General features: G+C 46.0%; 2 protein-coding genes across 2 annotated transcripts; both read left to right on the top strand.

Annotated features, from left to right (window-relative positions):
- The first annotated feature begins 36201 nt into the window (after positions 1–36201).
- Positions 36202–38263, top strand: LOC144604229 (hemoglobin subunit alpha-like). Its single transcript, XM_078418447.1, has 3 exons — positions 36202–36328; positions 36591–36798; positions 38032–38263. Exons 1-3 carry the CDS (start codon positions 36234–36236, stop codon positions 38155–38157), a joined length of 429 nt encoding a protein of 142 aa, XP_078274573.1. The 5' UTR covers positions 36202–36233; the 3' UTR covers positions 38158–38263.
- Positions 38264–49054: 10791 nt separating this feature from the next.
- LOC144604228 (hemoglobin subunit beta-like) lies at positions 49055–50996 on the top strand. Its single transcript, XM_078418446.1, has 3 exons — positions 49055–49179; positions 49812–50019; positions 50634–50996. Exons 1-3 carry the CDS (start codon positions 49088–49090, stop codon positions 50760–50762), a joined length of 429 nt encoding a protein of 142 aa, XP_078274572.1. The 5' UTR covers positions 49055–49087; the 3' UTR covers positions 50763–50996.
- The last annotated feature ends 21093 nt before the right edge of the window (positions 50997–72089 follow it).

Genomic DNA, 72089 nt, shown 5'->3' with positions numbered 1-72089 from the left:
TTTTCTGGTCATCCTAAGCTTTGTGCACTTAATTTTCAGGTTAACTCTTCTGTTGTTCAGACCCTCCAGGGTTCGGCATTGAAATTTGACTGGGCCGCAAGGGCCACCAGCAAAGGGATCTACGGGAGTCTCTGCATCAAAAAGGCAGCCAGCATCATCAGAATCCCACACCACCCTAGCCTCGCTCACATTTCACTCCTGCCATCAGGATGAACGTACAGGAGCCTAAAAACTGCGGTCCAGGTTCAGGAGCAGCTTCTTCCCGACAACAGCGTACGGGCGACCACGGTGGTGCAGCGGTAGAGTTGCTGTCTTACAGCGCTCGCAGTGCCGGAGACCCGGGTACCATCCCGACTAGGGGTGCTGCCTGTACAGAGTTTGTACGCTCTCCCCGTGACCTGCGTGGGTTTTCTCCGAGATTTTCGTTTTCCTCCCACACTCCAAAGACGTGCAGGTATGTAGGTTAATTGGCTTGGTGCATGTGTAAATTGTCCCTAGTGTGTGTGTGGGTGTGTGGGGATCGCTGGTCGGTGCAGACTCGGTGGGCCGAAGAGCCTGTTTCCGCGCTGTTGCTCTAAACTAAACAGTGGATATTTTTAAGGCGGAGATTGATGGATTCTTGATTAGTACGGGTGTCGTGGATTAGAGGGCGAAGGCAAGAGAATGAGCCATGGTTGAATGATGGAATAGCCTGGATGGGCTGAATGGCCTAATTCTGCTCCTATGTCTTGTGAAACTACAACCATCAGGCTATTAAACACTATAACCTCCTGATGGGCTCTGGGCTATATGACTTTGCACTACTATTGTCTAATTAATTAATTAATGCTGTTACTCCAGCATTTTGTGATACCTTTGATTGTCTAATTAGTTGTCTGCTATTTTAATATACATATTGAACATTTTTGTTGTCCTTTATTATGGGTTTTGCAGAGATTATATATTCACATATACGTTGTGCTGCTGAACTTACGAATTTCATTGTTCCGTTTTGGAACAATAATGCATTCTTGACTCTTGAGAGAAACTTGATGAGAATCGTTGCTAGTTTGGTCACCCCAGAGAAAGCACGACCTGAATTAAATCTGCAGAAGGAACCCGACCCGAAAACGTTACTGCCTCCCTCTTCCCCAGAAGAAACCGCTGAGTTTCTCCAGCACTTTGGTGTTGTACCTGAATTAAATCAACTTCTTCGGCAGTGTGCATAAAACTGTGCACTGCAAGGGAGATGAGCCATGTTTTATACAGAGAGGGTGTACTCTTGGGATAACTGGGCTTTACTCCACAGTTACTCAGCCTGAAGAAGGGTCCTAACCCGAAACGTCGCTTAGGTGACAAAGGACAAACGTTATCAGATAAGGAGAGAAGAGGAGTTAAATGCAAAGCCAGAGGGAGGGATATAGGTAGGAGGGACAGGGGGTGAAGGGAAAGAAGGGGGAGGGGGCAATAGGGATAATTTGTCCATACCGACTAAGTTGGCATTCTAAGCTAGCCCCATCTACCTGCATTTGGCCCATGTCCCCCTAATGCCTTCATTTCTATATATCTGTCCAAATGCCTCCTGAAAGAAAACCTCATGCTTTTGTCCCATTCTCCCCCATTGGTTTGAAACCTTTCCTTTGTCTGTTTGTAGCCTCGTGACTCACTAAAGTTGAGAGTTTGTATGTTCTCTCCTGTTTCCGCCCACATCTCAAAGATGGGCAAGTTGGTCGGTCACTGTAAATGGCCCCTAGAGGGAAGGCGTGTGGTAGAATGGGCGGCACGGCGGCGCAGCGGTAGAGTTGCTGCCTTACAACGCCGGAGACCTGGGTTCGATCCTAACTACGGGTGCTGTCTGTACGGAGTTTGTACGTTTTCCCTGTGACCTCCGTGGGTTTTCTCCGGGATCTCCGGTTTCCCCCCACACTCCAAAGACGTACAGGTTTGTAGGTTAATTGGCTTGGTGTAACTGTAAAACTGTCCACACAGTGTGTCGTGCAGTGTGAGCGTGCAGGGATCGGTGGTCAGCACGGACTCGATGGGCCGAAGGGCCTGTTTCCACGCTGCATTTCTAAACTAAACGTTAAGAGGTACAGTTGTGGTTCCAGACTGTGCCCGTGCTTCTGACTCAAGCATTTGCCTGTGTCAATAAATCCCTGTGCAGCGAAACAGCATGGTTGCTTGCCACTGTCATGGTGGAAGCACTCATTTTATGACCTTCCTTGACGCAGTCACGTGGGCAAATTTCAATCCCGCTCTCAATCTTACAGTAGTTCCCATTTTAAAGCACGTTACCCAAAATAGTTTTATTCTGAAGAAGGGTCTCGACCCGAAACGTCACCCATTACCCTTCATCTCCAGAGATGCTGCTTGACCCACTGAGTTACTCCAGCTTTTTGTGTCTATCTTTATTCTGGTGCAGTTTGTCTCCACCTTGTGGTGGGAGTTGGAATTTTAAAGGGAGCTGAAGGTTACAGCCAATGCCTCCTTAACTTCTGTGAATGAAATCATTGGCTCGGTCAATGTGTTCCTGTGACCGGATACAAGAAGAAGTTGGGAGGTCATACTGCAGTTGTATAAGACGTTGGTGAGGCTGCGTTTAGAGTATTGTGTTCAGTTCTGGGCACCACGTTATAGGAAAGATGTTGTGAAGCTGGAAAGGTTACAGAGAAGATGTTGCCAGGACTCGAGGGTCTGAGTTATAGGGCGAGGTTGAGTAGGCTGGGACTTTATTCCTTGGAGCGTAGGAGGATGAGGGGTGATCTTATGGAGGTGTATAAGATCACGAGAGGAATAGATCGGGTAGATGCACAGAGTCTCTTGCCCAGAGTAGGTGAATTGAGAACCAGAAGACATAGGTTTAAGGTGAAGAGGAAAATATTTAATAGGAATCCGAGGGGTAACTTTTTCACACAAAGGAGGTGGGTGTATGGAGCAAGCTGCTAGAGGAGGTAGTTGAGGCTGGGACTATCACAACATTTAAGAAACGGTTAGACAGGACAGGTTTGGAGGAATATGGACCAAATGTAGGCAGGTGGGACTAGTGTAGCTGGGACATGTTGGCAGGTGTGGGCAAGTGGGGCCAAAGGGCCTGTTTCAACACTGTATCACTCTATCAGTCTCTGGTGGAGTACCACAGGATCAATTCTTGGTCCTCAAGTGTTCATTGTTTTTATTGATGACCTGGAGAAGGGAACAGTTTGAATGTTTGCTGGATTTGCCGATGATATGAAAACAGGTGGAAGAACATGTGGCACAGTGGCACAATGGTAGAGTTGCTGCCTTCCAACGGCAGGGACCCGGGTTCGATCCTGACCACGGGTGCTGGCTTTTACAGAGTTTGTACGTTCTCCCTGTGACCGCGCGGGTTTTCTCCAAATGCTCCAGTTTCCTCCCACATTCCAAAGACGTACAGATTTGTACGTTAATTGGCATTGGTAAAAATTGCCCCTAACTATTTTATTCTGGTGCGGTTTGTCTCCACCATGTGGTGGGGAGCAGAATGACAGGGCAGCCCTGTGACCAAAAGATACTAGAGGAACAAGATAGACCACTCGACCCTAAAAACCGTAGTATGTCATGGCGCCATTTTAGTAGGCAGAAACTTGCAGAAACATTTTTAAAGAAAAATAACAAAAATCTGTGAATTGACAGATGAGATATATTCTGCATTTTAATGATATCATCACACATACTGTTCCCCCAAAACACTGATTACACTGTGGCACAAGTCACAGAAAAATTTAATGGTGGTCAAAGGAGGAATGTGTCACAATAGATTTTAGATTTTTTTAGATTTAGAGATACAGCGCAGAAACAGGCCCTTCGGCCCACCGGGTCCGCGCCGCCCAGCGATCCCCGCACATTAACACTATCCTACACCCACTAGCGACAATTTTTACATTTTGCCCAGCCAATTAACCTACGTACCTGTACGTTTTTGGAGTGTGGGAGGAAACCGAAGATCTCGGAGAAAACCCACGCAGGACACGGGCAGAACGTACAAACTCCGTACAGATGGCGCCCGTAGTCAGGATCGAACCTGAGTCTCCGGCGCTGCATTCGCTGTAAGGCAGCAACTCTACCGCTGCACCACCAATACACAGGGCATCGCACCCTGCTGCGTATGGGGCTGCACACGGAGGACCAACAGCATATTAGGCATGTGGTCATAATGTTTTGGCTCATCAGGTCATAATGTTTTGGCTGATCAGGTCATAATGTTTTGGCTGATCGGTGTAAGTGTGAACAGTGTCCCTGGTGTGTATGTGTGGGATAGTGTTAGTGTGCGGGGATCGCTGGTCGGCCGAAGGGCCTGCTTCCACTCTGTATTTCTAAACTAAACTAAACCTCTTCTTTACAAGATGCAGGTGTGGGTCCAAATTAAGTCTGTCTGCTGTGACAGGGGCTTCTGGCTCGAACGTTACCCCAAGTCAATAAGTCCCAGTGACGTCAACAGGACAGTTGGCGCCATCCACTGGCTACAGTCATGATGGTTGTAGATCAATCCCCGAGGCGGATTGATCCATGCCTTTCCTCTTTGCTTTCCTCCTCCGCCGTGCAGGTAGAGCAAACACCTAGGGGATTGATCAACAATGGTGGCACTAACAATATGACTATTATTGACGCAGTCACGTGGGAAAGGTTCATTCCTGCTCACATTCTCAGTTCTCATTTTAAAGCGCATTGGCCCAAGTTGTTGTATTCTGGTGTAGTTTGTCTCCACCATGTGGTGGGGAGTAGAATAACAGGGAGGCGCGAAGATAGACACAAGAAGCTGGAGTAACTCAGCGGGACAGGCAGCATCTCTGGTGAGGAGGAGTGGGTGACGTTTCGGATCGAGATCCTTCGTCACAGAAGATGAAGGAGGGTGAAAAAGGGTCTCGACCTGAAACGTCGCCCATTCCTTCTCTCCAAAGATGCTGTCTATCCTGCTGTTGCCTTTATTGTTACTCATTACTTTTTATTTGCGTATCTTTCATTCATTTGTTCTATATCTCTCTATTTCACCGTCTCGTTTCCCTTTCCCCTGACTCTCAGTCTGACGAAGGGCCTCGACCCAAAACGTTGCCTATTCCTTTTCTCCAGAGACGCTGCCTGACCCGCTGAGTTACTCCCAACATTTTGTGCAGGGGGGAACTGCAGATGTTGGTTTAAACCGAAGGAAGACACAAGAAGCTGGAGTAACTCAGCGGGACAGGCAGCATCTCTGGAGAGAAGGGAATGGGTGACGTTTCGGGTCGAGACCCTTCGTCACAGAAGAAGAGGAAGGAGGGTGAAGAAGGGTCTCGACCTGAAACGTCGCCCATTCCTTCTCTCCAGAGATGCTGCCTGTCCCGCTGAGTTACTCCAGCGTTTTGTGTCCGTCTTTAGTTTTCCTCTGGTGCAGTTTGCCTCCATCTGGTGGCGGGGAATGGAATGACAGAGGGCAGAGCAACAGGTTTACAGACACTGTCACCTTAACGTCTGAGAATAAAGTCATTGAACTGGTACATGAGTTCCTGTGAGCAGCTGCGACACTTAAGGAAGTTTGAAACGTTCATGGTGTGGAGCTGCCCCGCTGATCTTCCTCTAGCAGCCCAGCGTCAAAGTGATGCTGATGTAACTTGGACGCAATTCGATTCTTATCGAAACGTATAAGATTATTAAGATCTTATCGAAACGTATAAGATTATTAAGGGGTTGGACACGTTAGAGGCAGGAAACATGTTCCCAGTGTTGGGGGAGTCCAGAACAAGCAGTTTAAGAATAAGGGGTAGGCCATTTAGAACGGAGATGAGGAAAAACGTTTTCAGTCAGGGAGCTGTGAATCTGTGGAATTCTCTGCCTCAGAAGGCAGTGGAGGCCAATTCTCTGAATGCATTCAAGAGAGAGCTAGATAGAGCTCTTAAGGATAGCAGAGTCAGGGGGTATGGGGAGAAGGCAGGAACGATGTACTGATCGAGAGTGATCAACCATGATCACATTGAATGGCGGTGCTGGCTCTAGGGGCCGAATGGCCTCCTCCTGCACCTATTGTCTATTGTCTATTGTGTGAATTGTTTCTAAAATATGGATTTTGTTCAGAAGTTGTGAGGGTGTCATTATGGGGGAGTTGACCGATGCTCACTGCAGCTACCAGCCGGATCCAGGACCATGGAGGCTATGCCAGTGAGGTGGAGAGAGGTTAGGGGTTCGGGACGTGGGAGAGAGGGGCAGTCTGTAGACTTTAGAGAGACGCTGCCGTCCCTCATCGAGTCTGCGCTGACCGGCAATCATCCCCGCACACTTGCACTATCCTGTACACCAAAGATACTAGAGGAACAAGATGGACCACTCCAATGAAATCACGAAAACTGAAGTGTAGTACGCAAAGGAGCCATTTTAGTAGGCAAAACCCACCGTTCGCTATGCCTCTCGCAGTGTAATCAGTGTTATGGGGGAACAGTATGTGTGATGATACCATTAAAATGCAGAATATATCTCATCTATCAACTCACAGATTTTTGTTATTTTTCGTTTTAAATGCTTCTGCAAGTTTTGCCTACTAAAATGGCGCCGTGACGTACTACGGATTTTAGGGTCGAGTGGTCTATCATGTTCCTCTAGTATCTTTGCTGTACACTAAGGAAAATTTACAATTATTTACCTGAGTCAACTAACCTACAAAGCCGTTACGTCTTTGGAGCGTGGGGGGAAACCGGAGAACCCGGAGGAAACCCATGCGGAGAACGTACAAACCGTACAGGCCTGACGCCCCGTAGTCAGGATTGAACCCGGGTCCCTGGCGCTATGTGGCAGCAACTCTACCTCTGCGCCACCGTGCCGAAACCCCCTCCCTCTTTGACCAAAGGTCACTGAGCAACCTGTGTAGTGCCAGCCTGCTTCACAACAGGGCGACTCTGCAAGGACACAAAATGTAGAGCAATGCTGCACAAGAACAGGCCCTTCGGCCCACAATGTCTGTGCTGAACATTTGATGCCAAGGTAAACTATTCTCAACTGCTTGCATATGATCCTTCTCCCCCCTCTATTCCTTGCATATCCGTGTGCCTATCTAAAGGCCCCTTTGTCGTTACTATTACATCTGCCTCCACCACCACTAATTGGAAGTGCGTTCCAGCCACTTATCACCCGCTGGCTAAAAAGATTATCTCGCACATCTCCTTTCAACTTTGCCCCTTTCTCCTTAAACCCACGGGGCCGAATCTTTGACATTTCCACCTTGGGAAAACAGGTCTGATTGTCTACCCTGTCTGGACCTCCCATACTTTTACATATTTTTATCAACCTCCTCCCAACCTCTGGCATTCCAGAGAAAACACTCTGAGTCTGTCCAAAAGGACACAGAGTGCTGGAGTACACCCCACAGGTCGCCAGGCACCAGGCAGCATCTCTGGAGGACATGGACAGGTGACGTATGGGTTGAGGGACAGATGGTTGGAACAAAGGCCAGAGATAAAAACAGAAGGTGTGAGACAGGATTGAAGAGTTGCAGATTGTGACTTCAGAGAAAGTAAAAGAGCAGGAGGGGGTGGAGGAAGAGAGAAATAGGTGGTAGTGGAGGCACGGGGAAGGGGGAGAAAAGGAGGGGTGTGTTGGGGAGAGAGGGGGGGGTGTGGGTTGGGGGAAGGGGGAGTGGTTTCGGGTGTTCGTCAGGAGTTACCTGGAACTGGAGAATTCAACGTACGTTGGGTTGTAAGCTACCCAAGCGGAATAGGAGGTGCTGTTCCTCCAGTTTGCATGTGGCCTCAGTCTGGCAATGGAGAAGGCCCAGGACAGAAACGTCAGTATGGGAAATGGGCAGGGGAGTTAAAATGGTGGGCAACCACCGGGAGATCACATAGGCCTTGGCGAACTGAGCGCAAGTGTTCAGTCTGCGTAATGGTGGCCGAGTCTTCGGTTGGTCCCGCCGACGTAGGAGAGGCCACTTTGTGAACATGCGATGCAGTAGATGAGGTCAGAGAAGGTGCACCTGAATGTCTGTCTCACCTAGAAGTACTGCTGGGCACCCCGGGTGTAGGCGAGGGAGGAGGTAAAGGTGTGACTTCTCCAACGGTTGCAGGGGAACGTACCTGGGGAGGGGGTGGGTTGGCAAGTTAATTGGCCACTGTAAATGTCTTTGATAGGTGGGGGGGTGGGGAGGAGTTGATGAGAATGTGGAGTGTACAATAAAATGGGAATGATGTGGAGTTAATGTCAATGGGTGGTTAATGATTGGTGTGAATTGGATGGGTCAATGGGCCTGTTTCCATGCTGTATCTTAGATGAGTCTAGTTTAGAGATACAGCATGGAAAGAGGCCCTTTGGCCCACCAGGTCCATGCCGACCAGCAATCCCTGCACACTAGCACGGTCCTACACACACTCGGGACACTTTACAATTTTTTTGCAGAAGCCAATTAACCTACGAACCTGCACATCTTTGGGAGTGTGGGAGGAAACCGGAGCACCCAGAAAAAACCCACGCAGTCATGGGGAGAACGTACAAACTCCGTACAGACAGCACCCAGAGTCAGGATCGAACCCGGGTCTCTGGCGCTGCAAGGCAGCGACTCTACCGCTGCGCCACCGTGATTGCATCACGGCCGTGATTAAAGTAAGAGCTGGAAGAAAGCAGACTAAATGGCATTTACTCCATGGCTGGTGTTAGAGGTGGAGGCAGTTCAGGGGCTCCGATAATCTGGCTGTACACTTGTTCAGAAATCCCAAAGATTCGGTATCTACTGGGTGCTGATTTCCACATTGCCTTTAACGCACCAGGGCCCTAGGTCCGGGTCCCTTTAACACCCCGGCCCCCTGGTTCCTGTGCTCCCTTTAATACTTTCCCTTTGGCATCCAACCGTCCCAGCAGTCACACACTCTTTAAACTCACCGAACCCCCATGTCCCACATTCCCTTGGCACTCCCCTACTCCTGTCTCCCCGCTCCCTTGAGATTCCATTGGATTCCATTGCCTGCATTCCTCTCCACTCAATGGAGCCTCATTTCCCGTGCTCATGTTAAACCTACAGGGTTTGCTGGCAAATTTGTTATATTACTGTACAGCATCTGAAAATGTGAATGAAAAGTGTAGTGGCATATTAATTGGAATGATATCCAATTGGCAATAGACAATAGACAATAGACAATACGTGCAGGAGTAGGCCATTCGGCCCTTTGAGCCAGCACCACCATTCAATTTGATCATGGCTGATCATTCTCAATCAGTACCCCGTTCCTGCCTTCTCCCCATAGCCCCTGACTCCGCTATCCTTAAGAGTTCTATCGAGCTCTCTCTTGAATGCATTCAGAGAATTGGCCTCCAATGCCTTCTGAGGCAGTGAATTCCACAGATTTACAACTCTCTGACTGAAAAAGTTTTTCCTCAGCTCCATTCTAAATGGCCTACCCCTTATTCTTAAACTGTGGCCCCTGGTTCTGGACTCCCCCAACATTGGAAACATGTTTCCTGCCTCTAACGTGTCCAAACCCTTATGATCCCCTCTCATCCTTTTAAATTCCAGTGTATACAAGCCTAGCCACTCCAGTCCTTCAACATATGACAGTCACGCCATTCCGGGAATTAACCTAGCAAACCTACGCTACACGCCCACAATAGCAAGAATATCCTTCCTCAAATTTGGAGACCAAAACTGCACACAGTACTCCAGGTGCGGTCTCACTAGGGCCCTGTACAACTCCAGAAGGACCTCTTTGCTCCTATACTCAACTCCTCTTGTTATGAAGGCCAACATTCCATTGGCTTTCTTCACTGCCTGCTGTACCTGCATGCTTCCTTTCAGTGACTGATGCACTAGGACACCGAGATCTCGTTGTACGTCCCCTTTTCCTAACTTGGCACCATGGGGAGAACGTACAAACTCCATACAGACAGCACCCATTATCAGGATCGAACCCGGGTCTCTGGCGCTGCAAGGCAGTGACTCTACCGCTGTGCCACCGTGATTGTATCTCTCCGTGATTAAAGTAAGAGCTGGAAGAATGCAGGCTAAATGGCATTTACTCCATGGCTGGTGTTAGAGGTGAGGATTGGTGTGAATTTGAAAATGCCATTAGTATAAAGGATGGCAGTGTCGTGATGTAGGATGAATGAGCACAGGTTACTCTGGTGAAACACTGCCCCTCTCTCACATCAGGTCATAAGGAATAGTAGAATTAGGCCATTCGGCCCATCAAGTCTACTCCACCGTTCAATCATGGCTGATCTATCTCTCCCTCCAGACCCCATTCTCCTGCCTTCTCCCCGTAACCTCCGACACCCTAATCAAGAAGATCAAGAAGATCAACAGGTCCCACATCCCAGAAACCCCTGAACTGCCTCCACCTCCCACTGCGGATAAATGCTGCACACTTTCCGTAGCTGCCTTGAGTCCTGCTGATGTTTACAAAGGGTGCATGCGATGGTTAACTAACATCTCCTCAATGACTTCCCACAACCTCTGAACAAAATCCTTTTTTGGGGAAAAATAAAACGATCCATTGAATTATGGATCATTTTATGATTAAAATTATGGACCCATTTGATCAAAGACTGTTTGATTCTGATCTGTGTGAAGATAAATAAGCAGTCACACTCCCTGATAGTTGTAAACGTTTGTAAGTGTTGTATCCGGTCACAGGAACACATTGACCCAGCCAATGATTTCATTCTCTGAAGTTAAGCTGCTGCTCTGTCTGCTGCCTTTACTTTAGACTTTACTTTAGGCTTTAGACTTTAGAGATGCAGCGTGTTTACAGGCTCTTCGGCGCGCTGACCAGCGATCAGCGATCACTATCCTACACACTGGGGACAATTTTGCAATTTTACCAAGCCAATTAACCTACAAGCCTGTATGTCTTTAGGGAGTGTGTGAAGAAACCAGAGCACCCGGAGAGAACCCGCAAGCTCACGGGGAGAACGTACAAACTCCGTACGGACAGCATCCATAGTCAGGATCGAACCCGGGTCTCTGGCGCTGTAAGGCAGCAACTCTGCCCTGTCATTCTATTTCCCCACCACAATGTAAACTGCAACAGAATAAGACTTCTGAAGACACAATACGGGCTACACACCACTGCATATCAGCGGAGTTTGCGTGGAAAGGGTCCCTGCCTTCAAGTTCCTGGGCACGCATATTGCTGAGGATCTCTCCTGGACCACAAACACCATAGCGGCAGTCAAAAAGGCACAGCAGCGGCTCTACTTTCTGAGGATCCTCAGGAAGAACAACCTGCAAGAGAAGCTGCTAGTGACTTTCTACCGTTGCACCATCGAGAGTATGCCGACGTACTGTATTTCTATGTGGTACACCAGCAGCTCAGAGGCAGACAAGAAATCCCTTCAGAGGGTCATCAACTCTGCAAAGAAAATCATTGTTTGCCCACTGCCCTCTCTAGAGGAACTTTACTCCGTCCGCTGCCTCAGCAGAGCAGCCAACATCCTGAGGGATCCTTCCCACCCTGGTCATCAGCTGCTCCAACTGCTGCCCTCTGGTAGACGGTTCAGGTCCGTTACATCACGGACTAATAGACTCAAGAACAGCTTCTACCCCAGCGTCATACGTGAGCTGAACACTGCCCGACACTCACATCAAACTGAATGGAAGGAACGGAACTGATCGGAACACTATCAGAAAACATAAGCCTCAATTTAATACATGTTTACATCCTACTGCACTTATATTGCTTAACATTTGCTAAACTTATTACATGTTACAACCGACCGCACCTTTAATTACATTATTTCTTTTATTTTAAAAAAACGGCACTACTGATGCATTTGCAATATGTTAGCTCTCATTGCTGTGCAATAACTTGCTGTCTTGATTGCACTGTACACTGCCTTGACTGTAGTGTCATTGTTTTGTCTATATTGTATTAGAGGTCAGTTTGTTTAATTCAGTAGATTAGGTTTAGCTTGTTATGGATAAAGGTTTATCCGTTTGTACTGTCTGCTGTGTGTGATTGCATCATCTGGGCTGCTTTAATTTCGCTGTACTTTGTGTAGTGACAATAAAGGTTTTTAACATTTTTTTTTACATAAAACTATCTGCGGCAAGGGCGCTTTAAAATGGGAACCGAGCTTGAGAGCGTGAATTCACTTTGCTCACCTGACTGCCTTAATGATGGTCATAGAATCAGTGACTGTAGCTAGCAGCCGATGCTAACAGTGCTGTTTACTGCACAGGGGCTTATTGACACGAGCAAATGTTTGAGTCAGAAGTAGGCAAACTCCACACAGATAGCACCCGAGGACAGGATCGAACACGGGTGTCTGGCGCTGTGAGGCAGCAGATCTACCAGCTGTACCACTGCGCTGTTCCTAGATGCAAATAAAACAGAGTTGCTTATTCCGTGATTAAATACCATTACTTGAGTTTGAGAGAACGCATTAACCTTAATCACAAGATCATAAGTCATGGGAGAGCAGAATTAGGCCATTCGGCCCATCACGTCTACTACGCCATTCAATCATGGCTGATCCATCTCTTCCTCCTAACCCCATTCTCCTGCCTTCTCCCCATAACCCCTGACACCTGCACTAATCAATGTAATAAGATAGTCTTCTTTTACTTTAGCTTAGTTTAGAGATACAGTGCGGAAACAGGCCCTTCGGCCCACCGGGTCTGCGCCGACCAGCGATCCCCGCACATTTCCCCTCCATATCTCTATGCAGTGTGTACAGTGCACTGGTACATATGTACGAGCATTTTTCAGGCATCAGGCGACCAATAATCTAAAGAAGCGCTATCTCCAGAGATCAACCATATTCCTTTCATCTTCACTTCAGTGGCCAGTAGATGTCTTTACGTCTAAGGGAAATTTTCGGTGCGACTGAATTGCAGCTTGTCTTTTGATCTAATCGTGTTCTGCACAGCGCCTCCCTGTTGGTCTGGGCAAATCAGCTCTCTTCCCCTCTTTGGTCTGGCACTCATCCCAGCTATTTGATGCATTCCTTAATGTTTGCGAAGACATTCCTCTGAGTTATATTTAGCAGGCGGCTAAACACGGTCAGTGGTTACAATGAGTGTAAGAAAATAACTGCAGATGCTGGTACAAATCGAAGGTATTTATTCACAAAATGCTGGAGTAACTCAGCAGGTCAGGCAGCATCTCGGGAGAGAAGGAATGGGTGACGTTTCGGGTCGAGACCCTTCTTCAGACTGGGAGAGAAGGAATGGGTGACGTTTCGGGTCGAGACCCTTCTTCAGACTGGGAGAGAAGGAATGGGTGACGTTTCGGGACGAGACCCTTCAGCCTGAAGAAGTGTCTCAACCTTAATCACAAGGTCATAAGTCATGGGAGCAGAATTAGGCCATTAGGCCCATCACGTCTAGTACGCCATTCAATCATGGCTGATCCATCTCTCCGTCCGAGTCGCTGAAATGCCACTATCATATTGCCACCGCCTTCACCCCTGATAGCACGTTCCAGGCACCCATCACCCTCTCTGTAAAAAAAAGCCCCCTCACATCTCCTTTAAACTTTACCCCTCTCATCCTGAAGCTACACACACTTGTCTTTAGCCATTGTGGAGAAAGGAACAGCAGATGCTGGTTTAAACTGAAGATTGACACAAAAAGCTGGAATAACTCAGCAGAGAGAAGGAATGGGATCGACCCGAAACGTCACCCATTCCTTCTCTCCAGAGATGCTGCCTGTCCCGCTGAGTTACTCCAGCTTTGTGTCTATCTTCAGTCTTTAGCCATTATTGTGGTCAGTGATAAATGCATTATATCAAAGGTATCACAAAATGCTGGAGTAACTCAGCAAGTTAGGCAGCATCTAAGGAGAGAAGGGATGGGTGACGTTTCGGGTCGAGACCCTTCTTCAGATTCAGTCTGAAGAAGGGTCTCGACCCGAAAAGTCACCCATTCCTTCTCTCCTTAGTTGTTGCCTAACCTGCTGAGTTACTCCAGCATTTTGTGAATAAGTAGTTACAATGAGATCGCTTCACTTCCGTAAACTTTAAATTGGGAAAAGCAGCCGGAATGGGATTATACATTGACGATGGGTTGCAGCAGGGCTGGGGAAAAGGAACATGTTTAAACTTCCCAACATCTTCTCTTTAGTTTAGTTTAGTTTAGTTTAGTTCATTTTAATTTAGAGATATCGCACAGAAACAGACCCACAGAATCCCAACCGACCAGCGATCCCCGCACATTGCCGCTACCTTACGCACACAAGGGGCACTTCAACATTTACACCCAGCCAAATAACCTACAAACCCGTACGTCTTTGGAGTGAGTGAGGAAACCGAAGATCTCGGAGAAAACCCACGCAGGTCATGGGGAGAACGTACAAACTCCGTACAGGCAGCGCCCGTAGTCGGGATCGAACCCGGGTCTCTGGCGCTGTAAGCGTTGTACGGCAGCTGTGCCACTGTGTTTGGTTCTGAAATCATACGTTGTCTTTCCGCAGGCTGCTTAGCATGCAAACAAAAGCTTTTCACTGTACCTCGGTACACGTGACAATAAACTAAACTGAACTGGATCTGTTGTTCATCAAGCTCAGCATTCATATGTATGCAGTGGAATGATCACCACATATAAACAGTTCCACATTATCAGATATCAAGCAGCAGAGCTGAAGTTGCTGCCTTACAGTGCCAGAGACCCGGGTTCGATCCTCAGTGCGGGCGCTGTCTGTACGGAGTTTGTATGTTCTCTCTGTGGCTGTATTTCTTGGACCACAGGAGGACGATGGCTGATCTTATAGAGGTGTACCAAATCATGAGAGGACTAGATCAGATAAATGCACAGTGTCTTTGCCCAGAGTAGGGGAATCAGGAACCATAGGTTTAAGGTGAGGGGGGCGGGTGGGGGGGGGGAGATTTAATAGGAACCAGAGGGGTAACTATTTTTTTATAAAGTTGTGGTGGATGTATGGAACGAGCTGCCAGGGGAGGTGGTTAAGACAGGTACTATCATAACGTTTAAGAGACATTTGGACTCGGACATGGATAGGATAGGTTTAGAGGGATGTGGGCCAAATGCGGGCAGATGGGACTAATGTAGATGGGGTATGTTGATTAACGTGGGCAGGTAGGGCTGAAGGTCCTGTTTCCCTGCTGTGTGACTCTGTGACTCTCTGAACGAGCTCCGACAATCTGGCTGTACACTTGTTCAGAAATCCCGAAGATTCGGTATCTACTGGGTGCTGATTTCCACATTGCCTTTAACGCACCAGGGCCCTAGGTCCGGGTCCCTTTAACACACCGGCCCCCCTGGTTCCTGTGCTCCCTTTAATACTCTCCCTTTAGCATCCAACCGTCCCAGCGGTCACACTCCCTTTAAACACACCGAGCCCCCATCTCCCACTTTCCCTTCGCACTCCCCTACTCCTGTCTCCCCGCTCGCTTGAGATTCCATTGGATTCCATTTCCTGCATTCCTTTCCACTCAATCGAGCCTCATTCCCCCATGCTCATGTTAAACCTACAGGGTTTGCTGGCAAATTTGTTACATTACTGTACAGCATCTGAAAATGTGAATGAAAGGCGTATTGGCGTATTAATTGGAATGATATCCAATAGGCAACGAGTTATAGAGTTGTACAGCACGGTATCAGGCTCTTCGGCCCATCCAATCTGTGCTGACCATCAATCATCCATTTTATCACCCACCCACCCTACACTAACCCATTTTATTCTCCCAATATTCTCATCAACTGGAGGCAGTTTGCAGTGGCCAATTAATTTACCAATCTGTAAAAACAAGGAACTGCAGATAATGGTTTACAAAAAGAGATACAGAGTGCTGTAGTAATTCAGCAGGTCAGGCAGGATCTCTGGAGATCTTACCAACCCCGCATGTGCTGGGGATGCTGGAATAACCCAGAGCACAGAGGCAGGGCACAGTGACCCAGCGGCAGAGATGCTGCCTTATAGCGCCAGAGACCCGGGATCCATCCTGACTACGGATGCTGTCTGTACGGAGTTTGCACGTTCTCCCCGTGACCGCGAGGGTTTTCTCCGGATGCTCCGGTTTCCTCCCACATTCCAAAGACGTGCAGTAGTGTGTAGATTAATTGGCTCCGTTGACTTGTCCCGAGTGCGTGTAGGATAGAATTAGTGTGTGGGGATCGCTGGTCGGCACGAACTCGGTGGGTCGAACTGTATCACCGCACTAAACTAAACTGAGCTACCACTGAGAAAACGTGCAAACGTGCAAAGGCAATGTAACCTGGAAAATCTGCCAGTTGGCTGAAAAAGATTTGGGCAGACTAACTGTATTTTACTGATTTTGTAACCAAATAAAATTCACGGTGCAATTCTACAAGTTATCACATGGTGGCCTCAAGACACATCGAAATAGTGAAAGGGCTTGCAATGACACACGAGAAACTGCAGAGGGCAGACGTGATGGTCAATCAAGCCTGGATGCAGTGTGGACATGGTGTTTCTGTGCCAGCCCCTTGTAGTTGGAACTACAGCGGCCTGCCTCATGCTTTACTGACTGCATTGGTGCCGATGCATGTCATGCACGACTCCCGCCAACAAGCGATCGAACCGAGCTCGGCACCTCGCGCGGTGAGAGGAGACTTTGGCGAAGTTGGCTGGAAGCTGCAGGCAGGGAATGGGCACCTCAGGTGTCAGTGTTCCTCAGTGGTTCCTTGGTGGGAAGCGGAGGGGAACGATATCGTCCGTGCTTTGTACCCCTCGTGTATCTGCACGCTGCGAACAGTTCGATTGTCATCATGTGCTGTCCCGAAGGCAGGAACGGGGTATTGATTGAAAGCGATCAGCCATGATCACATTGAATGGTGGTGCTGGCTCGAAGGGCCGAACGGCCTACTCCTGCACCTATTGTCTATTGTCTATTGAATGTAATCATGTACGCTGGTTGGCACACAACAAAAGCTCTTCACTGTACACCTGACCATAAACTAAACTGAACTAATAAGACTCTTATAAACTCCGTACAGACAGCACCCATAGTCAGGATCGACTCATAGTCAGCGGGTCTCTGGCGCTGTGAGGCATCGACTCTACCGTTGTGCCACTGCGCCGTCAGTCTGTGAGGCAACCATCGAGGGGAGGTTTGCACTGAAGCTCGATGTTGGGACTGCAACGTCAATGATTTCAAATATCTCCTTCATGTGCAGTCCACCAGTGTCGAGGGTGACCTGCTTTTACCCCACTTCTGTGGGTTCTGAGATGGCTGATCTCAGATCCCACTGTGGGACCCATAGGCACATGGGGCCATAGGTCATAAGGCCGTAAGTGACAGGAGTAGAATGAGGCCATTTGGCCCATCGTCTACTCCGCCATTCAATCATAGCTGATCTATCTCTCCGTCCTGTGAGGTAGCAGCTCTACCAGCCTCGCCACCTTTTACCCCACTTTCCCCTCATGTCATTGTCTCTTCACATTTAGCGGTGTAGTCACTTGCTCCTCTACCTAATGCCACGACTATAAACCTTGTGGCATTTTTTTAAAGAGAGATAATAGCGCAGAAACAGGCCCTTCGGGTTACCGAGTCTACGCCGGCCAGCGATCCCCGCACATTAACACGATCCTTTCAGAATGGCAGGCAGTAACTAGTGGGGTACCGCAAGGCTCGGTGATGGGACCGCAGCTATTTACAATATACATTAATGACTTGGATGAAGGGAATAAAAGTACCATTAACAAATTTGCAGATGATACAAAGCTGGGTGGTAGTGTGAACTGTGAGGAAGATGCTATGAGGTTGCAGGGTGACTTGGACAGGTTGTGTGAGTGGGCAGATGCATGGCAGATGCAGTTTAATGTGGATAAGAGTGAGGTTATCCACTTTGGTGGTTAGAATAGGAAGGCAGAGTCAGAGAGTTGTAAATCTGTGGAATTCTCTGCCTCAGAAGGCAGTGGAGGCCAATTCTCTGAATGCATTCAAGAGAGAGCTAGATAGAGCTCTTAAGGATAGCAGAGTCAGGGGGTATGGGGAGAAGGCAGGAACGGGGTACCGATTGAGAATGATCAGCCATGATCACATTGAATGGCGGTGCTGGCTCGAAGGGCCGAATGGCCTCCTCCTGCACCTATTGTCTATTGTCTATTGATCCTAAACACTGGGGACAATTTTCACAGTTATCAAGCCAATTTACCTACACACCGGCACGTCTTTGGAGTGTGTGAGGAAACCGAAGATCTCGGAGAAAACCCACGCTGGTCAAGGGGAGAACTCCAAACAGACAGCACCCGTAGTCAGGATCAAACCCGGGTCTACAGTTTCTTTCATGCACGCAGGTTATATTGTCTGTGTGGAGTTTGCACGTTCTCCTTGTGGTAGTTTTGCTGCTGAGCTCCAAGTGAGTGAAGAAGATGGCACCTCAGGCATTGAACCTGACACTTAGAGCCGACGGTCAGAGTATGAATTGAGGACACAGAACAGCACAGCACAGAAACAGGCCATTCGGCCCACAATGGTCTGTGCTGAACACAATGCCAAGTTAAACTGCCTGCACATGAGTCATACCCTTCCATTCCCTGCATACCCATGTGCCTATCTAAAAACTTCTTCAATGCCACTATCGTATCTGCCTCCACCACTACCCCTTCCAATGTACACTGTTTTTACATGTTAAATCACAGCGAGCTAAATTGAAAGATTAGGAGAGTTTTACAAAGTTAGAAAGCTGACTTGGATAAGTAACTATTATTTTAAGCAGAACTTGTTCAGAAAAGTGAATTATCTTGGCAGGGTGGTGAAGCAGACAAGGGATCAGGGGGGGGTGTGGACTATCTGAAGGCTTCAGCTTTGGTCGTGCGTGCACATCTGCAGGTTTGGAAGGTGTGGGACAGCGGTGATCAAAGTTGTTTTCCTGAAGAGACGTTTGTCAGGGAAAGTATCTCAGTATCCTGACCAAGCACACGGCTGATGGCCGTCACCCACGGGGTGATAAGACACATTTCAGCTCCGCTCTCATTGCTGAGTCAGCGGTTTTGGCCGCTGATCCTTTATCAGGTCTGAGGCGAACAACGCATTCAACACAACAGCTTCAGGCATTGCAAGTGCGGCACGTACTCAAAACCTCGAGTACGCCCGGTGGGAGAGAATTTAATTATCAATCATGTTCACATTTCAGCAGATTGACACCATTTGAGATTCAGGACGTAGCTATCAGTTGCGTCTGCAGACTTTCATCACCAATCTCAAGGAATGTACTGTGTAACGGCATAACATGCACAATAAATGTATGGATCCAACTCAAATACTCCTGCTAGCCCACTCTGACACACAACGTCTCCCCCAACTACACCTTATTCTCTCCGTCCACCTTCTAAATTATCATCTTTTACTCAGCTTGATATCTAAATTACACTTTGTGCATTTGCTTTCCAGTTTAAAGTTTGTGTGAAATGCCAGCAATGTTTTGGTACTGACCAGACTATTATACACAGGCACTATTGTACACAGGCACTATTATACAGGCACTATTATACAGGCACTATTATACACAGACACTATTATACAGGCACTATTATACACTACTATACAGGCACTATTAAACACAGGCACTATTATACACTATTATACAGGCACTATTATACACACGCACTATTATACACACGCACTGTTATACACAGGCACTATTATACAGTCACTATTATACACTATTATACGGGCACTATTTTACACAGGCACTATTATACACTATTATACAGGTACTATTATACACAGGCACTATTATACACAGGCATTATTATACACAGGCATTATTATACATGCACTATTATACACAGGCACTATTATACACAAGCACTATTACACAGGCACTATTATACACAGGCACTATTATACACAGGCACTATTATACACAGGCACTATTATACACAGGCACTATTATACACGGGCACTATTATACACGGGCACGGTAGCGCAGCGGTAGAGTTGCTGCTTTACAGCGAATGCAGCGCCGGAGACTCAGGTTCAATCCTGACTACGGGTGCTGCACTGTAAGGAGTTTGTACGTTCTCCCCGTGACCTGCGTGGGTTTTCTCCGAGATCTTCGGTTTCCTCCCACACTCCAAAGACGTACAGGTATGTAGGTTAATTGGCTGGGTAAATGTAAATATTGTCCCTAGTGGGTGTAGGATAGTGTTAATGTACGGGGATCGCTGGGCGGCACGGACTTGGTGGGCCGAAAAGGCCTGTTTCCGGCTGTATATATATGATATGATATGATATGATATGATATTATACACTATTATACACAGGCACTATTATACACAGGCACTATTATACACAGGCACTATTATACACAGGCACTATTATACACAGGCATTATTATACACAGGCATTATTATACATGCATTATTATACACAGGCATTATTATACACAGGCATTATTATACACAGGCACTATTATACACAGGCATTATTATACATGCACTATTATACACAGGCACTATTATACACAGGCACTATTATACACAGGCACTATTATACACAGGCACTGTTATACATGCACTATTATACACAGGCACTACTATACACAGGCACTGTTATACATGCACTATTATACACAGGCACAATTATACAGGCACTGTTATACATGCACTATTATACACAGGCACTACTATACACAGGCACTGTTATACATGCACTATTATACACAGGCACTGTTATACATGCACTAATATACACAGGCACTATTATACACAGGCACTATTATAGGCACTATTATACACAGGCACTATTATACACAGGCACTATTATACACAGGCACTATTATACACAGGCACTGTTATACATGCACTATTATACACAGGCACTATTATACATAGGCACTATTATACACAGGCACTATTATACACAGGCACTATTATACACTATCATACACAGGCACTATTACACAGGCACTATTATACACAGGCACTATTATACACAGGCACTATTATACACAGGCACTATTATACACTATTATACAGGCACTATTATACACAGTATTATACACAGGCACTATTATACAGGCACTATTATACACAGTATTATACACAGGCACTATTACACAGGCACTATTATACAGGCACTATTATACACAGGCACTATTATACACAGGCACTATTATACACAGGCACTATTATACACAGGCACTATTATACACAGGCACTAATATACAGGCACTATTATACAAAGGCACTATTATACAGGCACTATTATACACAGGCACTATTATACACAGGCACTATTATACACAGGCACTATTATACACAGGCACTATTATACACAGGCACTATTATACACAGGCACTATTATACACAGGCACTATTATACAGGCACTATTATACACAGTATTATACACAGGCACTATTATACAGGCACTATTATACACAGTATTATCCACAGGCACTATTACACAGGCACTATTATACAGGCACTATTATACACAGGCACTATTATACACAGGCACTATTATACACAGGCACTATTATACACAGGCACTATTATACACAGGCACTAATATACAGGCACTATTATACAAAGGCACTATTATACAGGCACTATTATACACAGGCACTATTATACACAGGCACTATTATACACAGGCACTATTATACACAGGCACTATTATACACAGGCACTATTATACACAGGCACTATTATACACAGGCACTATTATAGAGGGCACTATTATACACAGTATTATACACAGGCACTATTATACAGGCACTATTATACACAGTATTATACACAGGCACTATTACACAGGCACTATTATACAGGCACTATTATACACAGGCACTATTATACACAGGCACTATTATACACAGGCACTATTATACACAGGCACTATTATACACAGGCACTATTATACACAGGCACTATTATACAGGCACTATTATACAAAGGCACTATTATACAGGCACTATTATACAAAGGCACTATTATACAGGCACTATTATACACAGGCACTATTATACACAGGCACAATTATACAGGCACGATTATACACAGGCACTATTATACACAGGCACTATTATACACAGGCACTATTATACACAGGCACTATTATACACAGGCACTATTATACACAGGCACTATTATACACAGGCACTGTTATACATGCACTATTATACACAGGCACTACTATACACAGGCACTGTTATACATGCACTATTATACACAGGCACTGTTATACATGCACTAATATACACAGGCACTATTATACACAGGCACTATTATAGGCACTATTATACACAGGCACTATTATACACAGGCACTATTATACACAGGCACTGTTATACATGCACTATTATACACAGGCACTATTATACATAGGCACTATTATACACAGGCACTATTATACACAGGCACTATTATACACTATCATACACAGGCACTATTACACAGGCACTATTATACACAGGCACTATTATACACAGGCACTATTATACACAGGCACTATTATACACTATTATACAGGCACTATTATACACAGTATTATAAACAGGCACTATTATACAGGCACTAATATACACAGTATTATACACAGGCACTATTACACAGGCACTATTATACAGGCAGTATTATACACAGGCACTATTATACACAGGCACTATTATACACAGGCACTATTATACACAGGCACTATTATACACAGGCACTATTATACAGGCACTATTATACAAAGGCACAATTATACAGGCACTATTATACACAGGCGCTATTATACACAGGCACTATTATACACAGGCACTATTATACACAGGCACTATTATACACAGGCACTATTATACACAGGCACTGTTATACATGCACTAATATACACAGGCACTATTATACACAGGCACTATTATAGGCACTATTATACACAGGCACTATTATACACAGGCACTATTATACACAGGCACTATTATACACAGGCACTGTTATACATGCACTATTATACACAGGCACTATTATACATAGGCACTATTATACACAGGCACTATTATACACAGGCACTATTATACACTATCATACACAGGCACTATTACACAGGCACTATTATACACAGGCACTATTATACACAGGCACTATTATACACAGGCACTATTATACACTATCATACACAGGCACTATTACACAGGCACTATTATACACAGGCACTATTATACACAGGCACTATTATATACAGGCACTATTATACACAGGCACTATTATACAGGCACTATTATACAAAGGCACTATTATACAGGCACTATTATACACAGGCACTATTGTACACAGGCACTATTATACACAGGCACTATTATACACAGGCACTATTATACACAGGCACTATTATACACAGGCACTATTATACACAGGCACTATAATACACAGGCACTATTATACACAGGCACTACTATACACAGGCACTGTTATACATGCACTATTATACACAGGCACTATTATACATCGGCACTATTATACACAGGCACTATTATACACAGGCACTATTATACACAGGCACTGTTATACACAGGCACAATTATACAGGCACTATTATACACAGGCACTATTATACACAGGCACTATTATACACAGGCACTATTATACACAGGCACTATTATACAGGCACTATTATACACAGGCACTATTATACACAGGCACTATTATACAGGCACTATTATACACAGTATTATACACAGGCACTATTATACAGGCACTGTTATACACAGTATTATACACAGGCACTATTACACAGGCACTATTATACAGGCACTATTATACACAGGCACTATTATACACAGGCACTATTATACACAGGCACTATTATACACAGGCACTATTATACACTGGCACTATTATACAGGCACTATTATACAAAGGCACTATTATACAGGCACTATTATACACAGGCACTATTATACACAGGCACTATTATACACAGGCACTATTATACACAGGCACTATTATACACAGGCACTATTATACACAGGCACTATTATACACAGGCACTATAATACACAGGCACTATTATACACAGGCACTACTATACACAGGCACTGTTATACATGCACTATTATACACAGGCACTAATATACATCGGCACTATTATACACAGGCACTATTATACACAGGCACTATTATACACAGGCACTATTATACACAGGCACAATTATACAGGCACTATTATACACAGGCACTATTATACACAGGCACTATTATACACAGGCACTATTATACAGGCACTATTATACACAGGCACTATTATACACAGGCACTATTATACAGGCACTATTATACACAGTATTATACACAGGCACTATTACACAGGCACTATTATACAGGCACTGTTATACATGCACTATTATACACAGGCAGTATTATACACAGGCACTATTATACACAGGCACTATTATACACAGGCACTATTATACACAGGCACTATTATACACAGGCACTATTATACACTATTATACAGGCACTATTATACACAGTATTATACACAGGCACTATTATACAGGCACTGTTATACACAGTATTATACACAGGCACTATTACACAGGCACTATTATACAGGCACTATTATACACAGGCACTATTATACACAGGCACTATTATACACAGGCACTATTATACACAGGCACTATTATACACAGGCACTATTATACAGGCACTATTATACAAAAGGAACTATTATACAGGCACTATTATACACAGGCACTATTATACACAGGCACTATTATACACAGGCACTATTATACACAGGCACTATTATACACAGGCACTATTATACACAGGCACTATTATACACAGGCACTATAATACACAGGCACTATTATACACAGGCACTACTATACACAGGCACTGTTATACATGCACTATTATACACAGGCACTATTATACATCGGCACTATTATACACAGGCACTATTATACACAGGCACTATTATACACAGGCACTATTATACACAGGCACAATTATACAGGCACTATTATACACAGGCACTATTATACACAGGCACTATTATACACAGGCACTATTATACAGGCACTATTATACACAGGCACTATTATACACAGGCACTATTATACAGGCACTATTATACACTGTATTATACACAGGCACTATTATACAGGCACTGTTATACACAGTATTATACACAGGCACTATTACACAGGCACTATTATACAGGCACTATTATACACAGGCACTATTATACACAGGCACTATTATACACAGGCACTATTATACACAGGCACTATTATACACAGGCACTATTATACAGGCACTATTATACAAAGGCACTATTATACAGGCACTATTATACACAGGCACTATTATACACAGGCACTATTATACACAGGCACTATTATACACAGGTACTATTATACACAGGCACTATTATACACAGGCACTATTATACACAGGCACTATTATACACAGGCACTATAATACACAGGCACTATTATACACAGGCACTACTATACACAGGCACTGTTATACATGCACTATTATACACAGGCACTATTATACATCGGCACTATTATACACAGGCACTATTATACACAGGCACTATTATACACAGGCACTATTATACACAGGCACAATTATACAGGCACTATTATACACAGGCACTATTATACACAGGCACTATTATACACGGGCACTATTATACACAGGCACTATTATACAGGCACTATTATACACAGGCACTATTATACACAGGCACTATTATACAGGCACTATTATACACAGTATTATACACAGGCACTATTACACAGGCACTATTATACAGGCACTGTTATACATGCACTATTATACACAGGCACTATTATACACAGGCACTATTATACACAGGCGCTCCATCAACCACATGTATTCCATCCGACCACCTCCTATCTGATCACCTCTCCAATTTTATCTCAAATTTACACAAAGCTGGGTGGCAGTGTGAACTGTGAGGAGGATGCTATGATGATGCAGGGTGACTTGGACAGGCTGTGTGAGTGGGCAGATGCATGGCAGATGCAGTTTAATGTGGATAAATGTGAAGTTATCCACTTTGGTGGTAAAAACAGGAAGGCAAATTATTATCTGATTGATGTCAAGTTAGGAAATGGGGAAGTACAAAGAGATCAGGGTGTCCTTGTTCATCAGTCACTTGAAAAAAGCATGCAGGTACAGCAGGCAGTGAAGAAAGCCAATGGAATGTTGGCCTTCATAACAAGAGGAGTTGATTATAGGAGCAAAGAGGTCCTTCTGCAGTTGTACAGGGCCCTAGTGAGACCGCACCTGGAGTACTGTGTGCAGTTTTGGTCTCCAAACTTGAGGAAGGACATTCTTGCTATTGAGGGTGTGCAGCGTAGGTTCACTAGGTTAATTCCCAGAATGGCGGGACTTTCGTATGTTGAAAGACTGGAGCAACTAGGCTTGTATCCACTGGAATTTAGAAGGATGAGAGGGGATCTAATCGAAACGTATAAGATTATTAAGGGATTGGACACACTAGAGGCAGGAAATATATTCCCAATGTTGGGGGAGTCCACAATCAGGGGCCACAGTTTAAGAATAAGGGGTAGGCCATTTAGAATAGAGAAGAGGAAAAACTTTTTCACTCAGAGCGTTGTAAATCTGTGGAATTCTCTACCTCTGAAGGCAGTGGGGGCCAATTCTCTGGATGCCTTCAAGAGAGAGTTAGATAGAGCTCTTAATGATAGCGGAGTCAGGGGGTTATGGGGAGAAGGCAGGAACAGGGTACTGATTGTGAATGATCAGCCATGAACACATTGAACGGCGGTGGTGCTGGCTCGAAGGGCCGAATGGCCTACTCCTGCACCTATCGTCTATTGTCTATAATGTGCTCTCCCTCAGCAGAGCTGTGCTTTTGTGAAATGGCGGCGATGTTTTGGCACTGCTCACAGTTCCGGGCTTGGCTCGGCATGGCAGCAAGGCCTGATTAAACTAGTGCGGGACCCAGTAGCATTTTTAGTTATAAAGGGGCCTTAAATACAGGACAGGGTGACGTTACCGCCCGCGCCCCACGTGAACTCACCCAGCCAGTGGCCGCGGGCCCCCGCCTCACCAACGGCGGCCGGCCAATACATTCCATTCGCGGGGGATGGGGACCCTTCCGATTCCAACACAGCGACCCTTCCAATTTCAAGCATTCAGCGCGAGGCCCTCGAAAGCACGGGGCCCATAGCAAATGCTACTTTGTTAATCCGCCCCCTGCATAGTAGGAATTTGTGATTGTACTGGACAGGGCGCAGAGCGGACTTACAAAGATGTGGTCTCAATTGCTTTAGCTCTGTCCCTGGGAAGTGTAAGAAAATAACTGCAGATGCTGGTACAAATCGAAGGTATTTATTTCACAAAATGCTGGAGTAACTCAGCGGGTCAGGCAGCATCTCAGGAGAGAAGGAATGGGAGACTGAAGAAGGGCCTCGACCCGAAACGTCACCCATTCCTTCTCTCCTGAGATGCTGCCTGACCCGCTGAGTTACTCCAGCATTTTGTGAAATAGATAGCTCTGTGGGAAGATCGGACAGGCTGGGGCAGTTATCGCCGGAGTAGAGGAGGTTGAGCAGAGACGTAACTGTCTGAGAGGTCACAAATAACGAGGAGCCCAGGGAGTTGTGAAGAAATGCTGTGCTTGTTTTCAATGCCCGACAGTGTGGGACAGCTGGTAGAGTTGCTGCCTCACAGCGCCAAAGACCCGGGTTCGATCCTGCCCGCGGGTGCTGTCTGTATGGAGTTTGTACTGCGGTTCCCTGTGGCCACATGGGTTGGGTTTTTTTCGGTGTTCCAGTTTGCTCCTACATGCAAGTTTGCAGGTTAATCGGCTTCTGTAAATCGTCCCAGGATAGAGATAGTGTATGTGTGGTCGCTGGTCAGGTGTGGGCGGAAGGGCCTGTTGCCACGCCGTATCTCTAAACTAAGGAATTTCTTTGGTCAGAGGGTGTTGAATTTGTGGAATTCATTGCCACGGGAGGCAGTGGAGGCCAAGTAATTTGGGTATTTCGTGATCAGTACGGGTCTCGGGGATTAATGGGGAGAAGGAGCAGGAGAATGGGGTTCAGAGAGAAGGTTGATGATCAGTCATGACTGGAGGGCGGAGTAGACTCGATGGGCCGAATGGCCTAATTCTGCTCCCATGACTTACCAACCAATGAACTTGTGAACAAATGTTCCCTCGGAAATAAAGCTATCCAGTCCACATCTGCACCCTCTCCCAATACAATCACAACTTTCCATTGAACTCAATACCGTATTATGGAACCCTGGGCTGTACCAAAACATTGCTGCCATTTCACACAAACTCGAAACTGGAAAGCAAAGTGTAATTTAGATATCAAGCTGAGTACAAGATGATCATTTAGAAGGTGGACGGAGGGAATAAGTTGGAGTTGGGGAAAACGTTTGTGTATGATAGTGGAGTTGCAGGAGCATTTGCTGTGCGTGTTATGCCGTGACACAGTACATTCCATAATATCAGTGATTGAAGTCTGCAGACGTAACTGATTGCGATGTCCTGAATCTCAAATGCTGTCAAACTGCTGAAATTGGAATCCTTGGAATATTACTGCTGAGGTGACCCGTTGTCTTGTCTAACCTAATATAAGACTATTAAGGGGTTGGACACGTTAGAGGCAGGAAACATGTTCCCAATGTTGGGGGAGTCCAGAACAAGGGGCCACAGTTTAAGAAGGAGTTGGCTGCGCCTAACGGCTGCGGCTCTCTGGCAGTCTGTTTGTCTTTTTTTCTTTTTTTTGTTTGTGTCGGTGTTGGGATGGTTTTTGTTTCTGTTTTTGGCTGTGTATGTGTGGGGGGGTGGGGTGGGGTGGGGTGGGGGGGTGGGGTGGGGCGGGGGGAAACCTTTCTTTTATTAGGTCTCTTCCCCGGGGCGCAGCTCGCCCGTGGGGCCTTCCATCGCCCGGCGCGGCTCGGCCGCTGGACTTAACATCGCCGGCGCGGGTCGGCCGCGGGACCTAACAGTGCCCGGCACGGCTCGGCTGCGGGGCCTTCCACCGCCCGGTATGGCCGCGGGACGGTTCAGCGCTCGGTGCGGCTCGGCCGCGGGGCCTTCCATCGCCCGGTGCGGCTCGGCCGCGGAACGGTTCAGAGCCCGGCGCGGCCGCGGGGCCTTCCATCACCCGGCGCGGCTCGGCTGCGGGACTTAACATCGCCGGCGCGGCTCGGCCGCGGGACGTTTCAGTGCCCGGTGCGGCTCGGCCGCGGGACGTTTCAGTGCCCGGTGCGGCTCGGCCGTGGGACGTTTCAGTGCCCGGCGCGGCTCGGCCGCTGGACTTAACATCGCCAGCGCGGCCGCGGGACGTTTCGGTGCCCGGGGCAGCTCGCCCGCGGGGCCTTCCATCCCCTTGCGGGGGCTGTGCGTGTCGGTTGCCTCGGTAGGGGTCGAGCTGCCTGTCCGTGGGTGCGGGGGGAAGAGAGGGGAAGTTTTGTTGCCTCCATCACAGTGAGGGGGTGTTTGGAGTCACTGTGATGGATGTTTGTGTTGGGGTCGGGTGTCCTGTGTTCTTTTCTTTTTTGCTGTGTCTTGTGACTGCTGAAATTTCGTTCGGTATTTATACCGAATGACAATAAAGTTTTGTTATACTGTTATACTGTTATACTGAATAAGAGGTAAGCCATTTAGAACTGAGATGAAGAAAAACTTTTTCAGTCAGAGAGTTGTGAATCTGTGGAATTCTCTGCCTCAGAAGGCAGTGGAGGCCAATTCTCTGAATGCATTCAAGAGAGAGTTGGATAGAGCTCTTAAGGATAGCGGAGTCAGGGGGTATGGGGAGAAGGCAGGAACGGGGTACTGATTGAGAATGATCAGCCATGATCACATTGAATGGCGGTGCTGGCTTGAAGGGCCGAATGGCCTCCTCCTGCACCTATTGTCTATTGTCTATTGTCTAAATGCATTTCATTGTACCGTTCGTTGACCCTGTGCCAACCTACATATGACAAATACATTTATTATTCTTATTATTAAATGATTGTTAATTAAATTCTCTCCCACCGGGCGTACTCAGGGTTTTGAGTACATGCCGCACTTGCAATGCCTGAAGCTGTTGTGTTGAATGCGTTGTTCACGTCAAACCTGATAAAGGAATCAGCGGCCAAAACCGCTGACTCAGCAATGAGAGCGGAGTTGAAATGTGTCTTATCACCCCGTGGATGATGGCCATCAGCCTTGTGCACAGCGCGTGTGCTTGGCCAGGATACTGAGATACTTTCCCTGACAAACGTCTCTTCAGGAAAACAACTTTGATCACCGCTGTCCCACACCTTCCAAACCTGCAGATGTGCACGCACGACCAAAGCTGAAGCCTTCAGATAGTCCATTCCCCCTGATCCCTTGTCTGCTTCACTACCCTGCCAAGTCACTTTTATCTTTCTGAACAAGTTGAGGTTTAAAAAGTAGTTACTCATCCAACTCAACATTCTATTGTTCCTCACTGAACACATTTTGAATTGATCTTACAAAAGAGATGAAGGCTTGATAATTAAATAATGCTTGTTGGAAGCAATATGTCTGGTAGCTTCTGTGGAGAGAAACAGGTTAACATTTCAGTTCGTGGAGCCTGCATGAGGACTGGTAAAGTTTGTCTTCCAATTCAGGTTATTTTTCAGCGTTCATACTGTTGACCTTATCAACACTACACGGTATCAACTGACGTGTCGAACAAAAGACTCAAACCCAACTTTTAATAAAACTTAATCTCTATTAACCTCGAGTAACTTAAACGTGCATGCAAACCATTGACTTCTAATAACCTCATTTATTTTACGATTTCAGCTTATCACTTCTTAAACTGATTGCTACGGCCTGAATCTCAATAGACAATAGACAATAGACAATAGGTGCAGGAGTAGGCCATTCAGCCCTTCGAGCCAGCACCGCCATTCAATGCAATCATGGCTGATCACTCTCAATCAGTACCCCGTTCCTGCCTTCTCCCCATACCCCCTCACTCCGCTATCCTTAAGAGCTCTATCCAGCTCTCTCTTGAAAGCATCCAACGAACTGGCCTCCACTGCCTTCTGAGGCAGAGAATTCCACACCTTCACCACTCTCTGACTGAAAAAGTTCTTCCTCATCTCCGTTCTAAATGGCCTACCCCTTATTCTTAAACTGTGGCCCCTTGTTCTGGACTCCCCCAACATTGGGAACATGTTTCCTGCCTCTAATGTGTCCAATCCCCTAATTATCTTATATGTTTCAATAAGATCCCCCCTCATCTCAACTGGTGTCAATCTGCTGAAATGTGAACATGATTGATAATTAAATTCACTCCTAGCCCATGATGAGCGTTTGTTGGCGCTTGGCCTGTACTCGATGGTGTTTAGAAGAATGAGGGGAGACCTCATTGAAACATACAGAACAGAAAAGACGACAGGGGATCTTATAGAAACACATAAAATTATAAAAGGACTGGACATGCTAGATGCAGGAAAAATGTTCCCAATGTTGGGCAAGTCCAGAACCAGGGGCCACAGTCTTAGAATAAAGGGGAGGCCATTTAAAACTGAGGTGAGAAAAAAACGTTTTCACCCAGAGTTGTGAATTTGTGGAATTCTCTGCCACAGAGGGCAGTGGAAGCCAAATCACTGGATGGATTTAAGAGGGAGTTAGATAGAGCTCTAGGGGCTAGTGGAATCAAGGGATATGGGGAGAAGGCAGGCACGGGTTATTGATTGTAGACGATCAGCCATGATCACAATGAATAGCGGTGCTGGCTCGAAGGGCCGAATGGCCTCCTCCTGCACCTATTTTCTATGTTTCTATGTTTCTAGTGAAAGTCTTGGATATAGTGGATGTGGAGAGGATGTTTCCACCAGTGGGAGAGTCCAGGACTAGAGGTCATAGCCTCAGAATTGAAGGATGTTCTTTTAGGAAGATGAGGAGAAATTTCTTTAGTCAGAGGGTGGTGAATCTATGGAATTCTTTGCCACAGAAGGCTGTGGAGGCCAAGTCAGTGGATATTTTTAAGGCAGTGATAGATAGATTCTTGATTAGTATGGGTGTCAGTGGTTATGGGGAGAAGGCAGGAGAATGGGGTTAGGAGGGAGAGATAGGTCAGCCATGATTGAATGGCGGAGTAGACTTGACGGGTCAAATGGCCTAATTCTATCACTCATGACCTTATGTTGGTAGGGGGTAGACATCTCTGAGTTTTCAACTCAGGTCTTGCCATGATTGGTCCCAGGTTGTTTTTGCCGATGTCCTAAATTGGAAGACAAACTTTACCAGTCCTCATGCAGACTCCATGAACTGAAATGTTAACCTGTTTCTCCCCACAGAAGCTACCAGACCATAATGCTTCCAATAAACATTATTTTTTGTACACGTTAATTATCAAGCCTTCAGCTCTTTTGTAAAATCACTTTAAAATGTGTTCAGTGAGGAACAAATGACCAAATAGAATGTTGAGTTGGATGAGTAAATACTTTTTAAACCTTAACTTGTTCAGAAAAATAAAGTGACTTGGCAGGGTAGTGACGAAGACAAGGGATCAGGGGGGGGGTGTGGACGATCTGAAGGCTTCAGCTTTGGTTGTGCGTGCACATCTGCAGGTTTGGAAGGTGTGGGACAGCAGTGATCAAAGTTGTTTTCCTGAAGAGACGTTTGTCAGGGAAAGTATCTCAGTATCCTGGCCAAGCACTCGCGCTGTGCACAAGGCTGATGGCCGTCATCCACGCGGTGATAAGACACATTTCAGCTCTGCTCTCACTGCTGAGTCACTAGATCGCTGGACGTTGGTTTTGGCCGCTGATCCTTTATCAGGTCTGAGGCGAACAACGCATTCAACACAACAGCTTCAGGCATTGCAAGTGCGGCACGTACTCAAAACTCTGAGTACGCCCGGCGGGAGAGAATTTAATTATCAATCATTTTCACATTTCAGCAGATTGACACCATTTGAGATTCAGGACGTAGCTATCAGTTGCGTCTGCAGACTTTCATCACCGATCTCAAGGAATGTACTGTGTAACGGCATAACAGGCAAGAGCTCAAATGCTCCTGCTAGTCTGAAGAAGAGTCTCGACCCGAAACGTCACCCATTCCATCTCTCCTGAGATGCTGCCTGACCTGCTGAGTTACTCCAGCATTTTGTGATGGGGTTGATGGAACACTTGTGTGTCAGAGTGGGCTAGCAGGAGCATTTGAGTTGAATCCTTACATCTATTGTGCATGTTAATGGCCCTGAAGAAGGGTCTCGACCCGAAACGTCACCCATTCCATCTCTCCTGAGATGCTGCCTGACCTGCTGAGTTACTCCAGCATTTTGTGAATAAATACCTTCGATTTGTACCAGCATCTACAGTTATTTTCTTACATCAACCCCATCATATTCTCTCTGTCCTCCTTTGAGCTGATCACCTCTTCCTCAACTTTATTTCCAAATTACACTTTGTGTTTACCCTTGCTAGTAGTTTTTTAAAAGTTTAGTTGAGTTTATTGTTATGTGTACCGAGGTACAGTGAAAAGCTTTCGTTGCGCGCTAACCAGTCAATGGAAAGTTAATGCATGATTGCAATCGAGCCATTCACAGTGTGCAGATACATTATGCAGGAAATAACCTGAATAACATTTAGTGCAAAATAAAGTCCCGTAAAGTCCAATCTAAGATAGTCCGAGGGTTTACCAATGAGGTAGGTAGTAGCGCAGGACTGCTTCCTAGTTGGCGATAGAATGGTTCAGTTTCCTGATAAAACATGGGAAGAAACTGTCCCTGAATCTGGAGGTGTGACAATAGACAATAGGTGCAGGAGTAGGCCATTTGGCCCTTCGAGCCAGCACTGCTATTCAATGTGATCATGGCTGATCATTCTCAATCAGTACCCCGTTCCTGCCTTCTCCCCATACCCCCTGACTCCGCTATCCTTAAGAGCTCTATCTAGCTCTCTCTTGAATGCATTCAGAGAATTGGCCTCCACTGCCTTCTGAGGCAGAGAATTCCACAGATTTACAGGTGTGTTTTTACACTCCTGTACCTCTTGCCTGATTTCATTTTTAGTTTAGTTTCGAGATGCAGCGGGGAAACAGGCCCTACAGCCCACCGAATCCACACTGACCAGCGATCCCCCGCACACTAACACTATCCTACACACGCTGGGGACAACTTACAAATTTACCAAGCCAATTAACCTACAAGGGAGGAAACTGAAGCACCTGGAGAAAACCCATGAGATCACGGGGAGAAAGTACAAACTCAGCATGGACAGCCCCCTTAGTCAGGATCGAATCCGAGTCTCTGGCGCTGTAGGGCAGCAACTCTACCGCTGGGCCACCATGCCGCCCTGGGAGAGGAGTGAAGGGGGAGTGGCCGGTCCTTGATTATACTGATGGCCTTGCCGAGACAGCGTGAGGTTTTACACATGGAGTCAATGGAAGGGTGGTGTAGGGTTTCTGCTTTGGAACTGCTTGCAGTCACTGTGTTCTATGAAGTTGTGACTGCACTGCGGGAGGGTGCAGTGCAGATTTACAATGATTGCTTTCACTCCGAGAGGAAGATTCGTCAGGGTGGTGCCGCGCTCTCAGGAACCAGGGAAGGAGGAGGGGAAATGTAACTGAGAGTCTTACATTTTCTGGGTCCTGGAGAGAATAAATAAATGGGATCTATTACCATTAGCAGGGGGAGTTTCTAAAACTATGGGGATGAAGATAGCCTTACAGCGAGACACATTTATCTCAAAATAAGCCAATGATACAGAGGTCAGATATGTGGAACCTGAAGAAGGATCTCCACCCGAAACGAGATAGATCTTAGGAATATAGACACAAAGTGCTGCAGGAAAACCTACTCCACCACATTTGTGCCTATCTTTGGTGTAAACGAGCAACTGCAGTTCCTTTTTTATTACATTAGATCTTGGCAGGAGACGGGGTAGAAGGAGGATGATACTCTCTGAACACCTTAACATTAACCCCTGATGTACTTGGGTGTTTAGCTTAAGATCGGGGCCATGAAACGTTTGCACAAAGCTCATGATTTTGCTGGCGGGAACACTAAACCTCCCAGTATATGAAAGGTAATAGAAGTTCTGGTCTAAGGCACCGGTTACTCTGCGATACAAAAGGCAGTAGTGGTCTAAATTAACCCTCTTTGCAATTAACACTTTTTTTATCCAGAGCCGGCCTTTAACTCAGTGTTCCAAAGAACATTGAGTTGAGAACAAAGAGGGGGGGGTCTCATTGAAACGTACAGAATAGTGAAAGGCTTGGACAGAGTGGATGTGGAGAGGATGTTTCCACTAGTGGGAGAGTCAAGGACTAGATGTCATAGCCCCAGAATTAAAGGACATTCTTTTTGGAAGGAGATGAGGAGAAATTTCTTTAGTCAGAGGGTGGTGAATCTGTGGAATTCTTTGCCACAGAAAGCTGTGGAGGCCAAGTCAGTGGATATTTTTAAGGCAGCGATAGATAGATTCTTGATTAGTACGGGTGTCAGTGGGGAGAAGGCAGGAGGATGGGATTAGGAGGGAGAGGTAGAGGGCGTGCAGCATAGGTTTACTAGGGTAATTCCCGGAATGGCGGGATTGTCATATGTTGAAAGACTGGAGCGACTAGGCTTGTATACACTGGAATTGAGAAGAATGAGAGGAGAACTTATCGAAATGTATAAGATTATTAAGGGGTTGGACACGTTAGAGGCAGGAAACATGTTCCCAATGTTGGGGGAGTCCAGAACAAGGGGCCACGGTTTAAGAATATGGGGTAGGCCATTTAGAACTGAGATGAGAAAAAACTTTTTCAGTCAGAGAGTTGTGAATCTGTGGAATTCTCTGCTCAGAAGCCAGTGGAGGCCAATTCTCTGAATGCATTCAAGAGAGAGCTGGATAGAGCTCTTAAGGATAGCGGAGTCAGGGGGTATGGGGAGAAGGCAGGAACGGGGTACTGATTGAGAATGATCAGCAATTGTCTATTGTCTATTGTCTATCAGGCATGATTGAATGGCGGGGTAGATTTGATGGGCCGAATGGCCTAATTCTACTCTTATTCCTTATGACAATGAAATACTTCAATTACTGTATTTATCAAAAGCGTATCAATGAAATACAGTTCATTCTAAGTCATTTGTGTGGAGATCTAAACCCGCTGCAAAAGCATTGCAAAGGAAATGTGCAGGAGGTGATGCCTTGTGCAGTGGGATATCTTTGCTAACAGCTGTGAGTGAAGCAGGTGGTTGTCTCTCTCTCGGTGTCGCCCCTCATCACTACGTTTGAGCTCATCCAATAGACCGTGAGTGCGTCCCCACCACCAATGGGGAGGTGAGGGGAGGGGAGAGGCGGCTCGGCTCGGATGGCAATAAATACAGGGCGCGTCGAGCAGGAGCTATCTTGCAAGCACCGAGAGTCCTGCAAGAGCGAAAAACTTAGCAACAATGGCCCTCTCAGACGCCGACAAACAAGAAATCCACAAGCTCGCTGAAACCCTGCACGCAAATGCTGAAGTTTTGGGTGCTGATGCCTTAGCCAGGTAATGTTTTTCCTAAACATTCAGGATATTGACTGTTCTTTCATCGATTATTTGTGATTGTCAACATTTTTCTTGCATTTCCCAAGAACAACGATACAATTATTAATAAAGTGTGCAATAGCATTCTCTGCATGGAGTTGAAGTTTTTCCAAACTATTGTAATTGCCGGTCTGGAAGTAATGGAGTGTAATCCGAGGATAGATTTATTGTACCCTGTGTCTGCAAATTACTTCTCTGCCTTTCTTTCCCATGTTCCTTGAAGGCTGTTTGCGACCCATCCTCAAACCAAGACATACTTCCCGAATTTCAGCGGCTACCATGCCACCGATGCCCCGGTCAAAGCTCATGGCGCCAAGGTGATCGAAGCTGTGGCGAAGGCTATCGATAACTTGGACAACCTGCCCAAACACCTGGAGAAGCTGGCCAAGAAACATGGTCATGAACTTCTTGTGGATCCCCATAACTTTGACGTAAGTACATCCCTCTTTCACATTCTTCATCGTTTCGATTTCATAACAAGAGGAGTTGAGTATAGGAGCAAAGAGGTCCTTCTGCAGTTGTACAGGGCCCTAGTGAGACCGCACCTGGAGTACTGTGTGCAGTTTTGGTCTCCAAATTTGAGGAAGGATATTCTTGCTATTGAGGGTGTGCAGCGTAGATTAATTCCTGGAATGGCGGGACTGTCATATGTTGAAAGACTGGAGTGACTAGGCTTGTATACACTGGAATTTAGAAGGATGAGAGGAGATCTTATCGAAACGTATACGATTATTAAGGGGTTGGACACGTTAGAGGCAGGAAACATGTTCCCAATGTTGGAGAAGTCCAGAACAAGGGGCCACAGTTTAAGAATAAGGGGTAGGCCATTTAGAACTGAGATGAGGAAAAACCTTTTCAGTCAGAGAGTTGTGAATCTGTGGAATTCTCTGCCTCAGAAGGCAGTGGAGGCCAATTCTCTGAATGCATTCAAGAGAGAGCTAGATAGAGCTCTTAAGGATAGCGGAGTCAGGGGGTATGGGGAGAAGGCAGGAACGGGGTACTGATTGAGAGTGATCAGCCATGTTCACATTGAATGGCGGTGCTGGCTCGAAGGGCCGAATGGCCTCCTCCTGCACCTATTGTCTATTGCCTATTGTCTATTGTCTATTGATTTTACAAGCTTTGATATTGCGATGAGGTGAGTAACTCTTTGCACGTTCAACTTCATCCACTTGGAATGTCAGCCGTCCGGCCACATGTCATTGTGTTCAGTTTCGTTTAGCTTAGAGATACAGAGCAGAAACAGGTGCTTCGGCCCACTGAGTCCGAGCCGGTCAGCGATCACTCCATACAATCACACGATAGGGACAATTTGCAATCTATACCAAAGCCAATTAACCTACAAACCTGTAGGTCTTTGGAGAGTGGGGGGGAAACTGGAGCACCCGGAGAAAACCCACGAGGTCACGGGGAGAACGTACAAACTCTGTACAGACAGCACCAGTAGTCGGGATCGAACCAGGGTCTCTGGTGATGTAAGGCAGCAACTCTACTGCTGCACCGCCATGCCGAATTGTGTTCAGTTTAGTTGGGAATATTTTGACCTGTACATCATAGATGAGAGAGACTGAATGTGCAAACAAGTGTCACACTCGTTTACCTTTCAAAATAACGAGTTGAGAATATTACCACCAGCCTCACATTATCTTATTTTATTTTTGCAGCTGATTGCTGGTAGTATCGAGATTACCTTGGCTATTCATCTGCCTTCGTTCTCCCCGGAAACTCACTGTGTTGTTGATAAATTCCTTCAGGAACTTGGACATCAACTGAGTTCTGACTACCGCTAAGATGGAGCCTAAAAAGTACAGCGGCAGACTAAGGATGATCGTCATTAAATTCCTCGCCCGCTTGTTTGCTCAAAATGCTTGCTAATAAATCATTATACTTACAATGCTTTATTTTTTGTTTTAACTCTTTATTGCATATTCCTTTTTTTTAGCGTATTGATTAAGTTTCCATTGATATTTGTTGAACTGCTTTCAACAAATATCGCAGCTCAGGAAGGTGTCGATTTGCAATTTTATTCTGTACTTTTAAAGGATTGAGTTGAACAACAAATACCTTTCATTTACGAATACAATCTGAAATATTACTAGTTTTTTTTTCAAAAGTTACCGATGTTAAGGAAACAGTGAAGGAAACACTACCTTGTATTTTTAAGTAATAGCAGATGGAAAGGCCGAACTAGCAAATAATAAAATCATTCTAAAGCCATCAATTGTCATTCATTTGTGTCTCATATATCATAAATTAATTGGATTTGTGCGACTGGGCCAGAATCTATTCAAGTGAAGTAAACTTAATCAAGACTTGCAGAGCCACACACACTAGAACTCTTTCAAAGTTTAGTTTAGTTTAGAGATACAGTGCGGAAACAGGCCCTTCGGCCCACCGGGTCCGCGCCGACCAGCGATCCCCGCACATTAACACCATTCTACACACACTGGGGACATTTATACAAAGCCAATTACGTCTTTGGAGTGTGGGAGGAAACCGAAGATCTCGGAGAAAACCCAGGCGGTCACGGGGAGAACGTACAAACTCCGTACAGACAGAACCAGTAGTCAGGATCGAACCCGGGTCCCTGGTGCAGAAAGCTCTGCACGGAAGCAGCTCTACCGCTGCGCCACCGTGTCACCGCCTACATGGGTTCATTGAAATCAAGTTAACGGTACAACTAATGCAACAGCGGGTATTTCTTCTTCTCTGTACATGTCCAGCAAGCCTGGTTGGTTTTCATAGCACATCCATCCAACTCTCGCTTACACACCCCACGACAGTCCGTGAACCTTCTACCACCCATGCACATCGGAGGTGACTTCATGAAGACAATTAACCTATCTGCACATCTTTTTGGAATAGGGGAAGAAGCCAGTGGGAGCACACACAGTCAAAGTCCTCACAGAATGTGCTGAGACCTCACAGGCACCACCTCACAGGCAACCTGGCCTGTGGTACCACTATAAAACATATCCTCATCACATATTACAAAGAACTGCGGAAGAACTACACAATATAAAGCCCTACAATGTACTCTGCACAAATATGGTTTTGGTTCTCTGTTAAATTTACATTGTGTTTACTTTTACTTCTAACTGCAATGTCAAACATTTAGTTTGAAATACAGCGCGGAACAGGCCTTCCCAACCACCGAGTCCGCGCCAACCAGCGATAGACAATAGACAATAGGTGCAGGAGGAGGCCATTCGGCCCTTCGAGTCAGCACCACCATTCAATGTGATCATGGCTGATCATTCTCAATCAGTACCCCGTTCCTGCCTTCTCCCCATACCCCCTGACTCCGCTATCCTTTAGAGCTCTATCCAGCTCTCTCTTGAATGCATTCAGAGAATCGGCCTCCACTGCCTTCTGAGGCAGAGAATTCCACAGATTCACAACTCTCTGACTGAAAAAGTTTTTCCTCATCTCCGTTCTAAATGGCCTGCCCCTTATTCTTAAACTGTGGCCCCTTGTTCTGGACTCCCCCAACATTGGGAACATGTTTCCTGCCTCTAACGTGTCCAGCCCCTTAATAATCTTATACGTTTCGATAAGATCCCCTCTCATCCTTCTAAATTCCTGGCTTTACCCCAGTTGCTCCCATGTTTCCTCCCACATGCCAAAGACAAGGTGGCGGCACAGTGGCGCAGCGGTAGCGTTGCTGCCAGAGACACGGGTTTAATGCTGTCTGTACGGAGTTTGCACGTTCTCCCCATGGCCTGCGTGGGTTTTCTCCGGGAGTTCTAGTTTCCTCCCACACTCCAAGGACCGTACAGGTTTGTAGGTTAATTGGCCTGGTATAGTGGTAAATTGTCCCTAGTGTGTAGGATAGTGATAATGTGTGGGGATCGCTGGTCGGTGTGGAGTCAGTGGGCTGAAGGGTCTGTTTGCGCTGTACCTCTAAACCAAACCAAACCAAACCAAACCAAACCAAACCAAACCAAACCAAACCAAACTAAACTAAACTAAACCAAACCAAACCAAACCAAACCAAACCAAACCAAACCAAACCAAACCAAACTAAACTAAACCAAACCAAACCAAACCAAACCAAACCAAACCAAACCAAACCAAACTAAACTAAACTAAACTAAACTAATCCAAACCAAACCAAACTAAACTAAACATGCAGGTTAATATAAGAAGATAACTGCAGATGCTGGTACAAATCGAAGGTTTTTATTCACAAAATGCTGGAGTAACTCAGCAGGTCAGGCAGCATCTCAGGAGAGAAGGAATGGGTGACGTTTCTCGAGAAGGGTCTCGACCCGAAACGTCACCCATTCCTTCTCTCCCGAGATGCTGCCTGACCTGCTCAGTTACTCCAGCATTTTGTGAATAAACATGCAGGTTGATGGGTTAATTGTCCACTGTAAGTTGACTCTGAATGTGTAGATGAGTTGTAGAATCTGGGGGAAATTGATGGGAATGTGGAGAGAATAAATGAGGATCAGTAACAATTGTACAGTTTTATTGAGACCTCACCCGGAGTGCTGCACATGCTTTTGATTCCCATACATTAAAAAGAATACCCCATTGTTGGAGATAGTCCAGAATAAACTCACAAGGCTAATTCCTGGGTTGAGAGAGATGTCCTATCTTGAGTAGTTAAAGACGTTGAATTGAGTATTTGGAGTTTAGCAGAATGAAGGGAGGTCCTATTGAAACATAAAATCCTAAGGGGGGGAAAGACAACATGGATGTTGAGACGTTTCCATGAGGGAGTCTCAACAAGGGGACATCGTTACAAGATAAAGAGGTGGCAATTTAAAGTTGAGGTGTATAAGCATTTCTGAGAATCATAGTCATAGAGTGATACAGCGTGGAGAAGAGGCCCTTCGGCCCAAATTGCCCACATCGGCCAACCTGTCCCAGGTACACTAGTCCCACCTGCCTGCATTTGGTCCATATCCCGTCAAACCTGTCCTATCCTCTCCACATCCACTCTATCCAAGCCTTTCACTATTTTGTGTGTTTCAATGAGGTTATCATATCATATCATCATATATATACAGCCGGAAACAGGCCTTTTCGGCCCTCCAAGTCCGTGCCGCCCAGCGATCCCCGTACATTAACACTATCCTACACCCACTAGGGACAATTTTTACATTTACCCAGCCAATTAACCTACATACCTGTACGTCTTTGGAGTGTGGGAGGAAACCGAAGATCTCGGAGAAAACCCACGCAGGTCACGGGGAGAACGTACAAACTCCTTACAGTGCAGCACCCGTAGTCAGGATCGAACCTGAGTCTCCGGCGCTGCATTCGCTGTAAAGCAGCAACTCTACCGCTACGCTACCGTGCCGCCCTCATTCTTCTAAACTCCAACGAGTACAGGCCCAGTGCCGACAAACGCTCATCATAGGTTAACCTACTCATTCCTGGGATCATTCTTCTAAACCTCCTGTGGACCCTCTCCAGAGCATCGGAGAGGGGAGGAAAACGTCTTCAAAGTAGCCAAACTCTGAGGAGAGTTTGCAGTGAGGAGCAGTAAAATGGTGTCACACGAAACTGCAGATGCTGAGCCCACTGAGTTACTGCAGCGCTTTGTCTTTTTATGAAACTGTATTACTTTCTGGTTTCGCATGTGGGGAAAAATACCCAGGTGTATTTTATATTTTGAGTGGCTTCGCATTACAACTCTATCACAGCTGCACATTCGCAATGTAATAGAAGATGGACACAAAGTGCTGGAGTAACTGAACGAGCCAGGCAGCATCTCTGGAGTAAAAGGAATAGGCGACGTTTCGGGTCGGAACCCTTCCTCGCCATCTTAGGAGGGGTTCCGACCCGAAATGTCACTCATCCTTTTTCTCCAGAGATGCTGCCTGACCCGCTGAGTTACTCCAGCAATTTGTGTCTGTCTTCGGTGTAAACCAGCATCTGCAGTCCCTTCATACACACAATGTAATGTCATCTCAAAACACCTGCCATGGCTGGTATCAAGTGAACACCTTAAGCAGCACTTAATGCTTTGTAGTCTCGTTGACTTGTACTTTAATGAATATCACAATTATATTTACTTGAGAATAATGTGACAGTTTAATATAAATTGGTACATTATTCTCAAATAATACAATTTAAACAGAAAAAGAGTTTCATGTTAATTAAAACTAGACATTCCACAGGTTTCCAGTACATCAATTATAATTTAATGGAGAAGTCCTTGGGTTACGTCGAAGATAGACACAAAATGCTGGAGGAACTCAGCGGGACAGGCGGCATCTCTGGAGAGAAGGAATGGGTGACGTTTCAGGTCGAGACCCTTCTTCAGACCCATTCCTTCTCCTCAGAGGTGCTGCCTGTCCCTCTGAGTTGCTCCAGCATTTTGTGTCTATCTTCGATTAAAACCAGCATCTGCAGTTCTTTCCTGCACTCCTTGGTTTTTAGTGTCTTCTTAAGAAATACAAAAATGTGTTTGGAAAACAGACGGAAAGAATATCTTTGAGAATACGTCCGTGCTCAATCCCACCAGTTGGGCGGACTAGGTGTACGGCAGAGATTAGATAAACAACAGTGGCCACGTTTTCTGCGTAGGTTGTTCCCTTTCCAAGAACATCCGACACAATGACACGCTGTGCAGATATCTTACAAGCCTAATTACATTTAAATAATTTGCATCAAAAGCAACTGCAAGTGCAAGCATTTTTGTTGGATTTGTACCAAACGTGCGACTTTTGGGTGAATGAATACAAAGAACAAAATAGTGACATTTTAAGAATGCAGAAACAAAAGAACCTCTGAGCAGGAAGAAACTGCAGACGCTGGTTTAAACCGAAGATAGACCCAAAAGGCCGGAGTAACTCAGCGGGTCAGACAGCATCTCTGGAGAAAAAGGAATAGGTGGCGTTTCGGGTCACCCTTCTCCAGTCTGGATGGTCTGCCTGGTCTGAAGAAGGGTCTCGACCCGTAACATCACCGATTCCGATTCTCCAGAAATGCTGTCAGACCCGCACAGTTACTCCAGCTTTCTGTGTCCATCTTCAACATAAGAACCTCTGTTGCCTTTTGTGATGGAAAAATGGTCTCCATGTAATTTAAAGCGTTTTCCAGAATGTGCAAAGATTTGCAAAGTGCCATCTACAATTTTAGAGTGGTGCTTGCACCCATGAATTACAAGTCCAAACCATGGGATGCTTGTAACAAAAATCCAGGCTGACTGTCCAGTGCACAACTCAGATAGCAACCCACAGCTGGTGTCTAGCAGAAGAGATATTGAATCGAGTCCCGTGTGCTACGTGTTGATGCAGAAGCCCCCTGTGTGATATCTTAAAGAAGTTTAGGGGAGATAACCAGGCACTATTAGCCAACATGTGTTTCTCTTTCAAACATTAGCCAAGAACATTGCCTTGCTGTTACTTCACTGCTCTTTGTAAGTCTTTGGAGATGCAGAATGGAAACAGTTCCTTCAGCCCACCGAGTCCACGCAAACCATCGATCACCCGTTCACGTTAGTTATAGAGTCACAGAGTCATAGAGTGATACAGTGCGGAAACAGGCCCTTCGGCAAAACCTGCCCACACCGGCCAACATGTCCCACCTGCCCGAAACGTCACCCATTCCTTCACTCCAGAGATGCTGCCTGTCCCACTGAGTCACTCCAGCATTTTGTGTCCACCTTTGATTCAAACCAGCATTTGCTGTTCTTTCCTGCACATGATGTCCCAGCTACACTAGTCCCATCCCCAGCAAAGGCACTGGGATTAAACTACTTATTCTGAGGGATGAACTTGTTCTTTCCTTTAATGACTGAGCCTTCAAATGAAGTAGCTGCAATGACCTGCATGTGCACAGCTTCAGAGGTTCTCCATCAAGAGGAGATGTTGCAGTATTTCCCGAGCAAGACTAGCCAAGGTGTAAAACTGAACAGCACCACAAACAGTTACTGTGTAAACATTTCTGCTAAATTGCACGAAGTAATAACTAATGCCACAAAATGCAATTTGCAGAAAACAAAAATCAGTTAAACAGTATTTCTTGTCTGTGTGTCAGTACGATAGCACGTGTGTAGAAAACTTCATTACACTTGAGCAAAGGGGACTACTGAGGCATGAGGTAGGAGCTGGCAAAGATTGACTGGAAAGGGGCTTTAGTAGGAACTAGACAAAGTGGACCCGACCCGTTGGGCCCAAACCTCTCCTGCATTGGTGCAGCACCCTGTCCTCCCCCACTCCCCTCTCTCCTCAACCCCCCCCTCCCCTCTCCCTTCTCCCCCACTCCCCCTCCCTCCCTCCTCCCTCCTCCCCCTCCACCTCCCCTCCTTTTAAACTTAAAAATGTGAATAACTTAAAAAATATAACACAGATTTCAATAAAAACTGCTTGCATTATCACTAAAGTGACAATGATGAGTAAGGTGGGGCTAAAATTGTTGCGCCATCGTGTACCGTTTTGGCTGAAGTTCAGTCACAAACAAGATAACAAACGAGAGTTTTAGTATATAGATGACGGTAGAGCAGCAATGGCAGGAATTTCTGCGGATAATTCAGAAGGTGCAGGATCATTTCATTTCATTCCAAAGAGGAAGAAAGGGAGAGAAAGGATGAGGTAGGAATGTAAGTTAGCTAGCCAATAATATAACAGAGGACAGCAAGTGTTTCCATGGATATATAAAGAGTAAGAAAGAGGCAGAAGTGGAAGCTGATCTGCCCGAGAACGATGCCGGAGAGGTGATGACGGGAAATCAAGAAATGTCAGAGGAATTGAATAACTTTATTGCCTCAGGTGAAGACACCAGCAGGGTGCCTGCAATCCCAGAGAGTGTGGGGGTGGAAGTTAGTGGAGCGGCGATTACCAAGGAGAAGGTGCTAGGAAATCTGAAAGGTCTGAGGGTGGACAGGTCACCTGGGCCGGATGGACTGCACCCCAGTTTTCTGCAGGAGGTGGCCTCAGAGATTGTGGAGGCGTTAGTTGTGGCCTGTCAACTGCACAGGCATGGACCCATTTTTTTTAAAAAAAGTGATTTTTAACGATTAAAAAGTGAAAAAAGTGTTTAAATATAACATTAATTTGAACCCCAGGTGAGTAAGGTGGGCCTAAAATAGTCCCGCTACCCTGTACTGTTTTGGCTGTATTTCCACCACAGATATACACACGATCGAGATGAGAGATTTAGTAATATCATAGATAGATATTATTCAAGATATCATATCATATCATATCATATATATATACAGCCGGAAACAGGCTTTTTCGGCCCTCCAAGTCCGTGCCGCCCAGCGATCCCCGCACATTAACACTATCCTACACCCACTAGGGACAATTTTTACATTTACCCAGCCAATTAACCTACATACCTGTACGTCTTTGGAGTGTGGGAGGAAACCGAAGATCTCGGAGAAAACCCACGCAGGTCACGGGGAGAACGTACAAACTCCTTACAGTGCAGCACCCGTAGTCAGGATCGAACCTGAGTCTCCGGCGCTGCATTCGCTGTAAAGCAGCAACTCTACCGCTGCGCCACCGTGCTATATTCACAAACAGGTGAGATTTTGATTCAACATTAAGGAAAGGAGGGATTCGAAGGTATTAGCTGTCAGAAGAGGTTGGGCAAACTTGGATTGATTTCTCGGGAGCATCAGAGGCTGAGGGGAAACCCGATAGAAGTTTATAAAATTATGAGAATCATAGATAGGGTTAGAATCTTCCTGCCAGGATAGAAATGTCAGAAAACTGGAGCTTTAAGGTGAGAGGGGCAAAGTGTAAAGGAGATGTGTGGGACAAGTTTTACACAATAGACAATAGGCGATAGACAATAGGTGCAGGAGAAGGCCATTCAGCCCTTCAAGCCAGTACCGCCATTCACTGTGATCATGGCTGATCATCCACAATCAGTACCCCATTCCTGCCTTCTCCCCATATCCCTTGACTCCGCTATCTTTAATAGACAATAGACAATAGACAATAGACAATAGGTGCAGGAGTAGGCCATTCAGCCCTTCGAGCCAGCACCGCCATTCAATGCGATCATGGCTGATCACTCTCAATCAGTACCCCGTTCCTGCCTTCTCCCCATACCCCCTCATTCCGCTATCCTTAAGAGCTCTATCCAGCTCTCTCTTGAAAGCATCCAACGAACTGGCCTCCACTGCCTTCTGAGGCAGAGAATTCCACACCTTCACCACTCTCTGACTGAAAAAGTTCTTCCTCATCTCCGTTCTAAATGGCCTACCCCTTATTCTTAAACTGTGGCCCCTTGTTCTGGACTCCCCCAACATTGGGAACATGTTTCCTGCCTCTAATGTGTCCAATCCCCTAATTATCTTATATGTTTCAATAAGATCCCCCCTCATCCTTCTAAATTCCAGTGTATACAAGCCCAATCGCTCCAGCCTTTCAACATACGACAGTCCCGCCATTCCGGGAATTAACCTAGTGAACCTACGCTGCACGCCCTCCATAGCAAGAATATCCTTCCTCAAATTTGGAGACCAAAACTGCACACAGTACTCCAGGTGCGGTCTCACCAGGGCCCGGTACAACTGCAGAAGGACCTCTTTGCTCCTATACTCAACTCCTCTTGTTACGAAGGCCAACATTCCATTGGCTTTCTTCACTGCCTGCTGTACCTGCATGCTTCCTTTCATTGACTGATGCACTAGGACACCCAGATCTCGTTGAACTCCCCCTCCTCCTAACTTGACACCATTCAGATTTAAGAGCTCTATCTAACTCTCACTTGAATGTATCCAGAGAATTGGCCTCCACTGCCTTCTGAGGCAGAGGATTCCACAGATTCACAACCCTCTGGGTGAAAAAGTTTTTTCACAGAGGATGGAGAGTACGCTGGAACGTGCTGTCAGGTGTGCTGATACAGGTAGATACTACAGGGATATCTAAGAGGCTTTGAGATAGGCACTTGAATATGTAGGGATTAGAGAGACATGGATCACATGCAAGGCGGAAGTTAGACACAAAATGCTGGAGTAACTCAGCGGGACAGGCAGCATCTCTGGAGAGAAGGAATGGGCGACGTTTCGGGTCGAGCCCCTTCATCAGACTGAAGATGTGTCTCGACCCGAAACGTCACCCATTCCTCTCCAGGGATGCTGCCTGTCCCGCTGAGTTACTCCAGCATTATGTGTCTACCTTCGATTTAAACCAGCATCTGCAGTTCTTTCCTACACATGCAAGTCAGAGATTAGATCAAGTTTGGCAGATACATTGTGGGCCGAAGGGCCTGTATCTGTGCTGAACTATTCTATGTTTCAAAAATTGTACAAACTTCTGGTCTTTGAAAATTGAAAATGTTATTTAATGAAAAGGCACAACAGGGAAAAAAGTAAAAGTATCTATATTCTACATTCTGTACCTTCTTCCCCTTTGCTCTCTGCATTGTGCTTCAGTTTGACCTGCTTGCATTTACGTATAGTATTATCTGATCTGTTTGGATAGCATGCAAAACAAAGATTTTCACTGTACCTCAGCAATAACAAACCCAGACCTAAAGTATCATTCTGCAGATCTTCCATCCAGAAATAATAACCATCGCTCTGCTTCCACAGGTGCTGTTTCATCTGTCTCTGGTAATTCCATTAAGAAAAAGAAATGCAAAAGCTGGACTTCAATTAACCAGGAACACTGTTTAGTGTAAATTAGTTTAGAGATACAGCATGGAAACAGACCCTTCCGCCCTCCGAATCCAGCGATCCCCGTACACTAACACTGCCTTACACGCTAGGGACAATTTACAGTTTTACCAAAGCCAATTAACCTACAACCCTGTGCATTTTTGGAGTGCGGGAGGAAACCAGAGTACCTGGAGAAAACAGGCGTGGTCACGAGGAGAACATACAAACTCCATACTGACAGCATCCATGGTCAGGATGGAACGCAGGTCTCTTGCGCTGTGAGGCAGCAACCCGGCCGCTGTGCCACTATGCTGCCCTTTCTCTCTGCCAGAGGTTGAAAGAAAAGGCACGGCACCTTGGCACAGCGGTAGAGTTATAGACAATAGACAATAGGTGCAGGAGGAGGCCATTCGGCCCTTCGAGCCAGCACCGCCATTCAATGTGATCATGGCTGATCATTCTCAATCAGTACCCCGTTCCTGCCTTCTCCCCATACCCCCTGACTCCGCTATCCTTAAGAGCTCTATCCAGCTCTCTCTTGAGCAGGTCTCTTGCCTTGCAGCGCCAGAGACCCCGGTTCAATCCTGACTACGGCTGCTGTCTGTATGGAGTTTGCATGTTCTCCCTGTGACCTGCGTGGGTTTTCTCCGGGTGCTTTTGTTTCCTCCCGCACTCCAAAGACTTGTAGGTTTGCAGGTTAATTGGCTTCAATCGGATTGCAAATTGTCCCTATTGTGTGGGCAGGATGATGTTAGTGTGCGGGGATGGCTGGTCGGCACGGACTCGGTGGGCCGAAGGGCCTATGTCTCTAAACCAAACTAGAAAATTGGACACAATGATACAGTTTAAAAGGGGATGCATGGAGATATTATCAGGGATAAATTGGATTGTGTTTCTTTGCATTGGGTGGGTGGAAGTGAAGCACGAGTGACCATGCACTCAGCAGGTGTTAATCTCAAACGGCCAAACACAGAAGGGTGATGCCCATTGATAGAAAGCAAGCCCAACCCAACACAGAGCCAGCCTATTACAGCCGGGGTTTGGTCTGAGATGTGCTCTGCTGCTGCCTATAAAAGTGGAGTCCGAACTCCAGACCGACACAGCTTTCTTGTGCAAGAAGTGGCAGTGAAAGCTCAACAGACAAAATGGTGACCCTGACTAAAGAAGAGGAGGACTACATCGTACGCATTTGGAGCCAAGTAGATAAGAAATTAATAACTGCTCGAGCTCTGGAAAGGTATGATGAGAATGTCTTTTTGTTTTAAGTTTAATTCACACGTTATATTTTCACGTCTGGTTGAAAATGAAGTGTTCTTTCATTCTCTATGCACTCATAAACCTTGTTACAGGGTAGAGGGAGCTGGTTTTTCAACAGGTTACCGAGCTTCTAGTCAACTCTACGGAAGCTCAGCTACTAACGTGATGCAAAACGGCGCAGAGAAAACAGCTCAGCCCGTCCGTGACACACTGGTCACCTGGTCCACCTGAGGAGCACCTTCAGCGATGGACCGGCTCCACCAAGATGCAGCATCGAATGCCACAGGAGATCCTTTTTCCCTGCAGCTATCAAGCTGTACAACCCAGCCACCTTCTGTGGTGGGGCAGACTGACCCTCCTTGCACTCCACCCCCCCACCCCCATCCTCTTCCCCACCCAATCTTTGCGCATCCCCAAATCCCGGACTTTCCACTCATCACTTTAATTTCACGTTTCAGGTATCTTGTTGTGTTTTATGACTGTTGGCAGACCAATTTCCCGTCGGGGATGAATAACGTTCTATCGTATCGTACCGTGTTGTATGAGCTTTGAGAGATTAATTACTTTCACCCAAAACGTGAATGACTTTGCTTTTTTTTCCCCCCCCTCCAGGGTGTTTGAAGTCTATCCCTGGACGATCAGACTATTTAGCAAGCTGAATGGGAAATTCAAAGCCTCCGATGCCGGAGTTCAAGCTCATGCGGACAAAGTGCTATCAGCTCTGGATAAGGCGGTCAAGAACATCAATAACATCAGCTCCATCTTCAAAAAACTTAGCATTGAACATCAAAAAATCGGTGTGGATACACAGAGCTTCATGGTGAGAATCGATCTTTTTACTATCCATTTCATTCTTAAATGGGCGGTAAATTCTCTTAAAGGCGTGTTGCAAATACAGCCAGGTTCCAGACTCGGAGCTAAGTGTGGCAGCACAACACAGGGGATTGAAACTCCGTGGAAAAGAACGTTTTCTTAAGTAAAGGCGTTTTCAATCGATTATTTTCAGTTCGGTTTAGTTTATTGTCACGTGTATCGAGGCACGTTAAAAAGTTGCGTGCAAAGTTGGACAACGGGCACACAGATTGGAAGAATGTTATCAGTTAGAGACACTGGTTCACACACTGGATCAGACACAAAATGGTGGAGTGACTCAGTGGGTCAGGCAGCATCTTTGGAGATTGCCCGGGTGCGGGTTTGGCCAACCCGACGAGTTACTCCACCATTTTGGGTCTACCTTTGCTGTGTAAACCAACACCTGCAGTTCACTTCACAAGCGCATGTCTTTCTAGTCGATGTTAAATAATATATCTAGTCGCCATTTCACATATTTAAACATTTCTCCCACTTGTATGACGCGTTCGTTGGGTGATTTGAGATTTGTTCTCCAGCTTTGTTTAAAGTTTTATATTGTGTTTTTTTTCTTTTTTCTTTCAGCATTTGGGCCAGGCATTCATTGTTGAATTCGCCCTGCTGTTTAAAACTAAGTTCACCTCGGAAAAGCATGAAGCCACCCACAAGTTTTTCAAGCAGGTGGCGGAAGCACTTTCCGGCTCTTACCATTAAATCTAAACCCACCGGCATCTTCTATACTTCAAAGAAAGAATGCAGTGAAAACTTGCATCTTCAGTCTCTGAGATATTCTGTGTGCTTACTTAAAGAACTGTCTGGTTCAAATCATGCTAAAATAAAATTGGTGTGAATTGCCCCATTTGAATGCCGATTTCTCAACATGCTTTGGAGAATCTCTCTTTGTTTTCATTCTGCTTTTCAGTGCTTTCAATAAAGAACCAAAATTACCCCCGAACAATTGCTATGTCTGAATTCTTTATTTAACTTAAGCATAATGAAAATTTGGATCACAAATAATCCGTGGCTTTGTGGGCAAGTTGGCCGAAGGGCCTGTTTCCACACAGTATGTCTCTATGACTCTATCACCAATTTAGTTTAGTTTAGAGATACAGCGCAGAAACAGGCCCCTCGGCCCACCGAGTCCACACCAAGCAGCGATTCCCGCACATTAACACTATCCTACGCACACTGCGGACAATTTTCTTTACATTTATACCAAGCCAATTAACCTACAAACCTGTACGTCTTTGGAGTGTGGGAGGAAACTGAATATCCCAGAGCCAACCCACGCAGATCACCGGGAGAACGTACAAACTCCTTACAGACAAGCACCCGTAGTCAGGATCGAACCTTGGTCCCTGGTGCTGTAAGGCAGTAGCTCTACCGCTGCGCCCCCATGTCGCCCAGGGTTCGATCCTGACTATGGTTGCTGGCTGTATGGAGTTTGTGTGTTCTCCCTGTGACCGGGTGGGTTTTCTCCGGGTGCTCTGGTTTCCTCCCACATATAAAAATGAGGCATATTTCAGAAGGGTCTTACTCTTTCTTAGGACATGGTAAAGTATTTTACACCCAACGAGATATATTTGAAGTACCTTCATGCTGAACTTCAGGGAAACACAATAGTCACTATTTGATCAATCGGGGCGGCACGGTGGCGCAGCGGTAGAGTTGCTGCCTTACAGCGAATGCAGCGCCGGGACTCAGGTTCGATCCTGACTACGGGCGCCGTCTATAAAGAGTTTGTACGTTCCCCCCGTGACCTGCGTGGGTTTTCTCCGAGATCTTCGGTTTCCTCCCACACTCCAAAGACGTACCGGTATGTAGGTTAATTGACTGGGTAAATGTAAAAATTGTCACTAGTGTGTGTAGGATAGTGTTAATGTGCGGGGATCGCTGGGCGGCGCGGACTTGGTGGGCCGAAGGGCCTGTATCCGCACTGTATCTTTAAAAAAAAAAATTTTAAACAGTGAACCAGAGAAAACTGTCAGGGTCCCCTGTTAAAATGGTCAGTTTTAAGGGTGACCGCTTCTCGAGACCCTTTTCCCCACACAGTATCCTGTGACACCTGTACTCTTGTCCACATGGACAATTGCCTCAGATTTCCTTCAGCAGTGGAACCTCCCCAGTCCTCTTGTGCCGAGAAGCCTAAAAATTCACTATTCTCTAGGTAAATAAATGTCATTCCTGAAGGCTAACTCCTTATTTTGAAGCAGACCCCCAGGTTCTAGATAGCCCCTGCAGATCAACATTATTTCTGCATTTACCCTGATAACAAACACCAAGGCAGTTCTCCAAGCTTTAATTGCAGACCAAGCTTGGAATTCAGGCCTATAACACCACCAAACTTTTTCTAACTTATTGAGGTCCTACAAACAGGAACCATTTTCAACTAACGTATAGGATGGAACTGCCGATGCTGGTTTAAACTGAAGATAGACCCAAAAAGCTGGAGTAACTAGACGGGTCAGAGAGCTTTTCTGGAGAACATTTTTTTCCTTTCCTCCAGAGATGCTGTCTGACCTGCTGAGTTACTCCAGCTTTTTTTTGTCTTAACCTGCTGAGTTATTCCAGCTTTTTCTTGTCCGTCTACCATTTTTAATTATCACTGGTAGTATAAGAAAATAACTGCAGATGCTGGTACAAATCGATTTATTCACAAAATGCTGGAGTAACTCAGCAGGTCAGGCAGCATCTCAGGAGAGAAGGAATGGGTGACGTTTCGGGTCGAGACTCTTCTTCAGAATGTACTTGGAATATGCTTGTAAACCTATGACCACACATAGTCTGAAAAGTCAACTGGACCTAAAACATTTACTCAATTCATTTCAAACGAAGGGCATTAAAATCTTTTCAAATGATTTGCTGTAAAAATAAATCCTTTTTCATTTAATGTCTGTGGTTAGCTTCTGCGGTTCAAACTTTATCTAAATTCGCAGCCTTCTAATTGACGACTTGCCATTTTAATAGAAGTAATTTGTACAACATCTCGAATCGTGCCGTTAGGGTTCAGTGCAAAAGCAGGGCAATCGATAAATGCTTAATGGCGCATCCCAATATTCTCTGGGTATGTTTGGGAATTTCTTGGAGCTTTAAGCATGCACTTGAAGACAGTCTGTTCTTCAAAGTCTTGAAACACGATGCGTAAAGTGCGTCAAACCAACACAATGTGGGCAAGACCGATAAGTGACTTTTCTCTGATCAGACACACTCAGGGATTTGTGTACGTGTGATATGCTTGACGTGGGATCAGCCACATTGCCCACGCTCGTCATTTCAAAGCAGATTAAAAGAACAGGGCCACATATTTTTTTTTTAAAGTTCTCCCTACGTGCTAGACTACAATAACTCAGCAGAAAATGAGGAACTGAAGTTTGCTGAATCATTTTACCGACCGTTGGCTATCATCTTGACGTGCAGTGTATGTGTTTAGCCAGATTCCTGACCGGTCCTGCCGTTCTGCAAAACATTTACAGCAGGTTAAAAATTTGACATTTCCGCCCCTCAGACACACTGGAAACCTTCGGACTTTCATTTACTTTTCTGTGTCCAAAAATGATTTTCATTTCATTAAAATTTTAGCTTCAAAGTCATTTCCCAAATAGACACCTCTTTCTCTGTTTTATATCATAAACGTAGAAACATAGAAAATAGGTGCAGGAGTAGGCCATTCGGCCCTTCGAGCTAGCACCACCATTCAATATGATCATGGCTGATCATCCAAAATCAGTACCCCGTCCATGCTTTCTCCCCATATCCCTTGATTCCATTAGCCCTAAGAGCTAAATCTAAATCTCTCTTGAGAACATCCAGTGAATTGGCCTCCACTGCCTTCTGTGGCAGAGAATTCCACAGATTCACAACTCTCTGGGTGGAAACATTTTTCCTCTAAAACCAGCTTTGATTACACTTTAAACTTGAATATTCAAAAAAATTGACGACATTTGTTTAGTTTAGTTTAGTTTAGTTTAGAGATACAGAGTTGAAACAGGCTCTTCGGCCCACCGAGTCCGTGCCGACCAGCGTTCCGCTCACACTTACACTTATCCGACACACACGAGGAACAATTTACAATTATACCAAGCCAATTAACGTACAAACCCGTACGTCTTTGGAGTGTGGGAGGAAACCGGAGCACCCAGAGAAAACCCACACAAGTCACGGGGAGAAAATACAAACTCTGTACAGACAACACCCATAGCCAGGATCGAACCCAAGTCTCTGGTGCTGTGGTGGTGGTAGCAGATACGATAGTCGTGTTTAAGAGACTTTTAGACAGGCATGTGGAAGTGCAGGACGTAGAGAGATATGGACCATATACATGCAGATGAGATCAGTATAACTTGGCATCATATTAGATATAAGCGTTGTCATAAGGTCATTAGTCATGTGATAGAAGCAGAATTAGGCCATTCGACCCATCAAGTTTTCTCCACCATTCAACCATGGCTGATCTATCCCTCCCTCCTAACCCCATTCTCCAACCTTCTCCCCATAACGCCTGACACCCACACTAATCAAGAATCTATCTATATCTGTCTTAAAAATATACATTACCTTGGCCTCCACAGACTTCTGTGGCACAGAATTCCACAGATTCCACTAAAAACAAATCCTCCTCATCTCCTTCCTAAAGTCAAGTCAAGTTTATTTGTCACATACACATACACGATGTGCAGTGAAATGAAAGTGGCAATGCCTGCGGATTGTGCACAAAAAAGAATTACAGTTACAGCATATAAATTAAAGTTAATACAGAGAAGACAAAATTTAGTCCCTGGAGTTATAATAGTTAACAGTCCTGATGGCCTGTGGGAAGAAACTCCGTCTCATCCTCTCCGTTTTCACAGCGTGACAGCGGAGGCGTTTGCCTGACCGTAGCAGCTGGAACAGTCCGTTACTGGGGTGGCAGGGGTCCCTCATAACCTTGCTTGCTCTCGATCTGCACCTCCTGATGTATAGGTCCTGCAGGGGGGCGAGTGTAGTTCCCATAGTGCGTTCTGCCGAACGCACTACTCTCTGCAGGGCCTTCCTGTCCTGGGCAGAGCTGTTCCCAAACCATACTGTGATGTTGCCGGACAGGATGCTCTCTCTACAGCCCCAGAGTAGAAGCATTGAAGGATCCTCAGGGACACCCTGAATTTCCTCAGCTGTCTAAGGTGGTAAAGGCGCTGCTTTGCCTTACCCACCAGTGCGGCAATGTGCGTTGTCCATGTCAGATCCTCTTTGATGTGGACTCCCAGGAATGCCCTTTTACTCTGATGCCTTGAACTGTGGTCCTAGACTCTCCCACTAGTGGAAACATCCTCACAAATGTCCATTGTGGGCCGAAGGGCCTGTTCTTTTGCTGTACTGTTATATCCAGCGCAGGTGACAAATAAAAACACTTTTGATATTCTAAACACTCTTGAACAGGCGTTTAGTGGAAATACATGAAATGCACACCCAAGTCACATCAGCTTTCCTTCTCAACCTGCTACAGCTGACAATGGCCTTTCCTTTGCCATTTGTTGCTTTTTTGTACATCTTTCATTCCTTCATTCTGTATCTCTCTGCATCATCGACCGTCTATATCTCTCGTTTCCCTTTCCCCTGACCTTCACCTAAGGAGGGTCTCGACCAGCATCTGCAGTTCCTTTCTCCACATGCTTACCTCTTTCTGCTGGCTGTGATGAACATCGCCATCTGGTGGACGAACACAAGCTAGCAACAAAATAAATGTCATTCCCAATGTATAGAAACCAGATGGAGGGGAATATACAACGATACAATACAATACAATACAATACAATATATCTTTATTGTCATTGTACAGGGGTACAACGAGATTGGGAATGCGCCTCCCATACGATGCAATAATTTAATTAGCTAGTCAGTATTAATTTAAACAACCCAATGAAACAAATTGTAACAGTTGTAAAACAGAATTAAGTGCAAGTAGATCCGTGCCGGTTCACTGTGCGATGTGACCATCCGGCTCAGCAGGACCGGTTCATAGCAGCTATGGCCCTGGGGATGAAGCTGTTCCTGAGTCTGGAGGTGCGGGCGTAGAAGGCCTTGTATCGTCTGCCCGATGGTAGAAGTTCGAACAGACTGTTGCATGGGTGTGAAGAGTCTTTGTGGATGCTGGTGGCTTTTCTGAGGCATCGTGTGTTGTAGATGGCCTCCAAGGCTGGTAGCTGTGTTCCGATGGTCCTCTGAGCTCTATGGACTACCCGCTGAAGAGCTTTCCTCTCTGCCTCCGTGCAGCTGAGGTACCACACAGGGATGCCATGTGTTAGGATGCTCTCTATGGTGCAGCGGTAGAATGTCGTCAGCAGCTGTTGGGGTAGAAATACAGAGCTTTATTTGTCATTCGGTACCAAGGTACCGAACGAAATTACATAGCAGTCACACACAAAAAAAAAGAACACAAGACACATGACCCCAACACAAACGTCCATCACAGTGACTCCAAACACCCCTTCACTGTGATGGAGGCAACAAAACTTCCACTCTCTTCCCCACGCCCACGGACAGACAGCTCGTCCCCGACCGACCCGCACAGTCCCCGCAAGGGGATGGGAGTCCCCGCGGCCGAGCCGCACCGGGCGCTGAAACGTCCCGCGGCAGAGCTGGGCGATGGAAGGCCCCGCGGCCGAGCCGCACCGGGTGCTGAAACGTCCCGTGGCCGAGCCGGGCGATGGAAGGCCCCGCGGCCGTATCGTGCGCTGCTAAGTCCCGCGGCCGAGCCGCACCAGCGATGTAAAGTCCCGCGGCCGAGCCGAGCCGGGCAATGGAAGGCCCCGCGGCCGAGCCGAGCCGGGCGATGGAAGGCCCCGCGGCCGTACCGTGCGCTGCTAAGTCCCGCGGCCGAGCCGCGCCGGGCGATGTTAGGTCCCGCGGCCGAGCCACACCAGTGATGTAAAGTCCCGCGGCCGAGCCGCGCCGGGCGATGGAAGGACCCACAGCCGAGCCGCACCGGGCACTGTTAAGTCCAGCGGCCGAGCCGCACCGGGCAATGGAAGGCCCCACGGGCGATGGAAGGCCCCGCGGCCGAGCCGCACCCCGCGCCGTGAGGAAGAGACCTAAAAAAGAAAGGTTTCCCCCAGAAGACCAGACTTCTTCAGTGTTCTTATGTAGAACAGTCTTTGCTGTGCCTTCTAGCCCAGCGCAGCAGTGTTATTGGACCATGTTAGGTCCTCCGAAATGTGAGTGCCCAGAAACTTGAAGCTGGACACTCTCTCCACATTGTCCCCGTTGATAAAGATTAGCTACAGGAAAGGCAGCTTATAGTGTGGCAAACTCGTTCATTACTTAATTAATTTCTTGAAGCAAAGGAAAATTCAGATGTGGAACAACACTGAAAATTTAGAGCTTTTCACTGATTCTTTAAAGCAGCTGAAATTATAACCATTATAACCATTGTATAACCAACTCTCACTATTATCTGAACATTCCTTCTCTCCTAGATGCTGCCTGACCTGCTGAGTTACTCCAGCATTTTGTGATTACCTGAACATGATGCATATGTTCTGATGCAGTACATAGTATTGGGTTTTAAGGGTAAAGATTATATGCATATGGTAATAACAAATTTTGACAGTGGGGAAAAAAACAAATATACCTATGTGTGTTTTTAATATTGAAAATGAGAATAAATGGGTTGATATTTCAAGTCTAAGGTTTTAAGACATTTATGAAGGGACATATCCCTCGATGCCCGATACTTTTTTTTCCCAAATGTTTACCTCTATCGTGATGGTTTCTAAGTACGTGCCTAAAGAGCTCATTAATATATTTTTATAGACTATAGTCAATAGACAATAGGTGCAGGAGTAGGCCATTCGGCCCTTCGAGCCAGCACCGCCATTCAATGTGATCATGGCTGATCATTCTCAATCAGTATCCCGTTCCTGCCTTCTCCCCATACCCCCTGACTCTGCTATCCTTAGGAGCTCTATCTAGCTCTCTCTTGAATGCATTCAGATAATTGGCCTCCACTGCCTTATGAGGCAGAGAATTCCACAGATTCACAACTCTCTGACTGAAAACGTTTTTCCTCATTTCCGTTCTAAATGGCCTACCCCTTACTCTTAAACTGTGGCCCCTGGTTCTGGACTCCCCCAACATTGGGAACATGTTTCCTGCCTCTAATGTGTCCAACCCCTTAATAATCTTATACGTTTCGATAAGATCCCCTCTCATCCTTCTAAATTCAAGTGTATACAAGCCTAGTTTTATAACTAATGCATTTGAATTATGCTTTATTATTCTATTTTATAATCTTTGATAATTAAATTTTGCGGCTTTACTTTATTTTCCTTTTATTTCTTTCATCATATTTTTTAATTTTCTTCCTCCGTATCCTCTGCCATCTATGTTCGTCGGGTCTTTTCAATCAATTCAATTCCCTGCAGATTAACTCATCGATTACTTAATGTGCCAATTAGTATTTCAAATTATGAGAGGCATAGATAGGGTAAAAAGTCTGAGCCATTTTCCCAGGGTGGACATGTCAAAGACAGGAATGCATCGGTGTAAGGTGAGAAGGGCAGAGTTTAAAGGAGGTATGGAAAGCGGTCTTGTTTACATGGGGTGTGATGGTTGTTATGCTGCATAGGGGCGGCACGGTGGCGCAGCGGTAGAGTTGCTGCCTTACAGCGAATGCAGCGCCAGAGACTCAGGTTCGATCCTGACTACGGGCGCTGTCTGTACGGAGTTTGTACGTTCTCCCCGCGACCTGCGTGGGTTTTCTCCGAGATCTTCGGTTTCCTCCCACACTCCAAAGACGTACAGGTATATAGGTTAATTGACTGGGTAAATGTAAAAATTGTCCCTAGTGTGTGTAAGGATAGTGTTAATGTGCGGGGATCGCTGGGCGGCACGGACCTGGTGGGCCGAAGGGCCTGTTTCCGCCCTGTATCTCTAAATCTAAAAAATAAAAAAGAAATAACTCGGGAAATCCCTCAGGAGCAGTGATTTTCTTTGTGGGTCGAACCTTGGCCTCTGGCACCGTGAGGTAGCAGCCCATGCCGTGAAGAATAAGACAAGTGCCCGTGGTCAGGATCGAACCCGGGTCTCTGGCGCTGTAAGGCAGCAGCATCTACCGCTGCTCCACCGTGTCAGGCTGCCTGCAAGGTGTAGTGAACAGCTAACACTGAAGAGGGCAGCATGAGCTCTTTTTTAAAAGCATTCAGCTTTGCAAGAGCTAACATGTATTCGGACGATGCCGTGATATGAAAGACAAAATGATTAGCTTTTAATAGCATTAAATCGAATCCAATATCCAGACTTTTTGCATTAAATCATGGTATTGTATCAACCAGTGGTAGGTGATCATAAGTGGATTTTATTGATTATTCTTATTGGTCTTATTGTTGAACTGCGGGTAATTGTTCATTTCACTGCACATTTATGTGTATGTGACAAATAAATGACTATTGACTATTGATTGAAATACTGGAATGTTAAAATACAGATACAAGGAACTGCCAATGCTGGAATCTTGAGCATAACACAAAGTGCTGGTGTAACTCAGCGGGTCAGGCAGCATCTGAGGAGGCAATGTTTGGGTCGGGAGCTTTCTTCAGACCTAACACAGTTCTGATGACGCATCTTCATCCTGAAACATTCACTGTTTCTCTTCCCACAGATGCAGCCTGACCTGCTGACTATTTCCAGCATTTCTTGATTTTATCAGTTTAGTTTCGTTTCGTTTATTGTCGCGTGTACCGAGGTAGAGTGAAAAGCTTTTTTGTTGCGTGTGATCCAGTCAGCAGAAAGACTGCACATGATTACATTCGAGCCATCCACAGTGCGCAGATATATGATAAAGAGAATAACATTTAATGTGAGATTCCCCATTAAAAAAGGCTTCTTCTCTTACGTTTCTGCAATATGTGTTTGAAGCAATAGACGATAGACAATAGGCGCAGGAGGAGGCCATTCGGCCCGTCGAGACAGCACCACCATTCAATGTGATCATGGCTGATCATTCTCAATCAGTACCCCGTTCCTGCCTTCTCACCATACCCCCTGACTCCGCTATCCTTAAGAGCTCTATCTAGCTCTCTCTTGAATGCATTCAGAGAATTGGCCTCCACTGTCTTCTGAGGCAGAGAATTCCACAGATTCACAACTCTCTGACTGAAAAGGTTTTTCCTCATCTCCGTTCTAAATGGCCTACCCCTTATTCTTAAACTGTGGCCCCTGATTCTGGACTCCCCCAACATTGGGAACATGTTTCCTGCCTCTAACGCGTCCAACCCCTTAATAATCTTATATGTTTCGATAAGATCCCCTCTCATCCTTCTAAATTCCAGTGTATACAAGCCTAGTCGCTCCAGTCTTTCAACATATGACAGTCCCACCATTCCGGGAATTAACCTAGTGAACCTACACTGCACGCCCTCTATAGCAAGAATATCCTTCCTCAAATTTGGAGACCAAAACTGCACACAGTACTCCAGGTGCAGTCTCACTAGGGCCCTGTACAACTGCATAAGGACCTCTTTGCTCCTATAGTCAACTCCTCTTGCTATTTGCTTTCTTCACTGCCTGCTGTACCTGCATGCTTCCTTTCAGTGACTGATGCACTAGGACACCCAGATCTCGTTGTACGTCCCCTTTTCCTAACTTGACACCATTCAGATAATAATCTGCCTTCCTATTCTTACCACCAAAGTGGATAACCTCACACTTATCCACATTAAACTGCATCTGCCATGCATCCGCCCACTCACACAACCTGTCCAAGTCACCCGGCAACCTCATAGCATCTTCCTCACAGTTCACACTGCCACCCAGCTTTGTATCATCTGCAAATTTGCTAATGGTACTTTTAATCCCTTCATCTAAGTCGTTAGTGTATATTGTAAATAGCTGCGGTCCCAGCACCGAGCCTTGTGGTACCCCACTAGTCACTGCCTGCCATTCTGAAAGGGACCCATTTATCCCCACTCTTTGCTTTCTGTCTGCCAACCAATTTTCTATCCATGTCAGTACCCTACCCCCAATACCATGTGCTCTAATTTTGCCCACTAATCTCCTATATGGGACCTTGTCGAAGGCTTTCTGAAAGTCAAGGTAAACTACATCCACCGGCTCTCCCCTGTCAATTTTCCAAGTTACATTCTCAAAAAATTCCAGAAGATTAGCAGTGCACACTGAGTTATTATTTTGCAAAAGTCCATCACAGGCTTAATAAATTAAAAGTAATGTTTATCAGATGCAATGGTTCTGTACAGTCTACACTGTCATGAAATGACCATTGTGATAGTCGAGAGATAATTCAGAGCATCCATCGTATGACTCATGCTTGGAACGATTAGGAGCTAATTCTGCAGTTGAAAAGCAAAAAGAAAATGAAACAAAAACCATGTCGGAAATAATCAGACCAACATCACCAGATGGATTTCTCCATAGAAGTCGCTGGCCTCCAGTGTAAAGCTGAAGGAAACACACCCCCCGTTAAACCAGATCAAATGGTAACTTGGCACTTGGGCCCGACCTCATTTCTGTAGCTCATTTGCAACAAACATTCATTCCAAAAGTCTGAAGAAGGGTCTCGACCCAAAACGTTACCCATTCCTTCTCTCCAGAGTCGTTGCCTGTCCCACTGAGTTACTCCAGCATTCTGTGTCTTATTTTCGGTGAGAAAGTCTCGATAGAGAGGAATAGGGTTGCCAACTATCTCACTCCCAAATGAGGGATGAGGTGACGTCACTGCCCCCCTCCCCAGGTGACCTCACCCAGCCAGCGGCCACGTGCTCCCGCTCCACTAATGGTGGCCGCCCGGGCTGGGAGGCAGGTTGCTACGCAACCTCCGTTAGGTGGCGAGCGGACCACCGAACCTACACTATCCGCACCTACACTGTCCGGGCCTACACTGTCCGGGCCTACACTGTCCGGACCTACACTGTCCGGGCCTACACTGTCCGGGCCTACACTGTCCGGACCTACACTGTCCGGGCCTACACTGTCCGGACCTACACTGTCCGGGCCTACACTGTCCGGACCTACACTGTCCGGACCTACACTGTCCGGGCCTACACTGTCCGGGCCTACAACATCCGGGCCTAAAGCGCCGTCTTGGCCTAATACGGGACAAGGATGGTCCCACATGGGACAAACCAATTTAGCCCAAAATAAGGGATGTCCCGGCTAATACGGGACAGTTGGCAACCGCAGGAGGAATGATGTCCCTGGAGCGGCTATGTTGTCGATAGTCCACCCTCTCCATCAATCACTATGGTGCCTGTTGCTAGGGATGGGATCATGACCTCTGTATGTCTGACCATGAGATCCCTATGTATAACCACTGAACCCTTCCCGAATACTGCACTGGCCTTGTGTAGGAGAACGATAACTATTTATACAAATAATTACTTTAAGAAATACAGCGCGGACACAGGCCCAACGGCCCACCGAATCTGCGTCGACCAACGTACACTATTCTATCCAACACACTAGGGGACGATTTACAGAAACCAATTAACCTACAAACCTGTACGGCTTTGGGATGTGGGAGGAAACCAGAACACGCAGAAGAAACCCACACAGTCACAGGGAGAACATGTAAACTCAAGACGTACAGTGCCTGGGGTCATGATCGAACCTGGGCCTCTGGCACTATGAGGCATTAGCTCTACCACCGTACCACTGTGCCACCTAAATGTCATAAAATGTTTATAATAGTCCCTGATTTTTTTTTCAGTCACAAGGTGACAAGCATTTCTAAATTCCGTATCTTCTTGTTGAAGACTTGCCAGATCCTCTGAATCAGGTGAGGTCCGAAGTGGAACAGTGCATCTTTTTTTACAGCAGAGGAACAGGCCCTTCAGCCCACAATGTCTGTGCCGAACATTATGCTGAGTTAATGTCATCTGGCTGCATGTGATTCATATCCCTTCGCTCCCGAGTTACTCCAGCATTTTGTGTCTATCTTTGGCTTAGACTAGCATCTGCAGTTCCTTCCTAATCCAGGCGGCATTCCGGTAAACCTCCTCTGCACCTTCTCCAAAGTCTCCACATCCTTCCTGCAATGGGGGTGACCAGAACTGCACGCAATTCTTCAAATGCGGCCTAACCAAAGTCCTGTAGAGCTGCATCATGAATGCGTGTATGATGGAGCATGATTCTGAATTGCTGGGAGGCATTCTGAGCAGTAATATCTTTCAACTTGTTGAACCCATGCTGAACAAATAGATTAAACATTTAAGCTTTGTGAGACACTGATCAGTCAGTATTTATAGACCAAGTGGACCCGTTGGGCCCAAACCTCTCCTGCATTGGTGCAGTACCCTCTCTTACCACCTCCCGCCCCCTCCCCCCACTCCCCCCCTCCCTTCTCCCCTTCCACCCCCTCTGTTGTTTGATCTCTCTCCTTAATGCTAACTCATCACCACCTGCGATTCTAATGACGGTTTTATTGTGTCTCCTGTTTATCTCTGGTGCTAAGTTGTGCCAGGATCCAAAGGCCAGCTGGGAGGACAGATAAGCAATGATCGAGCCCTCCGCCACTCTCTTAAATTAATTCATTGACAAAGGGAGTAAACCTCATTGGCAGAGTGTTGCGTCCGCAACAACTTCCTACCCGCTTTGAGTTGAGATGCAAATAATGAAGAAGGTGTCTCGGCCCGAAACGTCACCCATTCCTTCTCTCCAGAGATGCTGCCTGTCCCGCCGAGTTACTCCAGCATTTTGTGTCTACCTTCCAAATAATGAAGGATGGCTCCTATTAAAGTTGCAGATGGAGAGGGGGAGGGGGTAACTTTAGCCTCCAGCGATAGTGCAGAATACACAGCATTAGGTTCACGGGGGAAACCATGCAAGACTAATGTAGTGTATTTAGCATGGTGCGTGGAGGGAGGGGTGGGGTGACTGTTTCTTTAATGCTGCTTCCTCACTGAGCACAGTGCCATGTGATTGATCACTCCCCGGTTGCAGCAATTGTTCAAAGAGACTAGTCCATTCCGTAATAGTTGGATAGATTGAGAGGCCCTGAGAGTAAACTCTTATGATGTCTCTAGTTCTGAGTTTGAGAGTCTGTTTAGATAATCACCCACAAGGTAACCCAACAAAAAACAGGCGCGTCTATATACTAAAACTCTCGTTTGATTGTTTGTTTGTTCCTGAACTACAGCCAAAACGGTACACGATGGCGCGACAATTTTAGGCCCACCTTACTCACCGTCCTCCCTTTGGTGTTAATGGAAGAAGTTTCATTGAAATCGGTGTTATATTTTTTAAGTTATTTACATTTTAAAGTTTAAATCTATCTCCTAGGGAAGGAGGGGGGAGGGAGGGAGGGAGGGAGGGAGGGGGTGGAGGGAGGGGAGAGGGGAGTGGGGGAGGGGGATAAGGGGGGTTGAGGGGGATGGAGTGGGGGGGAGGGGAAGGGGAGAAGGAGGAGGGGAGGGGAGGGGAGGGGAGCGGACGGGGGGAGAGGGGGGGAGGGGAAGGGGGAGGAGGAGGGGGAGAAGGGAGGGGAGGGGAGAAGGAGGGGGGGAGAGGGGAGGGAAGGGGAGCGGAGGGGGGAGGGGAAAGGGGGGAGGGGGGATGGGGGGAGGAGGGGATGCTGCACCATGCAGGAGAGGTTTGGGCCCAACGGGTTCACTTGGTCTAGTAATATATAATTTGTGAGCAATGCAATTTTACTCATTTTATGTTTTTGCTATATTTCTCCCTGCAACGTTTTACTTCTGTTAGCTTGGTGAATATTTAGCCTTGTTACCATGAATATTTTGAATCCGGCTATAGAGTTTAGTTTAGTTAGTTTAGTCCAATTTGTTGTCATGTGTACCTCGGTGCATGGAAAAGCGTTTTGTTGTGTGTTAACCAGCCAGCGGAAAGACAGTACATGATTACAATCGCGCCATCCACAGTGTACAGACACGTGATGAGGAACGACATGAATGACGTCTGGTGCACGATAAAGCTAGTAAAGTCCGATAAAACATAGAGATAGTCCGAGGGTCTCCAATGAGGTCAATAATAGTTCAGGACTGCTCTTCAGTTGTTGATGGGATGGTTCAGTTGCCTGATATCAGCTGAGAAGAAACTGTCCCTGAATCCGGGGGTGTGGGATTTTGCACTTCTATACCTTGTGCCCGATGGGAGAGGGGAGAAGAGGGAATGGCTGAGATGTGACTTGTCCTGGGCCTGCCTACTTATGGTCCATATCCCTCTAAATTTTTCCTATCCATGTACTTGTCCAAATGTTTTTTAAATGTTGTGATCGTATCTGCTTCAACTAATTCCTCTGGCAGCTCGTTCCATACACCCACCATCACTTCTGTGAAGAAAGTAACACCACAAGCTATGCTGAGTTTTTAAAGATAAATGCTGATATTTCGTATGTACTCCACAAACAGTATAATTCAAAGCTTGTGCCACAAAAAAAGGTAGAATTGGTCAGTACCATACAATAGACAATAGACAATAGACAATTGGTGCAGGAGTAGGCCATTCGGCCCTTCGAGCTAGCACCGCCATTCAATGTGATCATGGCTGATCATTCTCAATCAGTACCCCGTTCCTGCCTTCTCCCCATACCCCCTGACTCCGCTATCCTTAAGAGCTCTATCTAGCTCTCTCTTGAATGCATTCAGAGAACTGGCCTCCACTGCCTTCTGAGGCAGAGAATTCCACAGATTTACAACTCTCTGACTGAAAAAGTTTTTCCTCATCTCTGTTCTAAATGGCCTACCCCTTACTCTTAAACTGTGGCCCCTGGTTCTGGACTCCCCCAACATTGGGAACATGTTTCCTGCCTCTAACGTGTCCAACCCCTTAATACTCTTATACGTTTCGATAAGGTCTCCTCTCATCCTTCTAAATTCCAGTGTACACTTCATGTCGTGTTGGAAAGAAAACTGCAGATGCTGGTTTAAATCGAAGGTAGACACAAAATGCTGGAGTAACTCAGCGGGTCAGGCACCATCTCTGGAGAGAAGGAATGGATGACGTTTCGGGTCGAGACCCTTCTTCAGACTGATGATTTTTCGGATCGAGCCCCTTCTTTAGACTCGTGAGCGAAGCACCAAGGCAAATTCCTTGTATGTATACATACTTGACTAGTAAAATGTGTTCAATTCAATTCAATTCATAAGTATGAGTAAAAATATCAACTATAGGATATCAACTATACTATATTATACAGGAAAATTATCAGTCTCAATTATGGTTTAAGAATCAATTGCAATTTAGTTTAGTTTAGTTTATTCTCACGTGTACCAAGGCACAGTGAAAAGCTTTTGTTGCGTGCTAACCAGTCAACGGAAAGACAGTACATGATTACAATCGAGCTGTCCACAGTGTACAGATACATGATCGTTTAATGAGTTAGATAGAGCTCTTAAGGAGTTAGGTAGAGCTCTTAAGGATAGCAGAGTCAGGGGGTATGGGGAGAGGGCAGGAACGGGGTACATTGTGGATGATCAGCCATGATCACATTCAATGGCGGTGATGGCTCGAAGGACCGAATGGCCTACTCCTGCACCTATTGTCTATTGTCTATTGTCTAATAAATGTAAGATAAAGTCCAGTAAAGTCTGATTAAAGGCAGTCCAAGTGTAGAGGAGATTAAGAAGAGCATAGTTGAAGTAAGAAATGCTGCTGTCAGAGTAGAGATTTAACAGAGTGGGAGCGATTGTCATGCGCGATTGCAAATCCACTTCTGTGATCAGCACGCAAAGAGTCGCCTGGCTTGGGAGCCATCTTGGATCTCACCAAAACATTTACAAAAAACATTTGAAAGTCATCTTTTGCCCATCTTAGCTCTTACTATTTTTTGACAAAAAATTATTTGCAAAACAAAAACAAGGATTAGATTGGCAGAAGTGGTGTTTATACTGCCTGGACTAATTCAAGAACAGAAGAATTCTGTTGCGTCCTGTTGTGCACCCGAACAGACTCACCATTGTTTAGTTCACTGAAAGTGAAAATAATTCCAAAATACACTTTAACTATTCGATTTTTTTTTCTTGCAAACGATAATCATAAGATGTTGAAAGCCAAATTCCATCTGTACACCAGAGGGAGATGGGATGTTTTTATTTAATTTTTATTTAATTTACTTTAGTTCAGAGATACAGCGTAGAAACAGGCCCTTCGGCCCACCAAGTCCGCGCCGACCAGCGATCCCCATACACTAGCACTATCCTATACACACTAGGGACAATTTACAGTTATACCAAGCCAAGTAACCTATAAACAAGTCAAGTCAAGTCAAGTCAAGTTTATTTGTCACATACACATAAATGTGCAGTGAAATGAAAGATTACCCACAGTCCAACAACAAGAGCAATAAAAATAAGCCGTAACACACACAATTAAACAAAAAGAAACATCCATCACAGTGAGTCTCCTCCAGTCACCTCCTCACTGTGATGGAAGGCCAGAATGTCTTTTCTCTTCCCCTGCCGTCTTCTCCCGCGGTCAGGCTGTTGTATAGTTACCACGTTCCAGGCCGCGCCGGACGGTGAAACGTCCGCAGAGGGCCGACCCAAGCCCAGCGATCCGGGGCGGGCACGTTGGGGCGGTCGGGTTGTGGGAGGAAACCAGAGCACCTGGAGAAAACCTGCGCAGTCTCAGGGAGAACATACAAACTCCATAAAGGCAGCGCCCATAGTCAGGATCAAACGGCACGGTGGCGCAGCGGTAGAGTTGCTGCCTTACAGCGAATGCAGCGCCGGAGACTCAGGTTCGATCCTGACTACGGGCGCCGTCTGTACCGAGTTTGTACGTTCTCCCCGTGACCTGCGTGGGTTTTCTCTGAGATCTTCGGTTTCCTCCCACACTCCAAAGACGTACAGGTTTGCAGGTTAATTGGCTGGGTAAATGTAAAAATTGTCCCTAGTGTGTGTCGGATAGTGTTAATGTGCGGGGATCGCTGGGCGGCGCGGAATTCGGTGGGCCGAAGGGCCTGTTTCCGCGTTGTATCTCTAAATCTAAATCTAAAATCAAACCGGGTGGCGCCAGCAAGTGTCTGCCTCGCCAACAGTCTGTCTCTCCTTTCTTCTGTTTTTGTTATTTTAAGTACGTGTTCAAGAGTATGTTTTAGTGTTCCTTGGTTTGCTTTATGTGGGGGGGGGGGAAGGGGTTGGGGGGAACTTTTTTTCAATCTCTTACCTCGACGGAGATGCGATTTTTCTCCGTATCGTATCTCCGTCCCCACTGCGGCCTAACGTCGTGGAGTGGCGCGGCCTTTCCTGGAGACCAACCGGCGCTTCAACCGCGGACTTACCATCGTGGACCTTGCGATCCCTTTGCCGGGGATCGACTGTGGAGAGCTCCAACCGCGGGGCCTGTGGACTTTAACATCGTGGAGCCCACGGTCCCTGGTTAGAGACCGATTCGGGAGCTCCAAGCCGCGGAGAGTCTCAACCGTCCCGACGCGGGACTTTCGATCGCCCGGACACGAGGGCTTCAGATCGCCGGCTGCGGGAGCTTTGATGGCCTCGACTGCGGACTGTTCGACTGCCCCGACCGCGGGAGATTAAAGAGGGAGAAGATTGGACTTTATTACCTTCCATCACAGTGAGGAACGGGGAGAGTCGCTGTGGTGGATGTTTATGTCACCTTTTATTTTATGTGGCTGTGTGTCTTGTTGCTTTTCACTTAGTATGACTGTATGGTAACTCAAATTTCACTGTACCTCAATTGGTACATGTGACAGTGAACTGACCTTGAAACCTTGAACCTTGAACCTCTGGCGCTGTAAGGCAGCAACTCTACCTTAACCCAAAATTGGAGAACTCAGTATTTATGACATTGGGTTGTCGGCTGCGCAAACAGAATATGAGGTGCTGTTTTCTCCAGTTTGTGTCTGGACTCACTCTGGAAGTGGAAAGAGCAAGGACAGATATGTGGGTGTGGGAATGGGAAGAGGAATTAAAGTGGCGAGCAGCCAGGAGCTGCAACTGGCCCTGGCTGTCAGCGGGCAAGCGTTCAGCGAAGTGGTGGCCTTGTCTACGCTTGGTCTCACCGATACGGTGAGTCTCTTTTGGACTGTGTCCATTACATCGATATCCTTTTTTAACGTATGTAGACGAAAACTATGCACTGTATTCTAGGTGTGGCACCACCAACATTATAACAAAACTTCCCTTCCCTCAAATTCCAATCTCTTTGCAATAAAGGCCAAAATGCAGATTGCCTTCTTGTCTGTTGTTGGATCTTTAAAGGCATTTTCTTGAGTTATTCATAATAAATGATACTGGCATTACTCTCACAATGGTCTACTGAGAGGCAGGATGAGCGATGATCAGTTCACTAATTAAATCAGCCTGATTCGGGTCCGTGACCACTGAAGAAATTATCTATATATAAGAAGATAGATTAACTTGATGATTACAGTCTTGTGATTTTAGTTTTCCCTGCTCTGTCCAATAAACCTCAGAATGAAGCAACCATTTCACTGCTTGGAAAGCAGTGGATTTACAATCACATTATGTCTCCAGTCTCAGAGTCATTGAGTCAGTGTGGAAACATGCCCTTCGGCTCAACTTGCACACACCGACCAACATATCTCATCAACACTAATCCCTCCTCCCTGCATTTGGCCCATATCCCTCTAAACCTGTCCTACCTAAGTACCTGTCTAGTTGTTTCTTAAACATTCCGATAATATCTGCCTCAACTGCCTCCTCTGGCAGCTCGTTCCAAACACCCACTGCCCTTTGTGTGAATTAATTTTAAAAGTGGTTCAGTGGATTTTTGTGAAATGTGTGTGGGCATTCTTTGAAAATGTACGGGAGATGCATATCTGGTTTCTGGGTTGAATATCTGGGTTGGGAGCCCACATTAAATGTAATGGCTGATGGCCATAAACATCGCGAAAACTCCCACGCTTACCTGACTGTCAAACTGTCGTCTCCAATCTACCTGTCAAATGGCCTGACGGTAAATAAATTGGTTAAACACAAGCATTTTATGGTATTTTTAAATGACTTTACTTATTTTAATATTATGTGCATCTTAAGAGAACCTATCAAACCTGGGGACAGCATGTGACAACGCCCGCAATAAGCTGGCGACAAGCCAGCTGTCGCCGAGAGATTTCAAACCATTTGATTTCTCGGTGACGCTCCGAGATCCACTACGATCCACTACGATCTTTGGAAGACTCCTCACGATCATGCCCGCGACACCCCGGCGAACTGTCGACGACAACATAGTCGCCGGTAGTCGCCTTAAAATCGCCTAAGTGGGACAGGCCCTTAAGGGATAGGAGCAGAATTAAGCCCCTTCAGTCTACTCCGCCATTCAATCATGGCTGATTTATCTCTCCCTCCTAACCCCATTCTCCTGTCTTCACCCCACAACTTCTGACACCTGTACCAATCAAGAATTCAAGGCAAGATGGCTGAATGGATAGAAAATTGGCTTCATGGAAGGAAGCAGAGGGTGATGGTGGAAGGTTGTTTTTCAGACTGGAGGCCTGTGAGTTGTGGTGTGCCCCAGGGTTCGGTGCTGGGCCCGTTGCAGTTTGTCATCCACATCAGTGATATGGATGAGAACGTACCGGGCATGATGAGCAAGTTTGCAGATGACAATAAAGTGTACAATGAAGATGGTCGTCAAAAATTACAGCAGGATCTTGATCGGTCGGGCAGGAGGGTTGAGGAAAGGTATCATTTAATACAGAGAAATGTGAGGTGTTGCATTTTGGTACGTCTAACATGGGCAAGACCTACGCAGTGAATGGTGGGAGTGTTGTAGAGCAGAGGGGATCTAGGAGAAGTGGAAAGGGGAGGAAACAGCACAGTTACTAAAGATGGAAAAGGTGTCGTTTAACCAAGAAAAAACGAGCCTGCAATGTAACCTTACAAGCCGCACAGGCAAGCTCAATCTTGTTTCAATTTACCTCAAGCATTGATCCAAAGTTACGCAAGGGAACTTGCTGAGAGAAGTCGGCTCCATCCATTTCACATCGGCTCTTCTTGGCAGGAATTTCCTTCTGTAATGTAAAATCCATTGTATAGTGGTGGGGGAGCAGGAAAATGTTTGGGGAGTGAGGACCTCCAACAGGAAAACCAGATGCAATTGGCAGCCAACCAGTCAAGCCCTCTGGCTTAGCAGACTGTCAAATGTTGAACGCTGTAAATGTTTCTCAATGTGCAAAAACTATCAACAATGTTTTTAAATCATTTTTAAAAGTTGAAAGAATTTAAAAAAAAATAATAATAATTAAAACACTGAACGATATTTGAGTAAATTTAAATATTTAAAAATATAAAAATAGACTTGTGTTTCTGGAGTCCTCTACACTGGGAGAAAGACTATGATCATTCGCCTTATACTTCTCAGCCTCCTGCTCTCCGGGGGAAAAAAATCCCAGGCCACTCCTTATAGCTCAAGTTCTCAAGTCCTGGTAACATTTGGGTGAATCTTTTCTGCACCCTTTCCAGCTTTATAATATACTTCCTACAACAGGGTGACCAGAACTGTACTCAATACTCCAAAAAAAATCATATATCAAATATTGATATTCTCATCAATATTTGTAGCATGATGCCCAACTTCCTTTACTCAGTACCCTTACCAATAAAGGCATGGATGCTAAAATGCATCTTCACCACCCTGTTCCACCTGTACCTCTGCTCCAGAGTTGCCCTACCATTTACTGTGTATGTTCTGCCCTGGTTTGAATGATAGTAAATCATATTTCATTCGCCTTATTCAGCAATCTATTTAATTAGTGTAAAGAATAAAACAGGATGCAACACATTGTTCCTATTTTAAGTTCAATACCGATCTTCTGGTTTCTTTCTGGATTCAGATTGCACTCCCTTAAAATTAGAACGTTTTCTGGTCTCTTTGGGTGGCACGGTGGCGCAGCGGTAGAGTTGCAACACTTGCAGCGCCGGAGACTCAGGTTCGATCCCATCTATGGGTGCTGTCTGTGCGGAGTTTGTACGTTCTCCCCGTGACCTGCGTGGGTTTTCTCCGAGATCTTCGGTTTCCTCCCACACTCCAAAGACGTGCAGGTTTGTAGGTAAATTGGCTTGGTAAATGTGAAAATTGTCCCTGGTGTGTGTAGGATAGTGTTAACGTGCG

The sequence above is a fragment of the Rhinoraja longicauda genome, chromosome 21, assembly GCF_053455715.1.
Source record: "Rhinoraja longicauda isolate Sanriku21f chromosome 21, sRhiLon1.1, whole genome shotgun sequence".
NCBI lineage: Eukaryota > Metazoa > Chordata > Chondrichthyes > Rajiformes > Arhynchobatidae > Rhinoraja > Rhinoraja longicauda.
The sequence above is the reverse complement of the archived record's forward strand: the minus strand, read 5'-3'. Positions and strand labels throughout refer to the sequence as shown.

What these genes read in the sequence shown, in the direction of transcription:
- LOC144604229 (XM_078418447.1), top strand. Translation starts at nt 36,234, where the DNA reads ATGGCCCTCTCAGACGCCGACAAACAAGAAATCCACAAGCTCGCTGAA. An exon ending in GGTGCTGATGCCTTAGCCAG is followed by an intron (nt 36,329 to 36,590) that starts GTAATGTTTTTC and finishes TGTTCCTTGAAG; the next exon opens with GCTGTTTGCGACCCATCCTC. An exon ending in TGGATCCCCATAACTTTGAC is followed by an intron (nt 36,799 to 38,031) that starts GTAAGTACATCC and finishes TTATTTTTGCAG; the next exon opens with CTGATTGCTGGTAGTATCGA.
- LOC144604228 (XM_078418446.1), top strand. Translation starts at nt 49,088, where the DNA reads ATGGTGACCCTGACTAAAGAAGAGGAGGACTACATCGTACGCATTTGG. An exon ending in ACTGCTCGAGCTCTGGAAAG is followed by an intron (nt 49,180 to 49,811) that starts GTATGATGAGAA and finishes CCCCCCCTCCAG; the next exon opens with GGTGTTTGAAGTCTATCCCT. An exon ending in TGGATACACAGAGCTTCATG is followed by an intron (nt 50,020 to 50,633) that starts GTGAGAATCGAT and finishes TTTTTCTTTCAG; the next exon opens with CATTTGGGCCAGGCATTCAT.